Source organism: Balaenoptera borealis (assembly GCF_965194805.1).
Source record: "Balaenoptera borealis genome assembly, chromosome: 16".
In the NCBI taxonomy this organism is placed as follows: Eukaryota; Metazoa; Chordata; class Mammalia; order Artiodactyla; family Balaenopteridae; genus Balaenoptera; species Balaenoptera borealis.
In genome coordinates this window covers 63898659-63970747 of record NC_138872.1, presented here as the reverse complement: position 1 = coordinate 63970747, position 72089 = coordinate 63898659, and the positions used below count along the sequence as shown (strand labels likewise).

Genomic DNA, 72089 nt, shown 5'->3' with positions numbered 1-72089 from the left:
TAATCAGAGCTAATAACTGTATTTTTCTACTACTAAACAATTCTGTTATTTTAAAGCTTCTAGTTAGCTAGCTGGCTAAATGATGCTCGGGGGCTGGCCATGGAGAAGACTCCTTCTGAAATACAGCAATGAAGCCCATTTTTTACTACTTTGTTCCGATTTTATCTCGGGCTGACGGGTGATCCGCTGACACACGTGGGGAGAGATACTGGAAGGGTGAGATGTCTTAAGAGGTCAAGAAATGCGCATCTTTCCCTGGAATACAAAGGGCACCAGTATTTCCTCTAGGGTCATGAATTTAAAAGCCTTCCCTGCCTCAATGCACTCTTAATCTGGGCTCTTCCCTGACCTATGCTACTTCCCGAATATCTAAATATGTCCCTTTTCCAACTAAGTCCTTCAACGATTTCCCACAGCCATTAGTTGGTGCCTAAACCTCTCAGGTGTCTTACATGGCCATGTGGGCCCGTCCCCTACCTCCTGGCTCCACCTTCCCCATACCTATCCACACCCCACCCCCTTCACCTTCATGCTCCCAAATAGTGAATTACCGTTTGCATGCAGCAGAGTGCTCAAAGTTATGCAGTCTGGGAGCCAGGATGCCTGGTTCTAATTCTAGCTCCACTATATATCAGCTGTGTGACCTTGGGCAAGTCATTTGACCTCTCTGGGACACAGGTGCCACGTCTATAACACAGGGATAATAGAAGAATTTTCCTCTTAAGGTGATTGTGAGTGTCAAATGCATTAATGATTCTACAGCGCTTACAACAGCGGTTGGTGGATGCTGTGTGCTCAGAAGAGATAAGTGGGCAGTACTGCTCCTCTACTGTGCTTTGTTTCTCTTTGCACACACTTGTTTCCTTTGTCTGGATCTCTCTTTCTGCCCCAATCCCTTATTCTCCTGTTTGACTCATCTTTCGGTTTTCTGTTTAGACGTTTCCTCTTCCTGGAATCCTTCCAGATCCCTTATCTGCGGGTTAGGTGCTTTTCTCTGGCTCCTACAGCACCCTCTACTTCCTCCTTCACAGATGTCATCCCCAGTGTATTATTTAATTAAAATGTTTATTTCAAAATAATTTTAGGTGCACATGTTGCTGTAAGAAATAATACACAGCGATCCCGTGTGCCCTTTACCCAGTTCCACCAATGCCAAACGGTGGTCCGTACAGACTAGAATATTGACGTTGGTACAGTTCAAGATATACATTTCCATCATCACAAGCATCCTTCTGGTTGCCTTTTTAAAAAACTTTTTATTGGGGTATAGTTGATTCACAATGTTGTGTTAGTTTCAGGTGTACAGCAAAGTGAATCAGTTATACATATGTCCACTCTTTTTTTAGATTTTTTTCCCATATAGGCCATTAGAGAGTATGGAGTAGAGTTCCCTGTGCTCTACAGTAGGTTCTTATCTGGTTGCTTTTTTATAGCTATGATCACTTCCCTTCAGCTTTCACTGCCACCTTAAACTTTGGCAACCATTCATCTGTTATCTGCCCTCCATTTCTATAAATGTGTCATTTCAGAAGTGTCATATGAGTGGAATAATAAAGCGAATAATAAATAAACACTTAAGGTTTGAAGTTTTTCAATAACTCCTGAGATTCATCTACATTGTTTCCTGGATCAGTGATTCCTGCGTGTTACTGAGATGGAGAGATGCCAAAGTTTTTATACAATCCTATGTTGAAGTTTATCTGGGTTGTTTGTGGCTAATGTGAAACTCCTAAGCAGAATTAGAGAAGCAGTCAGTAGCCAGAAAACCTTCAATGAAGTGAAGAGTCTAACACCCTCAATGTCATTACTTCTATCCCCAAGTCCACAAAGTCTCCCGACTGGGCACTGAGAACTAGAGGCCTTGCAAAAGGGGCAGCATCCCAGGTCCTTTCAGACCATGTTTACTGGAAAGCAAACTTGCAAAGACTTTTTTCAGTGAAATTCAACTACATACACAGAATACAAAAATGACTTGGCCATTAGCACACATAAAATTCAAAAATGACTTTACCATTAGCACAAACAATTGTATAGATTTAGGTATCTCTAATGGCAAAAATGAGTACATATCCACAGAAAGTTTTTAAAGACTGTACCATATTAGAGTCTGTATTAGCAACAGTAGAGGAAACACCCTGTGTGCCCGTTATCTGGGAATGCTTCAAAAATTACAGCCATGCGTAACATAGAATATAATGTGACAAAGTTAAATGGGACAGATACATATTTAATTACCTGAAAATATAATAAATTCCTCTGGAGAGAGAAAATTCCAGGTGGCAAACTTTCACATTAAAAAAAATATGTAGTTGACATACAATGTTATGTTTCAGGTGTATTACATTGTGATCTGACATTTGCATACATTATGAAATGATCACCATAATTTGCCCCCATAAGTTATTACAATATTATTGACCATATTTCTAATGCTGTATATTACATCCCCATGGATGATTTATTTTATAGCTGAAGGTTTGTACTCTTAATCACCTTCACTATACCCCCCTGCCCCCATCCTCCTCTCCTCTGGAAACCACCCATTTATTCTCTGTATCTATGAGCCTGTTTTCTTTGTGTTCTGTTTGTTTACTTGTTTTGTTTTTAGACTCCACGTATAAGTGAGATCATACAGTATTTGTCTTTCTCTGTCTGACTTATTTCACATAGTAAAATACTTAGTATAATACCCTCTGGATCCATCCATGTTGTCACAATTGGCAAGATATTTTTTTATGGTCGAGTAATACTCCACTGTATATATGTATATGCATCTTCTTTATCCACTCATCAGTTGATGGACAGTTAAAGTGCTTCCATAGTGCGGTTATTGTAAATAGTGCTGCAATGAACATTGGTGTGCATATGTCTTTTTTTTTTTTTCAGTGTTTTTGTTTTCTTCTGGTAAATACCCAGAGTGAAATTGCTGAATCATATGGCAGTTCTATTTTTAATTTTTTGAGGAATCTTCTATGGAAAACAGTGGATGCACCAATTTACGTTTCCACCAACAATGCACAAGTGTTCCCTTTTCTTCACATCCTCGCCAACACTTGCTGTTTGTTGTCTTTCTGATGAAAGTCATTCTGACGGGTGTGAGGTAGTATCTCATTGCGCTTTTGATTTGGATTTCCCTGATGATGATTGATGTTAAGCATCTTTTCATGTGTCTGTTGGCCACCTTATATCTTCTTTAGAAAAATGTTTATTCAGGTCCTCCGCTCATTTTTAAATTGGGTTTTTTTTTTTTTAATGTTGAGCTGTATGAGTTCTTAGTACATTTTTGTATATTAACCCCTTAGCAGATACATTGTTTGCAAATATCCTCTCCCATTCAGGAGGCTGCCTTTTCATTTTGTTGATAGTTTCCAGTGCTGTGCAAAAGCTTTGTAGTTTGATGTTGTTCCACTTGTTTATTTTTGCTTTTGTTTTTTTGCCTGAGATACAAAAAAATATTGCTAAGACCAATGTTAAAGAGCATACTGCCTATCTTTTCTTCTAAGAGTTTTATGGTTTCGGGTCTTAACATTTAAGTGTTTAATCCATTTTGAGTTTATTTTTGTATATGGTGTGAGAAAGTAGTCCAGTTTGATTCTTTTGCATGTAGTTGTCCAGTATTCCCAGCACCATCTATTGAAGAGGCAGTCTTTTCCCCGTTGTATATTCTTGCCTTCTTTGTCATAGATTAATTGACCATATAAGTGTGGGTTTTTTCTGGGCTCTCTATTCTGTTCCATTGATCTGTGTGTCTTTTTTTGTGACAGTACTGTACTGTTTTGATGACTGTAACTCTGTAGTATAGCTTGAAATTAGTGAGTGTGATACTTCCAGCTTTGTTCTTCTTTCTCAAAATTGTTTTGGCTATTCAGGGTCTTTTGTCTTTCCACACAAATTTTAGAATGATTTGTTTGCATTCTGTGAAAAATGGCCTGTGTATTTTGATAGGGATTGCATTGAATCTGTAGATTGCCTTGGGTAGTATAGTCATCTTAACAATATTAATTATTCCAAAACATGAGCATGGTATATATTTCCATTTGTTTGAATCATCTTCAAGTTCTTTCATCAATGTCTTATACTTTCCAGAGTACAAGTCTTTCACCTCCTTGGTTAAATTTATTCCTAGATATTTTATTCTTTTTGATGCAATTGTAAATGGGATTGTTTCCTTAATTTCTCTTTCTGATAGTGAGTTATTAGTGTATTTCTATGCAACAGATTCCTGTGTACCATTTTAGTATCCTGCAGCTTCACTGAAATCATTTATTATTTCTAATAGCTTTTTGGTAGCATCTTCAGGATTTTCTATATATAGTATCATGTTCTCTGCAAATGGTGACAGTTTTACTTCTTCCTTTCCAATTGGATTTCTTTTATTTCTTTTTCTTGTCTGATCACTGTGGCTAGGACTTCTAATACTACGTTGAATAAAAGTGGTGAGAGTGGACATCCTTGTCTTGTCCCTGATCTTAGAGGAAAAGCTTTCAGCTTTTCACCATTGAGTGTGATGTTAGCTGTGAGCTCATTATATATGGTGTTTATTACATTTATTTAGAGGGTATGTTCCCTCTATACTGACTTTGTTGACAGTTTTTATCATAAATGGATGTTGAACTTTGCCAAAATATTTGTCTACATCTATTGAGATGATCATATGATTTTTATTTTTCTGTTTGTTAATGTGGTGTATACATGGATTGATTTGCAAAATTGAACCTCCTTGCATCCTTGGGATAAATCCCACTTGATCATGGTGTATGATCCTTTTAATGTGTTGTTGATTGCTTATCTCCACTTTGTTTAGTCTTTTTCTAAGGTTATGTATGTCTTGTTCCTTCATTTCAAACACATTCCTCTGTCCCTTCATTTTGCCCAATTCTCTGTGTTTATTTTGTGTGTTAGGTAGGTCAGTAATGTTCTCAATCTTGAAGTGACCTTATGTAGAAGACATCCTATGGGACCCAGCAGCACACTCCCCTCTGGTCACCAGAGCTATGTGCTTTAGTGGTGCCTACGTGGGCTGCTTGTGCCCTTCTGTTGTGGTGGAGGCTGATTACTGTGGGCACCCTGGTAGGTGGGGCAGGCCCCCGACCCGGGTGGCTATGAGGCTGTGCCCCGTGCAGTGACTGTGGACCCATTGGGAGGCCAGGTAGGCTTCCTGCATGGTTGGCTGTGTGGCCCAGGGGAGCATGGGTCTGCTGCTGGCCCACTGGTGGGCATGGCCAGGTCCCTGTGTGGCTGTCTGTGCAGCCTGGGGTGCTTGGTGCTGGTGCTGGCCCACTGGTGGGTGGGGCTGGGTCCCTGGTGCTAATTCACTAAAGGGAGTGCTTTTAAATGGTGCTTGCCAGTGCTGGTGTTATCGTGGTAGTAAGAGCTCCCCCAGGTGGCTGCCCCCCCATGTCTATGTCCCCAGGGGGAATCTCAGTGCCTCCTGCCTCTCCAGCAGGCTCTCCATGATGGGCAAGTGGGTCTGACTCAGGCTCTTTTCAAACTACTGCCTTGGCACTCAGCAGGTGAGATTTTGTGTGTGCCCTTTACGAGCGGAGACTCTGTTTCCTATAGCCCTCCAACCCTCCCAAACATAAGCCCCGATGGTTTTCAAAGCCAGACATTCTGGGGGCTCCCCTTCCTGGTACAGGACCTCCAGGCTGGGGAGCACAAGGTGGAGCTTGGATCCCTTGCTCCTTGGGAAGAGTGATGACTGAGGTATTTCTTACATTTGTGGGTTGCTGATCTGGGGGTGTGGGTCTTGACTGTATCACTTCTCAGCCCCTCCTACCCATCTCATTGTGGTTCTTTCTTTACATATTTAGTTGTGGAAAATCTTTTCTGCTAGTCTTTGGGTTGTTCTCATGGGTAGTTGCTCCATAAGTAGTTGTAATTTGGTGTATCTGTGTTAGGAAGGGAGCTCAGTGTCTCCCTACTCTGCCATCTTGGCCACCACCTTCCACCTCCAGTGTATTTTAGTTGCCTGTTTATATGTCTGTCTTACCTACTATCCCAGGGGTTCTAAACCTCAGCACTATTGCCATTTTGGGCGAGGTCATTCTGTGTTGCAGGGGTCTCTTGTGCAGTGTGGGGTGGTTAGCAGCGCCCCTGGCCTCTACCCACTAGGTGCGAGTAGCATCCTTCCCTCTCCATCCCAGTTGTGACAACCAGAAATGTCTCTAGATGTTGTCAAGTGTCCCAGGTGGGGGCAGGTGTGAAATCATCCCTGGTCGAAACCACTTCACTAGACTGTAAGCTCTGGGAGGACAGGAAGTGTGTCTATCTTTCTCATCCTAAACCCCCAGAATCTAGAATAGCACCTAGTACTTATTTGGTCCTTAATAAATGTTTGCTGAATGGCTGAATGAAGATTCTGGGCTGAGTAGCAAAGCATGCCTCAGGCAAAAGTCAAAAGACCTGAATTCTCATCCTGAATATGCCAGTAACTGGTTACGGAACCCAAAGCAACCCCTCCCCTCTGCTCTGAGTTCGGTTCCCTGAAACTGACATGGATGCGCGTGCTTGCTCCCCTGAGTATGGTTGAGCGGAGTGGCGTCAGCATCATCTGGCAGTCGGTTAGGCATGCAAATTACTCTCCTCCTCCCCAGACCCAGGGAATTGAAGTCTCTGGGTGTAGAGAACTGAAATTTATGTTTTAACAAGCTCTCTGGGGGATTCTCTTTCATGCTTCATCAGTTCTTACCCCTGGCTGATCTTAGAATTCGCCCGGAACGTTTTTTAAAGCTGGGATGTCTGGGACGCTAGGTTCCCCCAGCCCACTTTCATGAGCAGCTCTGGTACTGGGGCTGGCTGTTGGCATTTCCCACCTGCCTCAGGTGATCCCAGTACACAGCCAGGATTGAGGCTCTCTCGATGCAGACAAGTTCCACAGCTCTGTGCTTCCCATCTTGACTCTTTTGGAAATTGCATTAACTCTTTCGGTCCAGCAGAGGGCTATTTACAGCGCTGAGAAGAAACAGGGTTACCATTTCTGGGTAGGGGCACTGGAGTCACGGACCCGCAAATACACAGCTAGAAGTGTCTGAGACATTCCTCCCCAGCTCTACCTGGAAAAAAATCCAGATCAAATTAAGAAGCACCACGAGTGCCTCTGCTTTACTTATGCTCCTTGCAGCATCCCGGGACGGCAAAGAGGGACGGGCAAACCCTAACCAGGATTCTCTACTTGACTACGAGTTTTAAAACCCATGTCAAGAGTCTTCCAACAAAATTTATTTCAGAAACCCTCCACTTGTCTGGGTCCATGACAGCTTCTTACTTCAGAAGGTAGCTGCCCTTTAGTGTAGAGTGGTGGAAGTGAAGTCAGCCACACCTGCATGCTTCTGACTAAGCCACTTCCCTCTTCTGCATCTCAGATCTCAAGTGGGGATAAGGCAACTTATTGTCTGAATTGTGGTGAGGTTGTCAACCTAGGTGAACGGGTAAAGCACTGGCATGAGAACAGCTGCTTAAAAACTCAGTGGTTCTCCAAGTGTGGCCCAGTCCAACAGCATTACCTGGAAACTTGTTAGAAATGCAAATTTTTAGGTCCCACCCCAGACATACTGAATTAGAAACTCTGGGGGTGGGGCAAATGATTTCCCCTTTCTGAACCTCAATTTTCTCATTTGTGAAATTATTAGAATAACAGCAGTACCTATATCTCAGAAATCCGTTGCAAGGATTAAATGAGATTAAATGTGCTAAATGTAAACTATTTAGCACAGCCCCTGGCATACAGTAAGAGCTCAATAAATGTTGCTATTACAATTATTATAATCTTCAAAACCCCCTGCTCCATGCAAGCCTCGAAAAGCTTTTGTTAAAACTCCGCACAAGTAATTCTTGCAGGGCTTTGCAAAATACCACATTTTGTCTCCGGATGCTCCCCATGGAATACAACATACCGAGCAGGAGTTACAGTGTACAAATGTGTCATGCTACTACGTCAGCCAGCTTTATAACTCATTCTGAGAGGCCATCACTCTGAGCAATATGGCTATTTATTGTAGGGTCCCGTTATGGGCTGTGATCTATTTAAGTTTATCCAGCTGTCAGAAAGACCAGCTTTCCTGCCACCAATCAGGAACAAGAAGACGGGCTTGGGGCAGGGGAAAAAAAACCAAACAAATAGCAGAGAGGACTTGAAAAATATTCCACTCATGGCTAGAGGAAATATAAAAGAGAAAAACAAATACCATATGCTAACACATATATATGGAATCTAAAAAACATGGTTCTGATGAACCTAGGGGCAGGACAGGAATAAAGACGCAGATGTAGAGAATGGACTTGAGGACACAGGGAGGGGGAAGGGTAAGCTGGGACGAAGTGAGAGGGTAGCATTGACATATATACACTACCAACTGTAAAACAGATAGCTAGTGGGAAGCAGCTGCATAGCACAGGGAGATCAGCTCGGTGCTTTGTGACCACCTAGAGGAGTAGGATAGGGAGGATGGGAGGGAGACACAAGAGGGAGGGGATATGGGGATATATGTATACATATAGCTGATTTGCTTTGTTATACAGCAGAAACTAATACAACGTTGTAAAGCAATTATACTCCAATAAAGATGTTTAAAAAAAAAGATGCTGAGGGAAGGAAACAGAATCAGATCCTAGTGGCCTTGCAACAGTGGCAGAGAAATTTGTAGATGAATCAACCAAGGCAGAGGATTGTCTGATGTTTGTGGGCATCTTGATGGGGAGCTGGCAGAGTGAGCTGAATTTTTGAGGTGGGAAGAGGGAAGGAGGGATTGAAATTTACCTTCATGCATTGCAAGTTTCAAAAATCAGGGTGAGAAATGGAGAATCACTCAGCTGAAGGTGGTTCACCTTCAGCGAAATTGGGTTTTACTTCCTTTTTGTCTCTTGCAAAGGACTTTTGCTCAGATCTCCTGAGTCTCTCTCACTGGCCCCGACCATGTAAGGGCCCCCTTCCCAGAGGGTTTAACAGATCGCTAGCTAAGAGGAAATCACAAGACAGTGTGTCCACCTGTAGCTAGCAAGGTTTGAGAACACAAACCCATACAACTCAATAGTTAAAAAAAAAAAAAAACAGAAAAACCCAAGTAATGGAATTAAAAATAGGGGAAGGACCTGAATAGACATTTTTCCAAAGAAGGTATTCAAATGGCTAACAGGTACAGGAAAAGATGCTCAACATCATCAGGGAAATGCAAATAAAAGTCACAGTGAGATATTTCACACAAGTTAGCACGGGCTTCATCAAAAAGACAAGAGGTAAGTGCTGGTGAGGATGGGGAGAAAAGAGAATCCTTGTATACTACTGGTAAAAATATAAATTGGTAAGCCATTACAGAAAACAGTATGGACATTCCTCAAAAAAAAATTAAAAATAGAACTACTGTATGATCCAGCAATTCCACTTCTGAGTAACTATCCAAGGGAAATGAAATCCCTATCCCACGTTTGTTGCAGTATTATTCACAATAGCCAAGACATGGAAACAACATATGTGTCCATGGATGGATAAATGGATAAAGGAAATGTGGCATGTATACACAATGCAATATTATTCAGCCATAAAAAAGATAGAAATCTTGTTGTTTGTGATGACATGGATGAACCTTGAGGGCGTTACGCTAAGTGAAATAAGTCAGACAGAGAAGGACACACTGCAGGACTTCACTTACATGTGGAACCTAAAGTAACTGAACTCATAGAAACAGAGAACAGATTGGTGGTTGCCGGAGGTGGGGGTGTGGTTGGGGGATCAGTGAAGGTGGTCAAAAGGTACACTCTTCCAGGTGTCTAATGAATAAGTTCTGGGGATGCAATATACAGCATGGTGACTACAGTTCACAATGCTGTGGCGCATATTTGAAAGCTGCTAAGAGAGTAGATCTTAAAATTTCTCATCACACACACATACACACACGTTTTTATTTCTCTTTCTTTCTTCCTTTCTTTCGCCCTCCCTCTCCTTCCTTCCTTCCTTTCATTAACTTACAGTTGATTTGTAATGTTTCAGGTGTACAGCAAAGTGATTCATATATATATATTCATATATATATATATATACCTTCTCAGATTCTTTTCCATTTTAGGTTATTACAAGATACTGAATATAGTTCCCTGTGCTATATAGTAGGTCCTTGTTGGTTATCTATTTTATATATAGTAGTATGTATATTTTAATCCCAAACTCCTGATTTATTCCTCCCCTTTTCCCCTTTGGTAACCAATAGTCTGTTTTCTATGTCTGTGAGTCTATTTCTGTTTTGTAAATAAGTTCATTTGTATCATTTTTTTAGATTCTCCATATAAGTGATATCATATGATATTTGTCTTTGTCTGACTTACTTCACTTAGTATGATAATCTCTAGGTGCATCCATGTTGCTGCAAAAGGCATTATTTCATTCTTTTTTATGGCTGAGTAATATTGCATTTCATATGTGTCACATCTTCTTTATCCATTAATCTGTTGATGGACTTTTAGGTTGCTTCCATGTCTTGGCTATTGTAAACAGTGTTACTATGAACATTGGGGTGCATGTATCTTTTCGAATTAGAGTTTTTGTCTTTTCTGGATATATGCCCAGGAGTGGAATATGGTAGTATTCCACTGGATCATATGGTAGTTCTGTTTTTAGTTTTTTAAGGAACCTCCATACTGTTTTCCATAGTCGTTGCACCAATTTACATTCCCACCAACAGTGTAGGAGGGTTTCCTTTTCTTCACACCCTCTCCAGCACTTATTATTTGTAGACTTTGATGATGGCCATTCTGACCACAGTGAGGTGATAACCTCATTGTAGTTTCGATTTGCATTTCTCTAATAATTAGTGATGTTGAGCATCTTTTCATGGGCCTGTTGGCCAACTGTATGTCTTCTGTACATTTTTCTGAACCATTTGCAAGTAAATTGTATACATCATGATACTTCAACACTAATATCTCAGCATGCGTTGCCTATAAGTAATATATTCTCCTCTAATTCTTTTTATTCCCTAGCTTTATTGAGATATAATTAACATATAGCATTGTATTGTATGGAGAGAGAGACAGAGTCAGAGGGAGAGAGGGAGAGGGAGAGAGAGCAGAAATTGCAAAGTGGCAACAATTTTAAATCTAAGGTGGAGGATATGCAGGTGGTCACTTCTTACAGTTCCTTCAGCCTTTCTCTGGAGCCAGACTTCTTGGGTTCAAATCTCACTCTCTAATTTACTAGCTATGGGATGACCGTGGGCAAGTTACATAAACACTCTGTGCCTCAATGTTGCCATCTTGAAATGGGAATTATTATAGTACCTATCAGGCGATTTGTGAGGATGAAAGAAGTTAATGTGCTTATAACCATTCCTTGAACGGAATAAGTGGTCAAATATGTTAGCCCTGTGGTTATCTGTGATAGACAGATAGATAGATGCATGGATATATACATAGATGGTTGGATGGATGGGTGGATGGGTGGATATATATATGCATACATGAATAAAAATTATTAAAACAAATATGTTAATTATATAAGGCCCATAACTGGATTTCAGCATGCCAACAGCTGGAAGATTCGTTTCCCCCTCTGAAGGGTGCCTTGTCCCTTGAGGGCACCGGCAAGAACACCGAACAGCAGTAACTGAGACCCACAGCAATTTCCTGGTGCCCAGAGTAGAGGTGCCCTCTGCTTCCCTCCTGTCTGGTTCTCACTCAGGGAGGCCACCTCCCTCCAAAGTCAATTTCAGGGCAATCTCATTCTAAGTGGTGCCCTTGTGGATATGGGAGTCGTGTTTGGCCAAGGATGGAGCCTCCCTAACGGTACTGCATGTAGAATAGGGCCCGGCACCTGGATTGTATTTTAAACACATTCCGCTCCGTTAGGCAGCGCTCATCACTCAATGGATTGACGGCCGCGTGGCAGGGTCCTCAGGCCCCGAGCCAAGCTCAGCCGGTCCGGCCGGGGCATCCTGCCAAGAACCTCCAGCCGAAAAGCAGCCACTCTTAGGTCACCACACACCAGTGGGGTGACCTGATGAGGAGAAACCAGCCCGGTGTCCACAGCGAGCCCTTTGTGAATCCAGATTAGAGAGGCCAGCTGTGAGGGGCCTTCCAGCCAGGTCCTTGGGAGCCGGGGTCTGCTTGTAGTAATAATAAGTGCTTTCTTTGTAATGTGCCTCTATCCACCTTGCTCCAACCCTGCAGCCACTCTGGTCTGACCTTCCTTCCATCTCTCCAACACACCTGGAACTTTCCTTACTTAGGATCTTTATCCGTGCAAATCCTCTGTGGACATTCTTTCTTCTGCTGGTCCCTCCTCACTGAATGGGTCACCTCCTCAGAGAAGCCCTCCTGGATCACACAATAGCAAAAGGTTGTTTTTGATTATCCTTGATCTCAACGCTGTTCTTCCTTTCCCTGTGCCTCACCTTTCTCACTGGTCAATAAGGATACCAATTCGTCTGCATATTCTCTATCTGGCCATCCTTTTCCACTCTCCTCTATGCTCCCTTGGGCTGGTCAGTGGTTTGCCCCTGCCCTCCTGCTGGATTCAGTCAATGAAAGGCAGGTGAACAGGAGATCAGGCAATGTATTCACCCAGCTCCCTGCCTGCTGGGTGGTGGCCCTGTTCCCTCCTCAGGCTCCTGATGGGCAGCTGTGCACTCAGTTCTAGAAACTGCCCCCCACCGTGCTTCTTCAACACCAAGGAGGTCACAGCTCCCTGATGTTGCCAGCTCCTGGCAGCCTCCCCACCCCTAGTTGGTTTCGTTTAGCCCTGCCCACACCTCTGTAAATGTTCCCTTTGTTGCACTCACGTCGGTTGCCCCTTGGAGTATGCCATCTGCTTCCTGCGAGGATTCCACCCCATGCAATAGCAGTATCAACCTCACAGGGTTGTTGTGAGAATTAAATTAGCTCCAGTGCAGGACATGTAGTTAGTGCAAAGATTATTTGCCATTATTATTATTATTACTAGCTATTACTTTCTTTCCTCGCACTTACCATATTTTACACTTATTTGTATGCTAATTGTTCACTACCTTTCTCTGCAGGTTTGGGAGTCCATGTGTGGGTCTCTTTGCTCAGTCTTTGATGACCCGGTGCCTGGTGTGCAGGAGATCTCAAAAAATATCTGATGAATGAATGAATGAATGAGGGCTGGGTTTCACTTCCAAAGCATTTTGACATGTTAGGTTGAAATGTGTGATATTACTGCTATTAGAATTTTTTGTCTTATAAAGGCAGCAATTTCATAAGATTTTTACCTACTACCTTATCCCCTTTGATTCTGGGTGGTTAGCACGATGAGGAATATAATCACCATTTTATAAAATAATGAAGCAAGAGAAGAACCGAGGGAAAAGTAAGGGGGACTCGAACCTACTCTGTGCCTGGGCTCTGTTAGGCATTCAATGGACACGATTTAATTTAATTTTCATAATGATTCTCATAACGACATCATTATCCTGTGGTTCACAGATGCAGAACCTGGGGGAGAGCAGTTAGAGGACTCACCTATGATCGTACAGCTAGGAAGTGGCAGAACTATAATCCAATCCTAAGTGGGGTTGACTCTCAGTTTTGTGCTTTCCCTACACAGCGATTCTCCCATTATATACCCTGGAGAAACATACCCATGTACACAGGGAAATGTATACAAAAATATCAGGTTGTAATAGTAAAAACAAATGGTAGCAAAGCCCAAATGTCTATCAGTGGGAGAAAGGATAAACTAGAACATCTGAACACTGAAATAATATATGGCAGTTAAACTGAATGAACTAGAGGTATTCATATCACCTTTAACGTGGAGGAGAAAACAGTGTGGATGAAAAAAACAAACTGCCAAAGAGTCTATTAGTATAGGACCATTTCATATCAAGGTTCAAAAATATACCAAACATTACCATGCATTGTTTAAGGATACAAACGTTAATAGCCATGCTCAAATTCAAGGGATCATAAGCTCCAAATTCAAAATTATGGTTAAAGGGATGGAGATGATATTGTGGAGAGTAACCAGGGGTCTCATGGTTGCTGGGATGGTTTCCTTAAGCTGGGTGGGTGTTTATTACATTATTTTATACTTTTTTTCCCCAGTGGAAATACTTCATTTATAAAAAGGTGATGCCTTGCCTAAGGTCAACCAGCTGTCTAGGGATGCAGCTGGACAGTATATCTGCCTCCTGATTCCTAGTCCAGTGTTCTTTCCCCCGCAGAAAGCTGTCCAAAAAGCAGACAATCACCCCATTGTGCAACGTGGGGAAGAGGTGAAATGCCATGTTGAGTAATCCGTATCTCTCCCTCCTTCCTTCCCTGATCACTGCCTTACCATCACCCTTGACACCTTCCTTCAAGTTGTCTCCCCATATCCCGGAGTATGGTTTGGTTTCCATGTAATTTCAGTGCAAGAAAGAGGAACTTCCTTTCATAGACTGAATCAGGAAGTCACCAAAAATCCAGGGAAAAGTTAACATCCCATCCAGAAGCTGTATTGGCAGCAATTTTGTTTGCCTGCCCAATGGCCCTGCTGTGCCAGCAGAGACTGTTTTTTATGATAGAAGCAGAAGATGGTAGCTATTCACGTTCTTAGCCTACCGATAGCGTGGCCAGTGACCCAGTCTCCATAAAGAGGAAATCTGCTCAGGGGTTTCTGGAAAATATACCCTCTGTCAGTAAAAAAGGAGGAGATGCAAGGAGAAGGCCTTCTTCTCCTCTCTTTCCCATTTGTGTGTTGTCAGGTGAGGACGTGATGTTTGGAGCTGTGGCAACCAACTTGGGACTATGAGGAAAGGGCCAAAGAATCATAGAGAAGCTCTTGTTGAACTGCCGAGTGAGCTCTGGAATCACCTACCTCTGGATTGCTTCTTAAGTACAAAAAAAATTAATTGATATGGTTAATACACTTTTATTCCAGAGTTCTATTACTAGCAAACAAAAGTGGATCATCTGACTGTCCTGAGGAAGGAAAGATAAGCAGGTCTTTGGTCCAGGTACAAATCATCTGGACCCATGCACTTGGATGTGATCTGCTAAAAATCATAAATAGAAGCTCGCCACTCCTTTGCTTAGACCCTGCCATGGCCCTTTCTTGCTCTTTGGATGAGAATCAAAATCCTTAACAAGGCCTTCCAGGCCTGGCCTGAGCTGGCCCCTGCCTGTTTCTGGCCTCACCATGGGCCGCTCTCTCCGTTTGCCTCACAATGCTGCAGTCACACCAGTTTTGTTGTTGTTGTTATATTGTTTCATTTTGTTTCTCTAGTTCACCAAAGCCCTTCTCAGCTCAGGGCATTTGCATGAGCTGTCCCTCTGCCTGAAATGTGCTTTCCTCTCCCTTTGCCTGGCTAACTGATTCTAACATTTCAATTCTCACTTGAAGTGGGAATTCTTCAGGGAAAACTTCCCCATTGTTTTATTTCATACTACCCTGTTTTTTCCTTCCTACCTCTGTATTTACTTATTTTTCTGGCATTGATGTTTCTTTAACTTTAGTTTCCACCAACATAATTTACGCTCCACTGGGGTAGATACAATGTTGGACTTTAACATCTCCCATCCAACTCACAATCTATGCCGTGAGGCCATATATTGTGCCCTGTTTTCCCAAAGTGAAACTATTGAAGATAATACATGTTAACCAGTATTATTATTATGTCTTCTCATTGCCTAAAGTTAAATTTCATGTCCCTAGCCTGGCATTCAAGGTTGTCTTTCATTCATTCCTTTCTTCATTGACACAAAAAATATTTCTTGAAAACCTAGCATGTTGCTCTGGGCAACAGCCCGTCAGTCCTCCTTTCTACTCACTGTCATCTGCCAAGCAAACATCCATCTCCACTCTCCCCACTTGCGTTCTTCTCTACACTAAACTCTAAACTGAACACTATTCTCTCCGTATTTTTGCTCAAACTGTGTATTTTGCCTAAAATACCTTCCCGCCCTCTAGCCATCCAATAACCCCTTACCCATAGCTTAAATCCCACCCTCCATCTTTTACTCAAAAATATGGATTAAGCCCCTTCTATGTGTCTCCCTGCCTCTTGCATCAGATTGCAAACCCCAGGGGGACATCGACTGTGTGTGGCTCTTCGCTGCATCTGTATGATGTCATCTGCATAGTCAGTGCACATAATCCACTGAATTGTGGGAAGGGAAAAAAGAGCCTGAATGGAAATTCACAGCCTCTTTTGCTTCCACGGCTTAAAACATCTGAGTCAACAGTCTTCAAATATGTTTGATCACAGACACCTCCTTCAAAAAAAGTGGATGGGCGCTGTAATATTAGAATAATCACATATGTATAAGGTCTACGTTGAACTACATACTCTCCAAATTATGATGCACATATGAAAAAGAGCTCTTGAAAAGCATGAGATACAGATATAAAGATGAACAGAGATATTTTGTGTCCAGTAGCCCAATGGATCATGTAGCGTGTCCCTGTTTTAGAGACTGTTTGGCTTAACCTCCAAAGAGGGCTGACTCCTTCTAGTTCACATGGGATGGCTGTGAGTACCTTCTGGGGAAAGGCAAGGCATTTTGGCTGCAGTGGCAGAGAAGTATTTGGCCTGAGGCTTCTACTTCTGTTGCTTCCCATGACCATGCTTCTCTGTCCTTTGGGTTCCTTGAACCTTCTTTAGTCGGTCAAGGGGGCCTGACAGCTAAAGGATTAACTATTTTTTTCTCTTCTTCCTTGATCACCCATTACCTGAGATGAAGCGGCAGACTGTAGAGCTGGGCTGGATTTGGGAGCTGTCTATGGAGGTGCCAGGCCCTTATCCTGCTGGGGTTTTTGTTGCAGATGAAACAGCAACTTTCACTTCTCAAGGTAGTCGGGATTTCTGTGAATGGCTCATGCTTTGGAAAAAGCAAGCCTGCCGGGAGACGTGTACAGAGATCGTTTCCTTTGGTGTGTCCCAACCATTTATACAGAGCCAGGCCATCTCCCTCCCAAGCCACTCACTCCTTGTGCCAAATGAGATCCAGCTGCTACCCCAGCCGTCCCCAGCCATCCGCCAGCTCTGCAGTGAGCAGCCCCTCGGGAAACTGACATCCTGAGCCTGGCTGTGCACGCCATCCCGACCTGAGGGCTCAACAAATCCTCCGCCAGGTGCTCCCTTGAAGCAGCCAGGGGCTTGGGAGTAAAGCCACCAGATGCCCTTCTAAAGTGACCTACTCTCTTTCTGGCTTGGGCCCTGCATGCCAGTTGGGGTGACCAACCCTTCCCGTTTGCTTGGGATGGTCCCAATTTTAGCACTGAAAGCCCCATGTCTGGGGAATCCCCTCAGTCCAGGAAGAACCAACCACATAGTCTGCAGGGCCTGATGCAAAACGAAAGTGCAGGGCCCTTGTTCAGAATGTATGAAGAATTTCAGGACTGCGACGACAGGGCATTAAAGTAGATGTGGTGTCCTTCTGAGGGTGGGGCCTGCACACATCGCAGGCTCCTGAAGCTGGCCCTGCTCCCAGGCAAACCACAACTGCTGGTCACCTCCTCCAGACGCAGAGATACAGACAAGAAAACGTACTGTTATTTCCACAAGGTCGTTAGTTTCTCAGAGCAAGCTGTGCTGTTGAGACAACAGAACCTTCCACCCATCATCCCCTCACACAGCCCGAGCTTTCTGAAACAGACTTCAGCCCTTCAACGCCCTCCCGGCTGTCTACAGTATTCTCAGATGTGAGTAATAATGATAATATAAAAATTGCAGACTCCTAGTACTGACTTCAATTATGTTTACGATATCGCCGTTTAAATATGTACAACATAAAACTTGGCATGTAGTCCATATGCTAATAGCTTTTATACAACAATAAAGCCAAATTTATAAATTACAAAAAGAAAGACTATAAGACCAATAACATTCAAATGAACAACATTAATTTAATGGGATGTTTGAGGTTGTTTTGCCAAAACTAAAGTGCCCCCGACAGAGAGATTATGGTGCCCTGTTGGCTGCTGTGATGTAGGTTCTTTCTCATGGAGATTCTGTTTTGTGCTCTGGTCCTGGGATGGCTCGGTTCTCCCATCCCTTTCCTCTCTTTGAACTAGATGGGGTACCTTTGTTTGAATACTGTGCCCTGACACTACTGGAACCTCGCTTACTACAAAAGCACCCTTCATGGATCAAATCCACCTTTGTTCTTTCCCCATTAATCCATGACAATGAAAGATATGCTAAGTGGTGCCAGTGGGATCATAAATATTAATGCAAACACAGGCATCGTAATCCCATTGCTGTGCCAGGTTATAAGTGGGCCACCCAAATGACCTAAAAATGCCTATATTCATTTTTAAATTTCATGGAACTAATATGAATAACAATAACAATAACTAGTATTTATTGAGCAACTACTATGTGCCAAGCACTGTTCTAAGTACTTGCCATATAGTAACTTATTTCATCCTCACAACTCTATAGGGCAGGCACTATTATTATTGCCATATTACACATGAGAGGAGTGAGGCCCAGAGAGGTGACATTAACTTGTCCTGAGTCATCCCACCAGAAGTTTTCTAAGAAAAATTCTCAAAGGGAACTCACAGACCTCTGATCAAGCATAAGGGATCTCGAGGGGTTCCTGGGCTACAGGCTGGGATCGCTAGTTCAATTACTAGTTGAATGAAGTTCAGACTCCTGGGTTAGCTAATAAAGGGCCTTCTGTCTTGCCTGCTGACCTCCTCATTTTATCTCTTGCTGCTCCATCTCATAGCACATCTTTACTGATGGGCTAGTGAAATCCAAGAGGGCACCAAGCCTTCCCACACTTTCTGTCCCTCTGCCTGGAATGCTCTTGCCCTTTCCCTCCTATGCATCTTTGAGATGCTCAGTGTCACCTCTCTAGGATTCTGTTCCTAAATAAGGCAAGGCTGATGCTCTTCATTTGGGTCCCCACAGCACAAAGGTCTCATCTTCTCTTCCCAAAGACACCATTAACCTCCTCAGAGCCCCTGCACTGACAGCCCCACAGAGCTGAGCCAGCCAGATCCCCATCTCCCCCCGCCCACCCCCTCCCTCCAATGGAGATTTTAAACCAAGAGGCCCAGTGCCTGTGGGAACTTGAGGTCAAAAGCGAGTCTATAATAACTGCCAGCATGGATTTATTTAGTGCTTACTTTGTGTCAGGCCCTGTTCTAAGTCCCCTTGCATATTTAACCTTAATTCAAGCTCGCAGCAATCCTACAAGGTGGGTACCACTGTCTCCCTATTTTACAGACAAGGAAGCTGGTGCACAGAGAGGATGACAAAGTCCCCACCATTGTAGCTACGGTGGCAGCACCAATATGTGCATCTGAGTCCATGCCCTGAGCCACGTTGCCTCTTTTACTCCAGGAGAGCCGAGACTGGGGCTGGCATCGTGGTGAAACTCTGGGCAAGGTGAAAGTAGAGAAGGATCAGAAACCGACGGGGCAAAGGAGAAGCTGGTTCATGGTGAGTAGACAGAGGCACAGTTAGGACAAAAATCAACACCAGGGAGACAGGCAGAGAGAGGGTCCTTTGTCCTCAAACTGCCAACGCCCCAGTTATTGCTCATGGTGACCTGCTGGACAACTTGTCTTGGAGTCCAAGGGTTTCCCATGTACCTTTTCCATTGACTTTTAAAAAAAATCTGACTTAGGTTGAGTGATTTTTTTTTCCCTTGCCATCAATACTAAATAAACCAAAAACACTAGAAATCCACCAGCCCCGTGAACTCTAAGTTTCTTAGAACTGATATGCATTTTTGCTGCACCTAAAAGGATGCGCCCCTGTTGGCTCACTATGTGATATTTGGGTCATACTTACACTAATTTTTTTTACCGTATCTCATGCATCTATATTTAGAACCTACTTATACTAAAAACTTATTTGCTTTTTTATCTGAAATTCAGATGTAACTGGGTGCTCTGTATTTTATCTGGCAACTCTAACCTGGAATCATATGAGAACTGCAGAATCTCATGCCACCCCAGACCTACCAAATCAGAATCTGCATTTTAGCATATGATTAGTATGCACATTAAAGTTTGAGAAGTCCAGCTAAATGGTGAATTAAAGGCCATCTGGATATCATAGAGAAATTCCTTTGTCATCAGGGACCAAAACTCTTCCTATCTTTTCACTTTAACATCCTTATCTCATGGTTTCCATCCTCAAGTTCACTTCATGGTCCAAGAGAACTTTGGGGAGTTCTCATCACAAGTCTGGCCTCCAGAAAAGCAAGGAGAAAAGATCAAGAGCCATTTCCCCAAATCCCACACAATGGCCTCCACTCACTTCTCATTAGCTGCTCCTTCCTGCAAGGGGAGCTGAGAAATGTAGTTTTTCATTTGGTCCCAGGGTGCTCCTGTGACTTAGGTGTGTGTGTTGGCGGAGGGGGGCGGGGGGTGTTATTCAGCAAGCAGCAAATCTCTGCCACTCCTTCACTCTGAGACTTGCAGTTAAACATATCTGTCCAGGTTGACCAAGAGGCCCTGACCAAGGCAAAGGGGCAGGCACAGGCAACAAGACCCCTGAAATTAGATGAAAGAAAAGGGAAGTCCTAGCTGCATTATAGACCTGAGATAACTATAGTGCTCAACTCAACAAGAGAGTCTGTAGTTTCATGAAGAAGAGATATTTTGGGTATAGTCTTGGCTGATGCAGTAAGCTCCTGCAGACTCAGACACCCTAATACCATGCTCTGTTCCTGAGACGAGTGGCTGACTTCTGGAGTGTTAAAGAGCTGCAATCTTACAAAACTGAGCACAAAACAGCATTGGCTATGTTGAACCTCAAAGAAGTGGGATTGTTTTTCCTCAAAGAACCACTGCAGCTTCTGTTGGGATTTATCAATACCTTCCAAAGTGGAGCATCGCTGAACTGTGCAGAACTAATAATCAACAGTGACATCTTGTGGCTGCAAGAAGCAACAGCAGCGAGTGACTGAGGAGGCTCCAATACTCTATGCTCACTGTTGAAGATGCCTGATTCCATTTGGATTGCATAAGCCACTTAAGTTTGAGGACCACCGAGGTTGGTCCTAAGTGGAGTAAAGATGTTACAGTGTTTAACTGCAAACAAAAATGAGATGTGGACGTATCTGCCCTCTGAGATTGAGGAACACAGAGAATCAGTATGCTGTTGGGATGATAAAGATGTCTCTGGCGAGGACAACTTTACATTGCCCATCAAGTCTCACCAAACCCAAGGACTAGGTGGCCTAGGCCAGACCCACAGCTACTCTTAAATCTTTTCAAGCCAGACTGCTCTCAAGTAATGCCAAACTGGATTGAATCAGGATTTTTAAATGTTTATTATACACCATGCCAAAATACACTTCCAAAGCAAGAAGCATTTCTCTTCGAATAGCAGTTGAGCATGGCAGGCAAGTCGTGACTGGAATTAGCCTGTCCCATATTGTGGAGCCTTATTAACACACTGCCTCTCTTTAAGGGACATTCCTTTTGAGGCAATTTACAGAATAAAGATAAAAATCCCCAAATCACAAAATCTGCCAAATTACAACTTCTCCTAGAGGAACCACAAGGACCCTCACCTACTCTTTGTCTGGGTCCAGCAGACGTGGGACTGGAAGGGTCCAAGATGGAGTGACATGTCTCCCTCCTGGCAAGGGAGGGCACTGGCTGAACGAGAAGCCACAGTTTGGAGGCCATACCAAGTGTTGTCAGTGGAAAGAGGAAGGTAGGGCCCCGGTCTTTGCAGGCAAAGTGTTTGGTTGGCCAAAAAACAAAACAACAAAACACTTTCTATCTCTGCACATAAGAAGAATATTTATAAGAAGGAGGAAAAAGAAAAGGAAAGGAAGGGAAGGAGAAAGAGATATTAGGATCTAAAGGATTGAAATAGCAAAATGATAGTGCAAAATCCACCTGATGGGTTCAGTGTCTGTGGTTCATCAGTGCCATGTGGCTTCACCTTGCTTTGAAATCCAGATGCGTTTGAAAAGAAGGGCAGAATGAAGGGCAGCCTGGGTCTCATGGCTTCCCTCAAAATAGAGCTCTCGGTATTTTTGCTCACCCCCTCTCGGTTCTCAGTGCCTAGTGGATTCAATCAACTATGGACGGCAAGTCTATCCTCTGGAGAGAAAGGGTTTGCAGATACTGGAACACGGACCTCGGGGCCTCTAATGTGAACAGAGATTATAACCAACTGGTTTCTGCCTTTTAAGGGGCTGTAAATCCAGACCATCTGGAAACTAAATAAGGAACCCAGCTCACTGCACAGCTTGTCAGTGTTATCAAACTGGGTAGGGCTCTAAGCGTCTTTTCTGAAACATACCAGCAACTATAGCTTTTTTTCTGTCGACGTTGGTCTGATGCTGCTTTGAAGAATGCTAGCTTTGTTTCTGACCTCCCATAGCTTACTCTTTCTAGATGTCAGATTGAGTCAATGCCTTTAGTCTGATCTTCCTCACCTTTCTGACCTCACCTCCCCAGTGTTCACTCCAGACACGCTGGTCTCTTCATAATCTCTTGAACATGGCAGACAAGCTCCTACCTCAGGGCCTCTGTACAGGCTGTTTCCTCTACTTAAAGTTCTCCTTCTCCAGACACATGCATGTTCCTCACATCCTCAGGTGTCCCTGGAACATCACCTTCCCTGACCTAAAGTTCTAAACTGTCCGTCTCTTCCTAACTCCCTTGTCTACCAGATTTTCTCCCACGCACTTATTCTTATCTCATATAGTATATAACTTAATGGTTTAATGTATGCCTTGTCTACCTCCTCCCATCTGGAATGAATGCCCCATGAGGACAGGCATTGGGTCGCTTCAGTATACCTCTCAATCCTCAGTGCTGAGGACAGAGCCTGCAACCTGGGAGGCCCATAATGAACACTGGCTAAATGAACTAATACAATAACAAATGGGAATGGGCATTTAGGCAATTCTAGAAGCTGAGAGCCCACTGGAGTCTGGAGCTGGTCAGTCGGTGGAGGACTGAGGCCCACGCCGACTCAGTTCCATTTCTATGAAGAACCGCCCAGGGTACTTGTTAGAATATGCCCACACTTGTCCACTGGTCTATGGCCAATGCTAGGACCTCCCTGGGAATGGTATACCTGCCCCCCATTGTGCCATAGTTTGGCCACAGCCTCTGATGGCTCCCCTCAGGCCATTTGCCTCAACCTGGCATTCAGGGCCCTCCCCAGATTGGTACCAATAAGTCTTTACATCCATGTCTCTAGTACTTTTCTATTTTATGTTCATTCACTCAACAAAATGTCTCAAGGTTTATCTTAAAAATCCACCCCAAGGTTTCATTCAAGTCCATTATATAGTCTTACTTGGTGGCATATTAAAAGAACATTTTTCCTGCCAGAATTCTAAGTTATAACTCAAATTCTCTACCTTTGCTTATCTAAATGAAGTGTCAGGAGATCTCACAGATTCAGGGGTTCTGATTTTCAACATCTAGGGTCCTTGGCTATACTAAGACCACCTGAGTTTTCTTTGGTGGCATTTGCTAAGCAACACACAAAGCATAATCCTGGAGCCCAGGCAAAGGCAATATCTGCTGGTTATTTAACCCACAGTGCACATCAGCATTGACACACACACAAACACACAGACTTACAGGATCAAACACATACAGGACACAAACATGTAAATACATATATAGTGTAGACACATATGAGGCAAACATCCATAAACACATTGAATTCCTTGGTCTAATTTCAAGTAGGCTTTCAATCCCCTATTTAGACTATCCTGGAAGATAAAATTGAAAGACATCAACAGCTTGATGCTTAATGGGAAGAGGCGAGGATCTTCACCTCATAGGTAGTTTTCCTTTTTCTCTTCCTGGAATTGACTGTCTTGACCAAATCAAACTTTTGGCTTGGTTTTGTGTTGAAATAACCATAGCCCAACCTATACCAGCCTATTCTGACATGCCCTTACTTAGCTAAATTGTTAAGTAGCTTACTTTATTGGGATTATATTAAGGAAAAGTATTTGCATTGGGAATGTGCTGCAGATACAGTAGGAAATAACTGTATTTGGGGCTCTGCTTTGAGAAGCAATAGGTGATCACAGGCAGGGAAAAATCAAAAGAGGAACATTCTATAACTCTTTTTATTTTTTTGATCCTTGAAACTAGGATACATATTCTAAGGATGGTTTCCCTTATAGCAAAAAGTCACCATAACCGATCTGATAAAGGAAGATAAAAAAAGAAACACGTTTGTTTCAAGGGAGCCAGGAGTCAGGAATCACTTTGCCCTCTTACTCTCTTTAACCTCTTGTATCCTTCACCTCTTCTAGCTGTTTCTTGCTGGAAACAATCTCAAAAGGTTTTCCCTGTTAGGTACAGAATTATTTATCTTAGTTTCATAACTCTGGGATAAAATGTACACATACGCGTGCACATACACACACATGTACATATACACAAACGTCTGTGGTACTGAAAATGTTCAGGAAAGGTGTTTTTTTTTTCTTTTTTAAATGAAAAACAATGTGAAACAATGTGGCATCACTTCCAAACTTGTTGATTAGGGGAATATGCATCTAGTTGTGAGTGAGAACTTTGTAAAGGAAGAAGGAATTATTCTCATTAAGCCCTAAAACAGTATTCTTTCCCACTGATCAGCTAAACCAATTTATGCTATGTAGAATCGTTGTGTTAAAAAAAGAATTAGCTGTTGATACCATTCAATTCCAATTAGATGGATTTTCCCGCAACATAAGGTGCGCTTGTAGTTTTTCTCAATCTCATAATTAAAAGAAGGTGATAAGCTATGTGTTTTGAATCAATTCACTTAGATTTCAAGGAGCATAATGGAACATCTGTTGTTCCTGAACTAAACAACAAAATCTTGACAACTCAGTCAGCCTGCCTAAGGGTGTAGGCATAACGGATATTTGTCCCAGCAAGGGTCCTCACCTGGGGACCACTGACCTACAATATCTGTGGATAGAATTCAGGAGTCTGTGCATTGGATGGGAAAAATTTGCATATCAGTTTTAACTAACTTCCACTTAAAATTTAGCATTTCAGTCAATTATGAATACAAACAAAAATGACAATGGTATTAGTAATATCTGTGACTTTTCACTTACAGAAATCATGGATAGTTTATGTCAAATCATAGGCTTCTTTTGTAATCCAAAGAAGTCTATCTTATGCATTTAAAAACATCATTGTAAGAACGAACTCATGGGCTTTCTCAGACTGCAAAGGGGTCCATAGCACATTAAGGGTTAAGACCCCCATTCCAGGAGACCTGGGTCCTGAGTGAGGGTCAGAATCCAGCACAGCTGGTGGAGGTGCCCAAAATCCCATTAGGAAACTCTTTGTTTTGGGCCTTGAAGGCTTCTCAGCCACCTGCAAAATACTCTAACATCCCAGGATGGAATTTGTTGTTCGGTATTCAAGGTTTTCTGGAGCAGCACCAGAGGTGCAGGGGAAGGAGAGAAAGGAGACCTGTATTCCCTCCCCCATCCCTTTGCATATTTGAAAAATGAGATCATGCTCTACATCAGTATTTTGTAAACTTTTTCTCCTTAATATTCTGACAGTAAACCTTGATTTGAGCGCTGACTCTGTTCCAAGCACTCGAGCTGTGTAATCTGTTATTTCTCACACCCACTCTTTGGGGAGTTACTGTCATGAGTTCTCACAAATGTTGGCTAAATGAATGATTGCTCTTATGTATTGAATACTTATCATGTGCTGGGCACTGTTCTCAGAGCTTAACCCACGGTCTCATCCGCTCCTCCCCAAAGTCCAGAGAGAGCTTTTATTACTATACCATTTTACAAATAAGAGAACTAAGGCACAGAGAGATGAAGCATCCTGTCCAAGGTCACACAGCTAACAGGTCACTGGTGGAACATTCTGGACCTCAATGGAGGCACTCTGTCTGCTGAGACCTTGTTCTTAGCCAGCATACAATCCTGCCCTACTGTGAACTTTTGTCATAGTGATTCTTTGAGCATACTTCAGTTATTACAGTTGCTGCATCATTTCTGGAATTGGATGCAATTATTTCTTTCCTATGGGGTGTTGGAGAAAGGTGAGTCTACCCTCAACATCGTACCATTTCTTGAGAAAAAGCAGAGAAACAAAGCAGTGGCATTAGCAATTCCTCATCTATTGGGCTGTAATCAAGGCCATGACTTTAGACTGTGGCTCAAATACCTGATCATTTTTTTTATTCCAACAGCCTCTGGTTCAGGACACCCACTTAGCCACGCTCCCTTCCTGGGAAGTCTCCCGCCACCTAGTGATGGAATGAGGGATTGCACCCTCCCCTTGGCCCAGGATGGAGATCACAGAGGAAAGATCAGGCTAGGTGAGCTGAATACCGCCCTCCTTCCCATGCTGATAAAGCAGAGAGCAACGAAAATCACTGAGGTTGGAGTACTGCACTCAGCATCTGGATGAGATGCCCATACCTCAGTCTTCCCTGTGGACACATCTGGATGCCTGATGGAATTGTTTTCATGGTACATCTGGCTGGATAGATGTAACCGCAGCCGCCACTTCAAGCTCATGTTAACTGAACAGTTTTTCCCAACAAAACTAACTTCCTGGGGAGAAAAATGCATAAACATAACACACTTGTAATTTGTTAAATCCAAATAATACTGATAAGCAAATTGCTCTTTTTATTGAGACTTTCTGTCTTATGCTAGGCACTGTGCTAAGTGTTTTGTATACAGTGTCTCATTTGCTCTTTTTTTTTTTTTTTTTAACATCTCTGAAAGCTAGAGACGAAATTATTCCTGTGATGAAACTGAAGCTCAGGGAAGCTAAGACACTGTCCAGTTTCCCACAAATGGTGTGTCACAGAACTGGGAGCTGAGTGCAGACCTTTCTGACCCCAAAGTCTGGAGTAGTCTACTGTGCTCTACTGCCTCAACCACACACACACACACACACGCAGGAACACACACACATTTAAGGATGTAAAAGATCAGTTATTTAAGCTATCATCTATACAGCAAACATAACCTCAAAGTAAAAATGTAGTGCTATTATAAGAGAACAAGTTAGTTATATGTAGGCAGGAGACAGTGGGCTACTGTTTATTACAATATGGACACAATGGAATTTTTGAGGATTTGACTCATTAAAAATATTCTTTTAAATCAACAAATGCTAGCAAATAGAATCCAACAGCATAATAAAAGGATTATATACCATGGCCAAGTGGGATTTACCCCAGGAATGCAAGGGTGTCTCAATGTAAGAAAATCAGTCAGTCTGACACATAAGACTGATAGAATGAAGAAAAAACATGCAATCATCTCAGATGATAACGAAAAGGTATTTGATGAAATCCAACACCCTTTAATGATAAAAAGCTCATAAAACAAGGGATAAAGGAAACTTCCTCAACATAATAGAACGCATTTATGAAAAACCTACAGCTAACATCATACTCAATGGTGAAAGACTGAAAGCTTTTCCTCTAAGACTAGGAACAAGACAAGGATGCATGCTTTTACCACTGATATTCAACACTGTACTGGAAGTTCTTGCCAGAGCAATTAGACAAGAAAAAGAAATGAAGGGCATCCAAATTGGAAAAGAAGAAGGAAAATTATCTCTGTTCACAGATGACATGATTTTATACACAGAAAATCCCCAGAATCTACAAGAAAGCTATGGAGCTAATATAAAATTCATCAAAGTTTCAGGGGATAAAGTGAACACAATTTGAAATCTATACACTGCAATGAACAATCCAAAAAGGAAATTAAGAAAGCAATCCCATATACAATAGCATCTAAAAGAATAAAATACCTGGGAATAAATTTAACCAAGGAGGTAAAGACTTGTACACCGAAAACTACAAAATATTACTGAAAGTAATTAAAGAAGACCTAAATGAATGAAAAAATATCCTGTGTTCATGGATTGGAAGACTTAATATTGTTAAGATGTCAATATATAGAAAGCAATGTATAGATTCAATGGCCTATCAAAATTATAATGGCCTTTTCTGCAAGAATGAAAAAGCTGTTCCTCAGATTCATATGGATCTGCAAGGGGCCCTCACTAGCCAAAATAATCTTGAAAAATAATAATATTGGTGAACTCATACTTCCCCAAACTTACTACAAATCTATAGTAATTAAAATAGTGTGTTCCTGGCATAAGGATAGACATATAGGCCAATGGAATAGAACTGAGAGCCCAGAAATAAACCATCTATGGCCAATTGATTTTTGACAAGGGTGCCAAGTCTATTCAGTGGGGAAAGAATAGTCTCTTCAACAGCTGGTACTGGGACAACTGGATTTCCATGTGCAAAAGAATGAAGTTGGATCCCAATCTCACACCTTAGACAAAAATTAACTCAAAATGGATCAATAACTAAATATAAGAGCTAAAACCATAAAACCCCTGGAAGAAAACATAGGGGTAAATATTTACGATCTTGGATTTAGCACCAGATTCTTAGATATGATACCAAAAGCACTAGCAAGAAAAGACATAAATCGTGTTTTTTCTTGTGTGTGTGGTGTGTGTGTGTGTGTGTGTGTGTCTGTGTGTATGCATATCTCCAGGATTAAGGGAGGACAAACAACAAGAACAATAAGTTTTTAGAGCACCTTACTGAGATGAATCACAGTTCAGATGTGAAACAATGCCAAGAAGATGTGTAGATCATTTTCAGTATATTGACATCTTAACAATATTAAGTCTTCCAATCAATGCACACAGGATGTTTTTGAATTTATTAAGATACTGAAACCCAGAGAGAATAAGTGATTTATTCAAGATCATACAAAAACATATGGGAAACTATCAATTGGAACCCGGTTGAGTTCCCTTTCCCAGGACTCAAAGCTGAATTCTTTCTCCCTGGGAGTGCTAGGACAATTATTCATTTGTAATTTGTTATAATTCAGGGAAGTGTTGGTCTCTGGTTTCCCCTGTTCTTGAGAAGTGTAAACAGTGTGAGGAGAAGGTTGCAAAGAGAATGTTTAAACTACTGAGAATAAAATTGCTTTTTAGCATACTTCAGCACTTTAGAAGAATCCATTCATATATTAAGAATGAGTATGTTAATTGCAAGCTATTCTTGTGTATCCTTGAGGGATCTCTATCGGGCAAGCCTCATTTGAATTACTTTCTTCCTTCAACAAACATCCATACTTGAGACTTACTGATTTTTGGTACGGAGTCTGAATTACCAAGAATTTTTTGTAAAGACAAAGTGACGAAGGTAGAATGAGAAGGGAACTAATTAGCATTTACTGAACCTCGAATGTGCCAGGCAAGGGAGCCCTTGTTCTCAGCTCATGCCTTAAGCAAGTAGGGGTCAGCTCTTCAGCAGATTAGCCCCCCTGAAAACAAATGGATTCAACTCCCCAACACAGTAAAAAGAAAGGGATATTTTACTGGAGTCCCATGGATGGTGAAGGGAGAGGTTTTACATCAGACACTGCATGCAGCATGAAAATCCCCTTCAAACGCCTGTTGTTGTTTTTTCACCAAAATCTTCTCTCCTCACCAGTTGCCTCATCTTTCTCTCCCCTCTTCCCCTACAGCATTACAAAGAAATATCTTCTGTTGTCCTGAGCAATTCAGCTGTGCCTCTAGATTGTAAACATCACTCGGGAGGATAAAAGCCAGGTTGTTAGCGGAACAGTGACGATCAAAACTATTTTTGCTGGTCATGTACCTGCATGCGTGTGTACGTTTGTGCTGGGTGATTCTCATTTCACCTGGAATCACTTCCATTATCTCCTTTGCTCTTTAGAATAACCCTCGTCCCATTTTATAGGAGAAAAGACAGAACAATTTGGTAACTTGTCTAAGGCTGCATACCTTGTCGGTGGGGGAAGCCGTGATGGATGACAGGCTTGATTCCAATATTCATGATGTGAAAGGCTGGTCCCAGAAATAGAAGGCCATGGAGAGGGCTTTCTTGATTGCCATAGCAGTGGGTGAATTCTTGTCTCTACCATATTGGACCTTCTTCAGTGGGCCCGAAGTGAGTGGTGGCCAGCCATGTATTAGGGTTCCTCAAGAAACTTGTAGTTTAAGCAGGGTTAGCAAACTATAGTCAGTGGACCAGCTCCAACTTGCTGCAGGTAAATAAAGTTTTACTGACACATAGGAGGCCTGTTCCTTTACATATATTTTATGACTCTTTTTGCACTACAGTGGCTGATTAGAGTAGTTGAGAGACTGAATGCCGTCTGGAGAAGGCGGCATGGGGTCTCTGTCACAACTACTGAATGGGGCAAATGTTTACTACCTGTCCCTATGCAGGAAGAGTGTACCACTTCCTGGTCTAGAGAGTTGACTGACAGATAAACTGGAAATTGAACACCAGAGCTCAGTGAGCTATGGGACTTCCCTTGAGTGGAACTTTGTTGTAAAACCACTCACAAAGGATCAGCAGCCCTCCATTTCCCCATTCTCCACACTGTCCTTAAGACCTGGAAAATAACTCATTAATGAATCAAGTCAATATAGTAAGTTAGTACTTGCTATGTGCCAAGCTCAGTCATAGTGCTGCAGATAGAGCTGTTAGCGAAACAGACCGAAAAATTAGAGTGGAATGTGGGAGGGACAAAGGCCCCAGTGATGGGTGCCAAGGGAGAGCTTGGAGCAAGGTGCTAGATTGGGGGCGGTGAGGGGGGAATGCGGGGACAGAGGCAGGTCTTGGAGGCTCTTGGGCGATTTCATGCCAAGTAGAGTGGGAAGCCACTGAGAATTTTTAAGCAGAGTAGAAGGTGGCATGATCTGATTTAAAGTGATCCCTCTGACCACTCTGTAGTGAATGGATTACTGCAGGTTGGGGGTGGAAGCAGGGAGAAAAGGAGGATGCTTTTTGGCTAGTTATGAGGCATGAACTGGGGTTAGCTTGTGAAGGCTGGTAACAAGGGAGGTGGAGAGAACCGTTTGGATTGGAGCTAGATGTGGAGTTAGAGCTAAGTGGACTCTAGGATGGTTAAAATACAGAGGGGATCCTAGCAAAGAAGCCCAAAGCATGCCAAGCCGCTCCAAAGAACTGAGGATGGTGTGGCAAGTTGTAATGGGATTGATCATGATTCTTACCTGCTGCCCACCCACACGGGCAGGGTGGAGGCAGCAGGCGGCGCCCAGGTACCCCTGGAAAAGAGGCTGCCATTTTGTTCCCCACAGGCTCTTCACCACCCCCCATCCCCCCACGGCAGACACAGGCAGATGCAGCATCAAAATAAATGAATCGCCTTGTGCAGGGCAGCTGGCCTCCTCGCAAAAGGATGGATAGGACTGGTTAGAGAGAGCTTGACACCTGTGTTGCGGATCAATTAATGCCAGCCACAGGTTAATTCTGAGCAATTTCCAGGTGATCCAATAATTCATTAAACTGATGAAAACAAGTCTTCGGAAAATCGAGCCAGTGACAGATAGTAAGCCAATGATTTATTGTCTGGAGAGGACTAAGTGTCTTCTGTTCCATTCCTCAGTCTGTTGAGTGAATCGAAGTGTGCAGGAAGTACAAGGTAGGTGTGAATTCCACTTAATGGGCATCGTTTCGGCCCAGCATGGCGTGCCCTTCATACTGCTTGTTTCATCCAGTATTTAGGTGGAAGGAGGCATGATGAAGAAGGAAGACACGGATACTGGGATCAGGCAAAGCTGACTGTCCGCTCTGCCAGTTCCTGGCTTCTGTGACCTTGGGCAAGCCACTTCACATTTCTGAGCCTCCATCTGGTTCACCTCTTCAACTGGGGTCATAATATATTCTCTCCTGTACTCAGGGGTGGCTGTAGTAAATGAACATTATGGAGCACAGTGCCTAGAACATCACTGGGGACTCCGTACATAGTGATAACAAAGATGGGTGAGCTTTCCCCTTTAATGGACATACACACTCAGTGTGAACATTCATACTGCTGCTGCAAGAATGTTCAGAATGCTGACTTAGACCTGCAAGGACAGCAAAGTTTCCCAAGGTAAAGTCATTGGGAAAAAGTGGAAAATTAGAAGACTAGGAACATGAGTGATGGGATTTGGGGGGTGCTAGTGAATGGGAAGAAAAGGGTCCTAGGTTTGAATAGAAGAGTTAGTGAAGGACAACTTGGGACCTTCTTTCCAAGTGGCAGTGGAGGGGGTGAGTGGTGTGAAGGAAAGTGTCATGCTTAGAAAATGATGTTGCAGTTGGTTTGATGTCTGGATGGAGAAAGTAGTATCTAAACTTGGACTTATAACATCTTAGATGTGGAAGAAATCACAGAAATGAATGGAAGAACTGATGTTCCTCAATCCTTGTAGTTTTGGCTATTCACCATCCTTTTCACCAGCTGGTGACAGCATTTCTATATTCCTCAGGGGCCCACTCCTCCCAGGGTGCATACATATCCCATTTTCTATATATGTCCTTTCATCTTTTACCAATGTGAAGTCTGTCATAGCCATAGCAAGTCTAGAAAGGAATTGTGACCTTCCTCTGCTGAAAATACCTAAAAGCCACAGATACCTGAAAAAGATGCTTACCATGGATTATCATTACCATAAATAGATCCCTACTCTAACAAAGTACATTTAGAGATTTATGGGTATCTGTTGGAAATCTGTTAGAAAAACCCTAGTTTTTCTAGGAGACCAGAGACCCTAAGAACCTTCAAGAGGAACTTTGAGCTTTGGCATCCTCATAGTGTGTATAAGAAGGCTTTAACATGGTTTGTCTTCTCAAAATTGAAAATTAGCTTGAAATCAGAGAAGGCTTGGAAATGCTTAGAGCATAATCCAACCCCCCCCCCCCACCACACATACACTTTGGAGGTGTGTCCCTAAATATTCACCAGTTCTTCCTGTAAGAGTAGTATATTTTTCTGATCCACTGATGTTAGATTTATCCACGTGACTTGCTCTGGCCAGTGGCATATGAGTAGATGTAATGCAAACCATGTTCAAGCAAAAGTTTTAAGATTGTGTGTTTTTATCAGGTCTCTTGGGGCTTTGACAGGGACTGTTCCTTCAATCTGGGTCCTGAAATGAGAAGATATGTGGAACAGAGCTGTAGCAGACCTGTGACTACCAGCATATAAAGAGATGGTGAAAAAAACCTAAGTTGTTGTAAGCCACTGAGATTTTGGGGTTGCTTGTTACACAGCATAACTTATTAAAGCTAACTGATACAGGAGGTAAGAGGGGTCATTGGTTAAAGAGCTGTTTGTTAAACATTTTAATAGAGGCCAGAGATTAGTTTCTCATGCTAAACTTAAACTTACTCCTATGGAATATTGCTTCTACTCTTTCCACTGCTTTGGGAGTTTGGTGATCCAGTGGATCTGATTTTTCAGGCTGATTATGTGTGCATGTGAAGTGTGTGTGTGTGATGAAGCTTCCCAGACTGAGCTCATGTCAGAAGGACACTTGATCCTGCTTAAAGCCAGCATGGACTCAGCCTTTAGGAGCTGTGTTTCCCAAAGTGATTATAGGTAATCAGAGGTTCATTATTCAGGGGCTGATTATTCCACCTCTTTTCTTCTCTTAGTATAGATCTAGACCATCTCATTTACATGAGCTCTACTCTTCAATCGTGACAGCAAGAAGCTAAGGGAGAAGCCCATAGCCACTTCTCTGCCTGCTGACTCATCACTGTGGCAGAAGTGAGCCATCAATACCTGCCAGGCACTGTCTTGGCACTGATTAGATACGATCTAGTTTAATCTTTATGGCCATCCATGAGATAAGTGTTACTATCTCCATTTTACAGATGACAAAACTGAGACTGAGACATTAAACCACTTGCCCAGAATCACACAACCGGTGGTAGAGCTGGAATATAGAATCAGGTATTTATCTGTGTTTTCATGACTTCAGTTAGTACCAAAAAAATCCAAAACTGATTTAAATGAAGGATAAAGTCAAATGATATGAAAACAGTACCTATGTACCAGGTAGCAGTTGGGCTGGAGAGCTCCTATAATAATGTGATGGAAAAACTTGATGCTAGGGCTTCCCTGGTGGCGCAGTGGTTGAGAATCTGCCTGCCAATGCAGGGGACATGGGTTTGAGCCCTGGTCTGGGAAGATCCCACATGCCGTGGAGCGACTAGACCCGTGAGCCACAATTGCTGAGCCTGCACGTCTGGAGCCTGTGCTCCCCAACAAGAGAGGCCGCGATAGTGAGAGGCCCGCGCACCGCGATGAAGAGTGGACCCCACTTGCCACAACTAGAGGAAGCCCTCACACAGAAACGAAGACCCAACACAACCATAAATTAATTAATTAATTAATTAAAAAAAAAATAAAGAGACTTTATTAAAAAAAAAACAAAACTTGATGCTAAGAGGCAAACTCACAAATCTGAGACCACAGGGAGAGGGAACAAGATAAACCAACAATGAGCACTAGTCTTTTTTTGTTTTTTGTCCACTGTATGTAAATTGGCTCCTTGAGAAGATCTTGCAGAAAGTGGGAGGAATAGAGGGTAAGCAGGCTCTGTTTCTATTTTGGGAGGTTCCTCTTTCCTTCAACATGAAAAAGCAATGGCTTTTGTTTAAACCCCTAAACAGATTACTCTTATACCTCATACAATGTGAAACTGAGAAATGGGTGACGGTGTGCTTTGAACAGTAATATTGTCCTCAGCCGGTGCTATTAGTGATGCGACAGAGGTATTTAATTAATTACCACTGACATATGTTTGTGCTAATTTATAAGACTGGTTAGCTTGCACATTGCATCTGAACTCTTGCCTGGCGAGGGAGCTTCCTGAATACAAAGCAATTCCTAACTTGAAGCTAAAGAAAGAATGAAAGAAATCCTAGAATATTTTAAGTGACTGGTATTTGTTGAGATCCTCTGGAATCCTGTTTTCAGTGCTTTCCATGTAATGACTGACAACAACCCCACAAAGTTCCTGCAGTAGGTCTTATTATTATGTCTGTTTCACAGAGAAGGAAACTGAGTGCCTGTCTTAATCTGTTCAGGCTGCCCTAACATGGAGGAAGCTCCCTGGAGTCCCTATTATAAAGGCACTAATCCTATTCGTGGGGGCTCCACCCTCATGACCCAGTCACCTCCCAAAGATCCCACCTCCTAATGCCATCATCTTGGGGGTTAGGTTTCACCTTATGAATTTTGAGGGGGGACACAAACATTCAGTCCCCAACAGTACCTGTACGTGAGGGGCTGGTCACAGAGAGCACTCATACGTCTGCTGTTTACACAGCTGTTCACAGGGTTTTTTCAAAGTGCTTCTCTGAGGATTTCAATGCTCAGGAAACAAGATCCTCTCCATTGGTGCTTCTCCAAAGGATCATGGGACCTTCCTATGGGGTGGAGAGAGGAATTTAATATCTGAGTTACAGTTCCCAGGGTTCAGAGAGGTTAAGTCATGTGCCTAAGGTCACACAGCTGGTAAGTGAGAGAGCTCTGCTTGTGACCACAGAGACAAATTCCACTCCAGAAGTCACAGGAACTGCTGATGTTCTGTTTGTCCTGGACCACATTCCTCGGGTAGCTAGGAGTGAGGCTAGGCTTATGCAAGGACCTGCTTGCATTCCAGCTGTAGTCCTTACTGCCTGAATCAGGCAGGTGGCTGTTAATCACCCACTACCTGTGGCACCCCTTGGGCTATGAGAGACGCTTATTCCTCTCATCTTAATTAATTTTCAGCTGCTATTTTTGTTTTTGTTTTTTATTCCCCCTGTTGACAAACAGATTCTACACTACTTGTCTCAAACTTCCTTGGTTTCCCTGCAATGTCTAACATGTTACTGGGAAAAGAGAAAAAGAGGGAAACAAAGCATTTCTTCAGTTCTAAGCATACATATATTTCAGTAGATGCTCATTTATTTCCAGATTTTGTATTTGTGAATTTGCCTACTCGCTACAATTTTTTCATCATCCCCAAATGAAAACTTGCAGTACTTTGGTGGTTATTTGCATCCATGCACAGAGTTGCAAAAAATTCCAGTCACTCAACGTGCACATTCCCAGCTGATGTGCACGGCTTTGATGAGACAACCAGGCTTTGTTGTTGCAGTTCTTACACTGCAAACAAGTGCTCTTTTTGAAGTCTGTTTAGCACTACTGCTATTTGCATTTTTGTCCTTTTTATTGGTGATTTCGCTGTTTAAAATGGTCTCCAAGTATAGAGCTGAAGTGCCGTCTGGTGTTCCTAAGTGCAGTAAGGCTGGGACGTGCCTTATGGAGAGAACAGCTAGATAACAGGCAGGGGTCATAGTGCTGCTGGCCCTGAGACCAACATTAATGAATCAACATTAATATTAAAAGGCTTTTAAACAGAAACACACTTAAAACAAAGTTCTGTATTGATTGTTTGATGAAAATGCTGTGACCAGAGGTTTATAGGAACCTAACCTGTATTTCCCCTAAGAACAATGGTTCAGTGTTCACTAAATTGGTGTTCTCAAAACTTTATGGTACATGACTCTTGTGAATAATGCACCTATTTTGGTCTCAGTTTATGTTCCCAGCAGTCTGTAAGGTAGGTACCATTCCATTCAACAGTTGAAGACACTGCATCTCCGAGAGGCTTAGCAGGTTGCCTGTGGTCACACAAAACCACAAATCAAACCCAGTTCTGCCAGAATGAATCATCCACGCTCTTTCTATAAAATTTTGCTGTTTCTAGAATTTGCTGGTTGAATCGAATCATGTTGAACATTCAAAAGCACCTCATTGATGGCGTCAATGCAGAACGACTACAAAAAGAACTGTTGGCTTTGCAAAATGACCCACCTCCCGGAATGCCTTTAAATGAAAAGAGTGTTCAAAATTCAATTACACAGTGGATTGTAGATATGGAAGGTGCACCAGGTACCTTATATGAAGGGGAAAAATTTCAACTTCTATTTAAGTTTAGTGTCGATATCCTTTTGACTCTCCTCAGAGATGACCACCAGAATTCTTTTTATGTTCGAACATGTAACAAGAATCCAAAGAAAACAAAATGGTGGTATCATGATGATACTTGTTGATGCCACTGTTTTCATCCTCCTAGTAGAAGACAGTCCTACTGAGAAAATGAGCACTTTGATCATTCAGTCTTTGAACTTTAACCTTTGACTGGAAATGACCTATAGACAATGAAGACTACTTCCTTTTACTGCATTTTTACTTGTGTGCATTCTGGGCGCATGTTGATCGCTGGTTCAGTCCAGGCAACTGACATGCTTTTATTAGTCATAGAGTATTGATGCAGGTGTCAGGAAATGTCAAATATAATTCCATTTTTAATTTTTATTTTTTTAAGCTTTTGGAAAAGTTCCAGGTCCTCATGTACTGTGCAATAACAATGACTTCCTTGGCGGTTTTGGGACGTTCATTGCCGGCAACGGACGTTGTAACAGGAAAAATTTTCATCAACTCCTGCCACCCAATGATTAATGCATGATAGGGCCTATGAAATGAACTTATCCGTTAGAGCGGGATTATAAATAAAGTGAGGGATCCAACATTACTTTGAAAGTCACCCCAACTGCTTATATTTGGATTCTATGCACTGTGAACCTAAGGTTAACAGCATGAATTAACATGCGTTTTTAAAGGACTGTAATGAAAGATCATTGCGTATTTATTGACTTGTTTATATCTGCTGTCAAATTGTTTTGACATGGACGGTTTTCAAGTGACATTGGCAGAGAGGTAGAATATGTTATCCCTCTGGTGAAAATGAATTCATCTGTTGTATATAGTTCCTCAATCTCTGAAGTAAAGGTAATATAGGGTATTGTAAAGTAAATATAGTATTTATAGTAAAGTAAAGGTAATATAGGGTATGAATGGTTTAATAAAGGCTTTATTTTGGAAGAAAAATGACAGTGATGATTAACTTGCTGCAGTCCATAATTTGGGCTTGTTATTTGTACATTAACGATTTTTTTTCCAAGTAGATTATACTCTGTTACTTCCTGCTAGCCATCAGCATAAACCCTGCTGCCTAAACACTGTTTCATTTATTTATGTTTGGAAAATCCGTAAACATTTTTGTCTGCAATTTTGTTTCTTTTGTTATGTTTTAAGTCAAGTTTGAACGTTACAATACTTTAATTGAAAAACTTTTGTCAAGCTTTTCCTTGTAAATTTTCTTTATTTGTAAGCATCATCTTGTCCTTCAATCCTGTACCCTAAAATAAGGAATACATTTTGACAGAGGCTTATTAATGTTTTAACAAAAGAGTGTGGACATTTTTATTTTAAAATTTAGGTAAAAGTACACTATAGAATATGGCATGTTTGCTTATTTGTCTCACACAACCATACAGTTTTGTTCTGGAGGGATTTGTTTTGTTTTGCTTTGCTTTGTTGGTATTTAAGACTTGGCTTACAGCTAGATAATATTTTTCTATAGAAAAAAATATTTTTTGAAGGGTCCAGCTCTCAGTATCATGTAAGCTAATGATACTGTAATTAGGTTCTCTTTTTTAAAAAAAAACTACAATGAGATATCATCTCACACTGGTCAGAATGGGCATCATCAAAAAATCTCCAAACAATAAATGCTGGAGAGGGTGTGGAGAAAAGGGAACACTCTTGCACTGTTGGTGGGAATGTAAATTGATACAGCCACTATGGAGAACAGTATGGAGGTTCCTTAAAAAACTAAAAATAGAACTACCATATGACCCAGCAATACCACTACTGGGCATATACCCTGAGAAAACCATAATTCAAAAAGAGTCATGTACCAAAATGTTCATTGCACCTCTATTTACAATAGCCAGGACATGGAAGCAACCTAAGTGTCCATCATCGGATGAATGGATAAAGAAGTTGTGGCACATATATACAATGGAATATTACTCAGCCATATAAAGAAACGAAATGGAGTTATTTGTAGTGAGGTGGATGGACCTAGAGTCTGTCATACAGAGTGAAGTAAGTCAGAAAGAGAAAAACAAATACCGTATGCTAACACATATATATGGAATCTAAGAAAAAAAAAAAAAAAAGGTCATGAAGAACCTAGGGGTAAGACGGGAATAAAGACACAGACCTACTAGAGAATGGACTTGAGGATATGGGGAAGGGGAAGGGTTAGCTGTGACAAAGTGAGAGAGTGGCATGGACATATATACACTACCAAATGTAAAATAGATAGCTAGCAGGAAGCAGCCGCATAGCACAGGGAGATCAGCTCGGTGGTTTGTGACCACCCAGAGGGGTGGAATAGGGAGGGTGGCAGGGAGGGAGACGCAAGAGGGAAGAGATATGCGAACATATGTATATGTATAACTGATTCACTTTGTTATAAAGCAGAAACTAACACACCATTGTAAAGCAATTATACTTCAATAAAGATGTTTTTAAAAAAAAGCAATTAATGTATTTTATAAATTACCTTTTCACATATGCAAAATCTGTTTCTACTACAATGTTACTTTTACTAATGCCTATTGTTGCACTCTTTTTGACATATCCTGCAGTGAATATATGAATCAATTTGGGCTTAAAAATGAAAGCCAGTTGGCTAAAAGGTTTGAAATATGTACCCCAGCAAAACCTTCCAATCAATAATTGGCAAAGAATATTTTACAAATTGTTTTTAATCTCTGTATAGATGACATTTTGTAGCTTTGTACATGTTAATTAAAAGCATATAATTTTATACTCTAAAAGTATAATTGTTGAACTCAGGGGTGGGTAGACTTCTAAAATATGTCTGCTGTAGAAATAACTTGAAAAAAAAATTTTAAACTATGGCCAGCCACCAAATTGTGTACACTGTTTATACTGTTAGTTAGCAACTGCCACTGTTTAAACTTAGAAACATTTTTGTTCTTGACTAGATATACATAAGTTCTCACAGTAGTAGTCTCTACCAGTATTATTAGTTGGCTGATTCAACAAGACAAAATATGTTTTTTGGAATGCTTTGAACTACTCTTAGTTTTTAACTGCTTTTTAATATGAAAATTGCAGCTGTAAATTATGTATTTTGCATATTTTACATAACTGCTCTAAACTACTGATTCACTTGATCATTCTCTGGGGTGGGGTAGGGGGTCCCTCTCTGTACTGCTGGTCCTCTTACTAAAACCCTTTTATAAAGAAATGACCTGTGACATTTATTCACCAAAGGAATTAATATACCAGGTCAAAGATTAACAATGTTACTGTATAGATTAATAGGTCATATATAGCCTCAATTGAGTTTTTTAATACAAATAATAGTATTTTAACATACCTCTCTCTCTACATAGAGATACCGTACAATAAATTAAATGACATAGAGGAAAGTAAAGGAAAACCAAATAATTTTGGTACATTTTATGGTTTAAGGAGAAGAAGATAGGATGAAATATCCTAAAATATAGAAGCACCAACCATTCAAAATTTGCAATCTGTTAACACCTTATGCATTACTTCCTTGAACTTAGGAATCATTGAAAACTCCTGTACACTTAGATTTAATTAAGTTAATTTTAAATGTAAGTTACATAAATGAAAGACATAAGATGTTTACCTGAGTCATTGCTTAAGAGAGGGCAATTAACAGTTTTGTAATAATAAAAAGAATATTTCTCTGTACTGCATTGTTGAATGACAACCAGAGTAACTAAGAAAGTGTACATAGGAACATGCTACTTCCCTCTTCCCTGCATTCCCTCTATGAGGTACTATCTGCTGCATAGGTCTACAGAATTATACCTTCAGATTTAGGACAATATGTACTCTGTTCTTTTTTATTTATTTATTTTAAGGTCATTCTTCTGGTTTGCCAAATTCTGTTAAGGCAGTGATACATTCAGTTCCTTATTTTGCATGAACCTGGTGTCCTTTCAAAAAAAAAAATTATGTCAAGTAGGTAATTAATACCATAGATTTTAAAGAGAGAAACGGTTTTCAGTTTTTTAAGATAAATTTTTAAAAATAAATTTTACAGCTGTTCTCTTAAGGGATTTAATATTCATCTCTAAAGGACTTACTTGTAATGTACAAATTCCTCTTTTTTAGCTAGCAGGGAAATAAGGCTTTTTTTAAATCCTCGGAAGAAAATGCTAAAAATAGCTTTTATATAGAGTTCATCTGGAGAAAGAGCGTAATACTTATTGTTTTGACTAGGTATATAAATATTTGGTATAAAGTAACTAGAATAGTTTACTACTTTTTCCATTCTGAAATTTTAACTATATGCAGAAATATATATCATTAGATTCCTGTGGTGGATAATAATTTCTTCAGATCCCAGAATAGGTATCTAGTGACTGCTTAATTGTTCCCAGATTGCATCAAAGATGAATTGAAATGAGTAATGATTTGAAAACGGTATGTAACCACATATTACTTGTTTCTGGTAATCAAGTCTTATTTTTTATAAAGAGCTGAGGCTTGACCATATGATTCTTTTCTGAGGATTCACTGTTATCAAAATCAGCTACTGCACTATTCTGTCATGCTAATGCCTTTGCATCATTAAGATCTGTGAAGAAGTTATCTTTTAATCCGAACCTCCTGGCCCTAATCCTCTTTGCAGACTTTATTTTTCTTCCTCCTTTATTTTTCTTCCTTCCTGTCTACTCACAGATACCAATGGATCAGTCTTCAGTGTCCCTCTGACCTCTCAGTTTTTCTTCCCTCTTTCCTCCCTTCTTTCCTTCCTTCCCTTTCCTCTCCCTTTCCCTTTCTTGAGGTTAGGAAATCGAGAGGAGGATTATTAAAATTATATCAGAAAAATATTTTAATAAAAAGACTCCATCCTACAAATAAAATAAAGAATTTCCGATACCTAATTTTAGTCCATCAGTAGATGGCTAAACTTGTTGAATAACTGACTACTTGATAAATAAGCTGTTGTTAGCTATAATTTAATTCTTAAATACTGGTATTGAGGGAATTTCATTTACTTTTTGGATGTGACTCCTCTCTCAAAGCCTAATTATTGCCCAGATGAATTAAATTACTTATTTTGGTGAAAGTGTTTTTCCATTTAAGTTTCTAAACCATTTTGTGATTTGGAACTATTTTCTAAAAATAATAATTTATGGGAGACTTTTACTTTCTCAGCATAAATTAAAGACAGACTTATATACACCATTACCATTAGAGGCCCGTGGAATCTAAGCATGTACTTCAAACTTAGATCTCTGTCCTTCAAGTTGAAGTTCTGGTTCTATGGTCCTGATAATTGAGGTGTTTATTGTGACTTTAATTCTCAAATGTTAGCACTGGGACTTATAGTTGGGGATGAATCTCCAAAATTATTACATGAATACCTTTCTTATGAAAAATTTTTTGTTAGTAAAACAGTGTGATAGCTGACGCCATTTTGAATATGTGGAAGGAATGTTTGAATAGAAGCCAATACGTCTTCACATACCTAAAGAACTCTAGTTTTGCAAGTTGAGCGCAGTTGACTGTGAAAGGAGAAACAGTTCTTGTTCTATTTCTTGGCACATACACCCTCAGGGTTTTGAGAAAAGTTTGCTCCTACAATAATTCTCAGAGCTGTTTTCTCAAAGGCAAAAGCATGGTTTCAAAACTCACGGGGCTTTAGGGCTTCCCTGGTGGCGCAGTGGTTAGGAATCTGCCTGCCAATGCAGGGGACACAGGTTCGAGCCCTGGTCCGGGAAGATCCCACATGCCGCGGAGCAACTAGGCCCGTGCGCCACAACTACTGATCCCGCGCTCTAGAGCCCGCGAGCCACAACTACTGAAGCCCGCGCGCCTAGAGCCCGTGCTCCGCAACAAGAGAAGCCACTCCAACGAGAAGCCTGCGCACCGCAACAAAGAGTAGCCCCTGCTCACCGCAACTAGAGAAAGCCCGCGCACAGCAATGAAGACCCAACGAAGCCAAAAATAAATTAAAAAAAAAACAAAAAAACTCACCGGGCTTTGGCTTGTTAGGTGTGACTTCACTTGTCAGATTTCCTGACACATCAAATTACTGAATAATCTTGCTTCTCTAATTAAAAACCTGTAACAGGACAAATAAAGAATTTGGTAGATTGTGTCAGATACCCTGGAAATGCAAGTCTCTTCATAGTTAATCACAGATTGTTTACATAATGCAAATTGATTGCCAACCTCAAGGAACATAGTTATTTGAATAGATTATTAGGTCAGTTATCTAGTAGCCAAAAATCAGGTGCATGTTCGAGTCATAATGGATATGTTATTTTTAGTTGGTACCATTTTTCTCTCAATATTCAGAAATACAGATTGCGCATTTTAATAGGAATGGAAGCTCATGCTTGAAGATTTGCATAGGGCAGATGTATGTATTTTATAAAATCAAGTTGTAAAATATGTAAAGCTACTGCTTTTTAAATAAAATATAAATATTGACATAAATCTATATATTATATATTTTAAATACATGTATCAAACTTTTGTTAGTTGAATATAAACTACATTGTGTGCTTTATGGAATTCAGTAACTTTTAATAAAAAAGCAGTTGTCAATGAAAAAAAAATCACCTCATTTTTAAATTGGGGTACAGGCTGACCTCGGAGATACTGTGGATTCAGTTCCAGACAAATGCAATAAAGTGAGTTATGTAATAAACTGAGTTACATGAATTATTTGGTTTCCCGGCGCATATAAAATTTATGTTCCCACTGTATTGTAGTCTATTAAATGTGCAAAAGCATTATGTCTAAAAAAAATGTTCATGCCTCAATTAAAATATACTTTATTGCTAAAATGTGCTAACCATCACCTGAGCCTTCAGTGAGTCACGATAGCATCAAAGATCACGGATCACAGGTCATCATAACAAACATAATAATAACGAAAAAGCTTGAACCATTGCGAGAATTACCAAAATGTGACACACAGACACGAAGTGAGCAAATGCTGTTGGGAAAATGGTGCTGATAGACTTGCTTGATTCAGGAATGCCACAAACCTTCAATTTATTAAAAAAAAATCTGGGAAGTGTGATAAAATGAAGCACAATGAAATGAGGGACGCCTGTAGCTTTTTCTTGTTTCCATCTCTTCCCACTCTAGAAGGAGGTAGTTTATAGGGTGATGAGCTCGGGCAAAACAAAACACCCCAAGACAAGACAAAGTTCCTAGTGCCTTGGGAGAAGCAAAGTAAAAGTTTAAATATACCTTTTTAATCTAGAAGAGAGGGTGAATCTTAAATCAGTAAAACCACTGCATTTTTGCCTTTCTATTGATTTCTTTTTTTTTTTTTTTAAATAGATCTTTGTTGGAGTATAATTGCTTCACAATACTGTGTTAGTTTCCTATTGATTTCTTTGTTTCAGTTAGCAAGACTTTTTTTTAGGTTAGTTAGGCTCTTTTATAAGTTTTTATGTTGAGATTTTTATGCTTTCATTTGTTTTGCTTTGAGCACCTAATGATTTCTTTTACTGTCTTTTATGTCTGATCTGCCCCGAACAGTCGTAAGAATGGCCCATAAACTAGTTCCTCCAGCAATCCATGCATTGCTGTGTGAAACTTTATAAAGGAGAGGGTCATGTGACTCACAAGTCATCTGAGGACACCCTGCCCCATTTCCTTACAACTGACAGAAGCCCCCTATCCCACCCTCAGCTGGAAAATTTAATCTCTGCTCCAAGATTTCTGCAGATTCCAGGGTCGTATATTCTTAAGGTTACCTCTAGTTCTAACTTCCTGTTAATCTCACCGCAGTCTCTTTCTGAGGAGGACTATGCAGATATGGACACCATAAACTTTTCCTTAATTTTCTGCGTCCAAAATTCACAAAAGACATTTATTTGGTGTGTGTCTTAAAAGAAAGTTTAAGGTGATGGATGACTTCTACCCAGCACACAACTTGAAAACTGATTTTTAGGCACACGAGATCTAAAAATTCCTTCAGCTATTCCTGTTTCTTATTTTTTAAAAAATTGACCATTTCTGGCTTCTTTGCTGGATTTATTCTGTGACTTTTCCCTTTTCCTCTGTCTCTCACTTTTCCCAACCCAAAATGTCTGGAGTACAAAGCTGGTCATCTATCTCTCTTTTTTTTTTTTACTATCCTTCTACACTTCAAGCTTATTATCAAGATGTCTTTCTAAAAAAGACAGGATCCCCTAAAGAGTATTTTCATGCCAGCTATAAAAATAACATTTTTAACTCCCTTTTTAGGGAGCGGAAGCTTCATAGAAGGGAGGATTGGATGAGTTTACCAGGGATTTAAAGAATCAAGACCATGAAAGTGAGTCGAAAATACCACCATCGGAGAAAAATTGGATTTTGCATCTTTGTCTCTGTTTGACATTCTGCCCACGGCAGTTCTTATACTGATTGTTCACTTCTCTAAGAAGAATGTAGGTTCCACTCCCAGCCTCAGACGATGTCACTTTCAAAGAAAGATGGCCAAATTCACTTCAAAATGATGGGACTGCGTAGAAAATGTGAGCAGGTGGGATTGGAGTGATTAGACCATTTTTGGTGTGCGTTTTCTCACCATTTCCCAGATATGTGGGACAGATTTTAGTGGAGAAGACCTATTCCTTCATTTCAAATAACAATATTAACTCCAATAATCACCAATACTTACTTAGGGTTTACGGTATGAGTGTTTCCCATTATTTAATGATATTATTTTACTCATTGATCTTCACCATGAACCAATAAGGCAGGCACTATTTTCATCCCCATTTTACAGATGAGGAACTGAGGCAGAGACGTCATCCAAGGTGGTTACAAACCAAGGCAGTTTGGCTCCAGAACCCATGTTCTTACCCGCCATGCTGCTCAGTCTCTCTCTGATTTCACAAATAGTAATGCCAGGGGACTGCTAAGCCCAGTGGCTCAACACACAGTGATTGGAACACCACAATCATACGTTAAATCCTGCCAGATCCTTCAAGCATCAGCCCAAATGCCACATCCACTGAGCAGTCTTTTCCATACCAGGATCATTTCCTCTGTCCCATTCCCACTGGTCAATGTACTGTTAAGTACATAATTGCTAAGTAATTATCTGTGCAGTTAATACTTTATCTCCTCAGCTAAAATGCAATGTCCATGAGAACAAGGATCACCTCTCTGTCACCACTGCCTTTCCAATACCCAGCAGAGTGTCTGACACATAGTGTGGCTTCAACAAATATTGGCTTAAAGGATGCATGAATAAGAATGGACACAGAAGTGCGTAATTCCAACTCCTACCAGAGCAGGGCTTCGCAGATTCCACACTAAGCAGAGAAAAGAACACTTTCTTAATGGTTGAATTTTACTAATAACCCCAGCTTATTATGAGATTACACTTTTGCAGGTTAAGTTCTTTGCGAACGAACATAGCAAGGGAGGGTTTATTTAATGATAGCAGCTATCATTGGGAGGTACATATTATATGCAGGTGCCGTGCTAAATGTTTCATACCATTATCTTACCTGGTTCTTATAACCCCGTGGGTGACAGAGGCCCAGAGGACTTAGTAACTTGACCAAGGTGACATCACTGGCAGGAAGGCCTGGGATTTGAACCCCGGCAGGTCTGGCTGATGGCAAAGCCCTTGCTCTCAGTCACCCAGTTATAAGAATCCATTAGGGCTCCTGACGCCTTATTTTTACAAACATTTCTCCATGCTCCAACACACATTTATATTCATGGAGAGTCTTCTAGAAGACATAAATGTGGAGCCCTGTGCATGGAACAGTGCCTGGCACTTAAAAAGGTTTGTTGAATAGACGAATGGTTAGAAAGGCCTTTCTTACTTCATTGTATTGAATATGTTATTGAAATAAAGTTCCCACCGTTTAAGAAAGGGTGTCTACTTCTTATCTATTTCTTGTCTGTTTCTAAACCAAGCAGTTTAACCAAGTCTTCTGTCAGCCGAGCTTCTGCCGTCTCATGCCTTCCACACTTTCCCTTTCATCTAAACCACTTACCAAGATATTTTCCCCAAGAGGAGACGGTCTCCTCTCAACTAAGGCAAATTCATGGTGAAATACCCACCCCTCATACATACATTCTTTCATTTAGTTGAGACCATCTCCTCCATTTTACCAATGGGGAAAAATGAAGCTGGTCCAGTATGTCTCTTAATTAAAGCTTTTTAATAGACACATTTTTTTGCAGCAAACTCTTTTCTGTATTTCTTTTGCAGGCCATGGAAGTGGGTGTGAAGTCTTCCCCCAGCAATGCAGGCAGGATGATGCTTTCTGATGCTGTTGGTTTCCTCTTGGGGCGAAGATAATGCTCTGAAATGCTCTACCCCCCTGACTGCTGCTTCGAGACAGTGGGTGCGAGCCAAGAAAATCTATTCAGCCGTTTGTTAGCTCCCAAAACAGCATCAGTGAGATAGAAGGCCTCAAGCTACAGGGCCCAAAATGTGGATCTGAACATTCTGGTGCTTCTATTTTCAGAAGTGCAGCGGGATAAACGGCACGCACAAGGTTTTGGAAAGAAAATCTGCAAAAGAACAATGAAAATAGCTCTTGCTGTTGGTCCCCTCCCCCATCCCTGACTCCAGCCTGGGCCAGGGAGGGACTTAAGTGAGCGAGGAGAAAACAGAGCGGGCCACCAGTGGAAAGGAACTTCTCATCCTGAGTGGCCCCGTGAGGCAGGATGTGTTCTTTAAGGGACTTACTCCTTCTGTGATGAAATAAACGTAGATAGACTACTCTCTCCAAAGAGATCTTCTCTCTGAGCTGAATACTTCTAGAAGAGAGAAAGCCACAGAAGAGTACAATGACAGTGTCAATTCTTTGCTCCCCGGCTGTAAAAACCTGCATTTGAAAGCTATATAGTCCTGGGAACTTGCACAGAGTAGCTGAGTATCCTTTGTAGGTTGCAAGAACGTCTGACGAGTATAATGTCTGTATGGGTACTTGTGCCCCTTCTGGAAAACAGGCTCACTGGGGGAAGAGGCTCTGACTCACTCATTTCAGAATCCAAGTTGCACTGAGCACAGGGCCAGACACACAGGACATGGTCATCGGGGAGGGAGGGTGGAGGGACCAGGGAGAGGGACCAGGTTTGTAGAATCAGCCTGGGAGCCTGGCTCCTCGCCACTTCCTTTGTTGATCCTTCAACCTTTAAAGCAGAGGACTGAGCTTTTTTTTTTTCTGTGGCTTGGACCCCTTCAACAGGCAGATGAAGCTTGTGGATATCTTCTTAGAATAATGATTTTTTTTAAATATCCATAAAATGCATTGCCTTTTCAAAGAAACTAATTTCACTGAAAATAGTTATCAAAATATTTAATAACACTAATGTGTGAAATGGTAATATATGGGCTTCTTTATTAACACATTAAAGAAAAAGGTCCAGTGGCAGGTCTAAAGACTTCATAATTTTTAAACAGTGATAAGTGTAAATGATGTTTTGAAATATTGGCAACACTTACAACATGATAATTAGCTATGATTCCTATTGGTGACATGGTCACAGCTACTCTAATACTTAATGCTGCTGTGGTTTATTCCCTCATTCATTATTGAGGGACATATCAAATTTCAGTTAGGAGTCAGTGGAAATGAAGACGCTTTTTATTTTTGCCCTCTGAGTTCATGGCCTTCCCGGCTAGAAGCCTCTGCTTTCAGCACTGCAGTGGCCCGGGAGCGATTCCTCGGAGCTTTTCTCTGCTTTGTTTGTGTTCATCCCCGCCGCCTTATCTTCTTGTCCCATGGGTTTCAAAGTAAGTTGATGATTCTCAAATTTCTGCTTCCAAACCTGGATGTCTCTGCTGAAACTCCTTCAGTAGTTCTGCAGGTGTCTTGTTGGCAGCTCACACCAAATGGTCCAAAGGGCTCCAATCTACCCACTTCCCACCTGTCCAACTGTAGTCTCTCCTGTCTCAGTCAACAAGGCTCCATTCTTCTGGTGGTCCAGGCCAAAGAACGTGGGCTCTCCCTGTCTCCTCCTTTTCTTTCACCCACATCCAACCAATCAGTAAGTCCTCTCAGCTCTACTTTCAAAACATTCATCATATTCCACCTGGCTTCCTGACACCTGCAGGACTAACACCTGGGCTCAGATCACCCTCATCCCTCTCCCAGATTACTGCAATAGCTTTGTAACCAGTCCTCTTTCTCTTCCTTTGCCTTCCTAAAGTCTGCTTTCAGCACGGCAGCCAGAGGAATCTTTTAAAAACAAGAGTGATGCAATCTGTACCACTCCTTTTTTCAAAACTCTCCAAAATCCCTTCCATTTCACCAAGAATAAAATTCACGTTTCAAGCATTGACTACAAGGCTCATCCTGCCTCATGGTCTCTCTGACAGCATCACTCAATCAGCCTGAGCTGCTTTTGTCTCCTGTTGTTCTTCAAATTCACCCACTCAATTCCTACTCCAGGGCCTTTGCCCTTGCTGTTACTCGGCCGGAATGCTCTTCCAAACGTCCACCTGACTCATTTCTTCCTTCAAGTTCCGGTCAACTACAATCAAATACAATATAAATGGGTGAAGGCTTCCCAAAACCTGTTATGGACTGCATTCTGTCCCCCCCCTCCTTCCCCCCATTCATGTACTGATGTTCTAACCCCCAGTACGTCAGCATGTGACTGTATTTGGAGATAAGGGTCTTTAAAGAGGTAATGCAGTTAAAATGAAGCTGTTAGGGTGAGGCCTAATCCAATCTGATGGGTATCCTTATAAGAAAAGATTAGGACACAAAAAGAGACACCAGGAGTGCACATGCACAGAAGGACGACTATGTGAAGGGGCAGCAAGGGGCCGCCATCAGCAAGCCAACTAGAGAAGCCTCAGGAGAAACCAACCCTGCCAGCACCTTGACCTTGGACTTCTGACCTGCAGAACTGTGGGAAATAAATGTGTGTTTTTTAGGACCCCCTAGTCTGAGGTGTTTTGTTATGGCAGCCCTAGCAGATGAATACAACACCCTGTATACATGATAATTCTACTCTCCCTCCCAAGACTCATTTTCCCCTCCTTTTCCTGCTCTATTTTCCTCTGTTAGCACACATCACCATCAAGTCCACTAAATATTTATAAAACATAAGCAAATTATTTTATTTGCTCATGGTCCATCTTCCTTGCTGGGATATACGCATTATGATGGCACAGACTTTGCCTAGATTGTAGACTGACGAGCACTCAGATGAGAGTCCTACACTCAGTAAATATTTGTTGAATGAATAAATTAATGAAATGGTTTGCTTCTAATAAAGCTGCTTTCCTATTTCAGCCACTGTTATTATTAACATCAGGCCACCACTCTGGAATTAGATGGATCAGCCCACATTCAGGCATGAACAGATATGGGCCATCTCAAGACCCTCCACTCAGAATGGCCATCATCAAAAAATCTACAAACAATAAATGCTGGAGAGGGTGTGGAGAAAAGGGAACACTCTTGCACTGTTGGTGGGAATGTAAATTGATACAGCCACTATGGAGAACAGCATGGAGGTTCCTTAAAAAACTAAAAATAGAACTACCATACGACCCAGCAATCCCACTACTGGGCATATACCCTGAGAAAACCATAATTCAAAAAGAGTCATGTACCAAAATGTTCATTGCACCTCTATTTACAATAGCCAGGACATGGAAGCAACCTAAGTGTCCATCATCGGATGAATGGATAAAGAAGTTGTGGCACATATATACAATGGAATATTACTCAGCCATAAAAAGAAACGAAATGGAGTTATTTGTAGTGAGGGGGATGGAGTTAGAGTCTGTCATACAGAGTGAAGTAAGTCAGAAAGAGAAAAACAAATACAGTATGCTAACACATATATATGGAATCTAAGGAAAAAAAACAAAAAGGTCATGAAGAACCTAGGGGCAAGACGGGAATAAAGACACAGACCTACTAGAAAATGGACTTAAGGATACGGGGAGGGGGAAGGGTAAGCTGTGACAAAGTGAGAGAGTGGCATGGACATATATACACTACCAAACGTAAAATAGATAGCTAGCGGGAAGCAGCCGCATAGCACAGGGAGATCAGCTTGGTGCTTTGTGACCACCTAGAGGGGTGGGATAGGGAGGGTGGGAGGGAGGGAGACGCAAGAGGGAAGAGATATGGGAACATATGTATATGTATAACTGATTCACTTTGTTATAAAGCAGAAACTAACACACCACTGTAAAGCAATTATACTCCAATAAAGATTTAAAAAAAAAAAAAAAAGCAAAGAGGAAAAAAAAAGACCCTCCACTCTACCAGCCAAGGAGGGGACAACGTCAATCAAGTGAACCTAAGCTGACTCTCTTCCCCTCACACCTAAGGTATGTTCTTTCTCGCCTGGGCAGGTAGGTAGGGAGCTATTTCTAACTGCTAATGATACTATTTTTCTTTTTTGTGTGTGTGCTTTCATATTTACATAGTTCTTTCCTATACTTTCAGTTTAATCCTCTCCCCTACTGTCTCAGAAAAAATTGCTTATTAACTCAGTATTTGCATACAATTTTATTCATACTGTGAGCAGAGCACTTTAAGTTAGTGATGTGTTTATTTACCTCTTCTGCTGGTCTGTGGGTTTCCAGAAGGAAAGAATGTCTGTATTCTCAGGGCTGAGTGTAGTACTTGGCAGATAGCAGGTGCTGATTGAATGTTTGTTGATGGTACTATTATCTAATATTTGTTGAGTTGTTCTAATTTCCTTATATTAAAATGGGGATATTATCAGCACCTCTCAAGGTTGCTGAGTTAACGTAAGTAAACCACTGAGACAATGTCTGGCACCTTTTAAGCACTCAACAAGAGTTAGCCATTGCTGTCCCTGGTGTTGGTAATGGTGTCATTTAAGCGTCTATTCCGTGTACTAAAGTGCTTTCATTGCAACAGCTATGTGAGATGATAAACCAGCCATAATCATGATAACAGTTCATAGTTATTAGGTATCTAATAAGTGCCAAATTTGGGGCTATCTAAAAAACCTGTTATCTAATTTTCACAGCAATCCTACATCATAGATACTCTTGAGTCTCAATTTAGAGAAGTGGGGACAGACTCAGAGAGGTTAAGCGACCTGCCCAAGGTCACACAGCAGAGAAGTGGTAGAGCTGGGATTTGAACCTGAGCCACACTGACTCCAGGGTCGTAACCACTACGTTGTGGTGGGTGGTACAGTTCTCACTGTAGGAATAAAGAAACAGAGAAGTGGAGAAGTCAGCTAACTGGACAAAGTCACATAGCTTGTAAGCATCAGAGCAGATATTTGAGATGAGAGAATTTCCTCCGAGTCGGTGGGATTGGGGGCTGGCTGGGATTTGAGGTGCCCTTCACAAGGACACGAGATGATCCAGGGGATGGTCAGATATCTGGGTGAGCCCTTGGGGTGAGTTAATTTAGTGCTATTAAATAAGTCTGAACTCTGAAAGCAGGCTGAACACACCAGGCATGTCCCCCACCCTAACAGGACATTACACAACTGCCTACACGATTAATTATTTAAATGCAGAGTGATAAGTGCTAGAAGGTGTAGGGGGCTCTGAGAGTTCATAACAGGAAATCCTAACCGAGTCGGGTCAGAGGAGACCACAGCCACGAGGGGCAGGGCTTGCAGCAGGAGGCTGACGGCGCTCTGCACAAACCTTGCTCCCGTGGGGGCTGGAGAAGAAGCATCCTCCAGGGAAACAGACTTTGGAGAATTAAATGATCCCTTGCATTTCCTCTCAACCGTATGATTTAATTACTGGGAAATGCCACATACATCTTTCTGCAGGGACAGATGTGTGGAAGGAAAGGCAGGCAGATTTAATATTTTTTCTTCTGGTTTATGTTTCATTGATTTTTCTAGAAGGAAAGGCTTCTCTTTGACCTTGTTCCCACTAAGCGGGTTTGCTTGGGACAAGGAGCCTGGCAGCCTCTCGGAGATGGAAGACCCTGGCCCCGTGCCCCAAGGGAAGTCAGGAGGCAGCCAGGCAGGAGGGCGAAGGTAGAGACAGCCCTGCGTGTCTGAAACTGCGTCTCTCCTGCTTCCCAAGCCCCCCATCCAACCTGTCACCAAGTCCTGTCAATTTAACTCCCAAACCTCCCTCCTATCTGCCCATTCCTCTCAGCCCACAGCTCTCTCCCTAACCCAAGCTGCCATCTTTTCTTGAAGTAGACTCCTAACTCCACCCTCAACCTCCACTCTTGTTTCCTTCCAATAACTTCTCATCAGAGCCAACAAAGTGACTGTCTTAAATGTAAATTAGATCACTGTCATCCCATCTTCCTGAAACCCTTCAGTTGCTTCCCATTGCACTTGGGAGAAACGTCAAAAATTCTTTGCATGTGGAAACAGCCTAAATGTCCATCAACAGATGAACAAAGAAAATGTGGTAGAGACATACATCGCAATACTATTTAGCCTTAAGAAGAAGGAAATTCTGCAATTCTGCAAAAACATGAATGAACCTTGAGGGTACGGTGTTAAGGGAAATAAGCCCGTCACAGAAAGATGCATGATTCCACTTATATGAGATATTGAAAATAGGCAAATTTGTAGAATCAAGGAAGGAATGATGGCTCCCAGGGCCTGCTGGGAAGGAAATGGGGAGTTGCTAATCAACAGGCTCAAAATTTCAGTGAAGTCAGGTGACTCAGCTCTGGAGATCTGCAGTGCAACATGGCACCTGTCGTCAACCACGCTCTATTGTACACTTAAAATTGTGTTAAGAGGGCAGATCTCACGTTAAGTGGTCTTACCATCATAAAATAATTTTTTTAAAGAATTAAACCACATATCACCACTACTCATTATTTTAAAACTGAAACTTGAGATGAATGACCAACGTTTTGTGTGTTTCAGTTCATCTGGGAAATAGATGCTGACTAACTTATTCCAGTAACAAGATAAGCTACATGCACATTATTAATAAATGCTGGAAAGGTATCATTGATTTGCTAATTTGATGATCAATGTTTTCTGTATATCAGCATTATTGGACTATATTTAAAACATACACAATGTGTGACAAAATTGGACATTTTTAGCATGAAAAAATACACTTTTTTATGTTAAAAAAAACCTTCCCATGGTCTTCCAAGCCCCCCGTGGTCTGGCCCCTGCTTACCTCCGTGAATCCTCTCCTCCCCTTCCTCACTGTGCTACGGCCACAATGACTCTCTTCTAGCTCTTTGGAAAAACTCAATTTCTTCCCTTTTCATGGCCTTGAGGGTTTTAATATACACGAGTGACTTCCTCAGGGAGCCCTGGTCTGACCCCTCCTTCTACAGTCTAGATTCCTGTGTTACACTCCTCACAGTATCTTCTAATTCCCCTTTTTTAGCATCCCACACACTCTCCAAGCTTAAATGTCTGCAATTATTTGTTTACTGAGTCTCCTGCTGGAGTTGGTAAACCAGAAGGGTAGAACGGACTGTTCTGTCTTGTTCACTACTTTATCTCCTGTGCCTCGAAGGTTGAATTTCTTCCATGAATATTTATGGAGTTCTTAGGAGGTGTCAAAGGCTGTGCTAGGTGCTAGGGACACAAAAGGAATAAGATGTAGTCTCTGACCACAAGCTAGATTTCTACTGAGATACATGTAACTGTAAGTGGAAGAGATAAGACCAGATGTGCTTTCTGGTACATCAAATGTTTGAGTAAGTAAGTGAGGAAGGAATACTCTGAAATACATATGGAAATAGTGCTACCTGCAGAAAAGGAGAAGGGATCAATGGATTTGCCTGGGAAAACTGAGATGGATTCTCAAAGGAGGTGGTGATTGATTTTGGCCCTAAAGGCGCCTAAAGGATGAACAGGCATTTGTCAGATGCACAAATTGGGAAGGAACATTATATCACAGAGGCTGCTGTGCAGGAGATAGTCTGGATGAGACTGAAGGTAGGGAGGCTGGTTAAAAGGCTGGAGCAATAGCTCAGATGAAAGATGAGCAGGCCTGAACTGGAAAGCAGCAGAGCAGCTTGTGAGGAAGAGATGGCTTCTGGGGACATTACAGGGGGGTTGAATTAGAAATAGTTAGGATTCTGTTTGGCTGTAAGTAATGGAATTCTAATCAACAGTAGCCTAAACAATGTAGACATCTCTTATCTCACTAACAAGAAGGCTGGAGACAGACACTCCTGGTTTGGTTTAGCAACTCAATAATGTCATTAAAGATCCAGATCTCTTCCAGTATGGACTACAATCTCTAGCTTATTGGCTTTTTATATTCATGTTTGTTGATTCATGGTTGCAAAATGGCTGCCACAATTCCAGGCATCATGGCTACCTTCAAAGACAGGAACGAGAGGTTAAAATGGGGGAGCCAGGGTGTTGAGAGAGGATCATTTTACTTCTTTCTCCTTTTATTAGGGAGAAACTATTTTCCAGTTTCATAGCAGATATCTGCTGATGTCTCCTTGGCCAGGACAGTGTCCTATGGTCACTCCTAGCTGCAAGGTGAGCTGAGAAATACGGTATCCAGCAAAGGTAAACAGAGGTGCCTGAATGGCTTAGACCAGTCATGATCCATGCCCTGTAGCTTGCAGAATGCCCTCCCTTAAACAAAATCATGATTCTGTTAGTAGGAGGCCTAGCTTTGAGCAGTGTCTTCCACAGGGTGGGAAGTGGGCTCCAGTTTTATATAAACTGTCTCCACCTGGGTATGGAAAATGGCAGCTCCCCCTTGGCTTCAGTGCTGTGGAAACGACCTCTTGTTCCAGCTGAGCCTGCTGTTCTTTGCTCATACATCCCCAAGAAGATGATTATACAGAACTGCAAGAGCTTCCTTGTTTCCCTGAATATTCTTGAGAAATAAGACTGCATTAATAATTTGTTTTCTTGGTATGGGTCATTCGGTTGCAAAACGATCTTCTAGTCATAGCACGATACTTCCCTTCCTCATTTACATTCACCGTTGGTTTAATTATGTTTTTCAGTCAGAATACTTATTAATTTTATAGACCTACCTGAAAATTAAATTGGGTAAATTCCTTTTAGTTGGTACTTTGAAAAATGTGTTTTTCCAAGCCACTGCTGGAGCCCACTTCGGCCCTGTACGGTTTCGTTCCTCTTTAAGTTCATTTGCAAATAACACTGTGTTGGTTTAAAGGGTATTCATCATTTCTGAGCAGGAGAAACACGGCAAAATGCAGCCCAATTCAAAACATAGTAGGAGGACAACGGAGAAAACGGTCAAATATTTTATTTTCTCATGGGGGGGAAGCCACGGAGTGAGACAGAAAATTTCTCTTCTGATTCAATGAATTTGCCTTTTTTGTGGAGAGACTTCCATGTGGTTCTGAAAAAAGCCAGTAAGTCACAAAGTGCAAAAAGGACATGGAGTGGGTCCTTCTCTATTGACCAGGGTTAAGGGGGCAAAATGTGACAACAGCAGGTGGGGCATTTATTCATTAAACATTTACCAACCTGCACTGTGTCTCCAGCACCATGGTGTTAGAAACCAAATTAAGACATGTTATCTACCCTCAAGCAACTCATATTTTCACAGTAGAGACAGGTAAATACACGATGATGATGAAACATGAGAAGTGTTATGATAGACAAAAGCACAGAACACTGGGAGAGGCCAGAAGCAGGGCGCCAGCCCCCTACCCTGAAAGCACTATGAGGGCAGGAATCATACCTACACTATAGGGCCTGGCACTCCACCACTCAGGCCGGTGCCTGGCATATAGATGCTCAGTGACTGGTTGCTGGGAGAATTGGATTAAAATGAATCAGACCTGATGCCATGTATTAATTAAGGTAATATTAGCTGTTATAACAAATAAGCCTGCAAATCACAATGGCTGTAATACAGTAGAAGTGTGTGTGGGTGTGTGTGTCTGTGTGTGTCTGTGTGTGTGTGCATGGCACCTCCAGCTTGCTGACTGCTGATCTTGGGACTTCTCAGCCTCCAAAATTGCACGAGCTAATTCCTTATAACAAATTTCTTTATATATTGATATATACCACCATCCTGTTGGTTCTGTTTCTCTGGAGAACCCTGACTAATATGAACCGAACAAGTGAATTGACTTTGGTTAGTGACTAATCATAAAATGACAAGGTTATACTGATCATAAAAAAAGGCTCTATTTGGGAGAGGAGGACAAGAGCAAGTGATAGAAACTTTCATATAAAAACCAAAGCAGAAGGTAACTGGTCCCACACCTTGACTTTTGCCCAAATCCTGAAAATCCCTAAGAAGGTTTTCAAATCTATGAACTTTGAGTTATGCAGGATGAATAAGTTCTGGGGATCTAATGTACAGCATGGTAACTATAGTTTAACAATATCGTATTGTATACTTGATATCTTAATTGTTCTCACCAAAAAAAAGGGTAAACATGTGAGGTGATGGGAATGTAAATTAGCTGGATTGTAGTAACCATGTCACATTGTATACATTTATCAAATCATCACACTGTACACCTTAAATATATACAATTTTAATTTGTCACCTATACCTCAAAAAAGCTGGAAAAAAGGAATATTTGTTTTAAAAAAAAAAGACACCAGTAGCTCAAGGTTCTAATCCTGTGCCTCTAAATCATTTGTTCAAGCCCCAAATGCTATCAGACCTCCATCTCTTCAGTGTAAAATTAAGGAATTGAGTCACATGGTCTCTGATGCCCCTTCAGCTCTGAGAATCTATGACTCTTCAGGAGTTTATGAATTTTCACAGAGTTTCCTGAAGCCGTGTGGGTGGGTCCTGGCTACAGAATAGAAGAAGTCAAGTGAATTCTTCGCTGTGGTGGGACTCGGGGGATGGGGTGAATTCCTCCTGGGTTCCCAGCCTGGCTCCATTACTCTGTGGCATTAACTTTGAGAAATTTACATAACCTCCTTGTGCCTCAGTTCCCTCACCCATAATATAATAGTAGCACCGTTAAGATAATAATAACATCTACCTCATGATGGGGGTTGTGAAAATTAAATGAGATGATGTTTACAAAGTACCTACAGCGGTGCCTGGCGCACGGTCAGGGCCCAGTAAATGTAAGCTGTTATTACTGCTAGTGTTACTATTCTCACGATTATTTCCTTGTTTAGCAACTTAGCGGTCGTCACTTTGCTTTTTAGTCTGCTCTTTTGTTTTGTTTCCCTCACCTATTTTATACATTCCCCAAATGGGTGAAGGATGTCATACATGGGGAGTGATGGGGAATAAAATAAAATATAAAAGTATGTTTCTAGATACTTTGGAAACAGTAGATACAACTGCAAAAGGAGGCATAACCAAAAGCTAGAATAAAAAATTACAAGGACACTATTTATATAGTGTTCTCAAAATGTCAAAATTGTTATGATGGAAAACAAATCGATGGTTGCAGGCCATTAGGGGTGGGGGTGTGGCTAGAAAAGGGTAGCGTGAAGGAATTTCTTTGTGCTGATGGAACAGTTCTGTGCCCTGATTGTGGTGGTTGCAGGGACTTATTCATTTCATGAAATTTCGTAGGTGTACAAACACACACACACACGTGCACGTGGGCGCGAACGAGAATCTGTAAAGATGGACAAAATCCAAATAATGTCTGTGATTTAGTTAACAGTATTGTACCAGAGTCACTTTCCTAATTTTGATGGTGCAGTCTGGTTATGTAAGATGTTACCGTTGAGGGAAGCTTGGAGAAGGGCACACAGCAACTCTTTTAACTACGTTTGCAGCTTCGTAGGAATGAAAAATTGTTTCAAAATAAAATTTAAAAAATTACAATAGCAGTAGAAAAATTAAAACTATCCATTTAACGGTAACAGGTGATTACAAGATATAATAGAAAGTAAATTCCCAATTTTTCCAATAGAGCTGATCACAGATTCAGAATGGGGTGAGTCACAAAGGAAAGGAAACCAATTACCTTAGGTTATTGAGCGACAGACTTGGCAAGCACCAAAGTGGTCACAGTCACCAAACGCCACCCCCGTGTTACCACGACTGGGCAAGAGTCCAAGAAGCGAGGGCTGAGTGAGTGGTTCTGTGGGACCCCCTTGGCTGGAGCACGTGGTGCCTGCTGGAGATGCTTGAGGCAAATTTGGGAAGAACTGGAACAGGAAGCAGAGAGGGGAGGGTTTCAGACTTTGCATAAGCACCTAAGCCAAAGCGCGGGTGCTAGAGAGAGCTGGGTACTACAAGAGTCTCTCCCCAAGCCCCATCCCAGCCTCTGTGCACCCTCAGAGCTTGCCGACTCCTTGTGCTACGTACAGTATTTTTGAGGGACTGCTTTTGCACTGGGATCAAAAAAGGGGTGAACCCTCTCACTCCTTCTTGGCTGTGCTTGATTGTGGAAATGATGAGGGGGATGAAGCTGATGAGAGCACCAGACACAGAAATGCTGCAGGTGCGCCTGCCATGGTCCTAAGCATATTACATATTCTTACTCATTTAACCCTCACGACCACCCCTGGGAAGTAGGTACTATTATCCTCATTTTAAAAGTAAAGTAACTGAGGCTCAGAGAAGCAAAATACATTGCCCAGGTCACACAGTTTAGAGTCGACGCTGTTGAGTTTACTCTCAGCATGATCACACCTTTTCCTTCCTCGTTGCTTATGAGTGCTAAGAAGGCAGGACAGGGGGACCACAAGGATTAGAAACCCCATTTAGAAACCTTAATGGTTGTCTCTTTGCATTTTACCCTTTTTTGGGGTCTTGCTTCCCCCAACTCTTTTGTACTTTCCTTAAAAGGGAGGAGGGTGTCATGGTATGTGATGGAGAGTAAAATAAAGGAAAATATAATATATTAATTTAATATACTGGTTGGCCAAAAAGTTCGTTCCGGGTTTTCCATAACATCTTACTTTTATAATGTATTATATATTAATATAATGTAACATTATAAAGTAAAAGTAGGTTTAAGGATACTTTAAAACTAAGTAGACATAATTGGGAAACAGGCATAACCAAAAACTAGCATCAAAAGTACAAGGGCACCATTTGCAGCAACATGGATGGACCTAGAGATTACCATACTAAGTGAAGTTAAGTCAGAAAGAGAAAGACAAATACCATGTGATATCATTTATATGTGGAATCTAAAATATGACACAAATGAACCAATCTATGAAACAGAAAAAGACTCACAGATATAGAGAACAGACTTGTGGTTGCCAAGGGGGAGGGGGGTGGGGGAGAGATGGAGTGGGAGTATGGGGTTAGCAGATGCAAACTATTATATATAGAATGGATGAACAACAAGGTCCTACTGTATAGCACAGGAAACTATATTCAATATCCTGTGATAAACCATAATGGAAAAGAATAGAAAAAAGAATGTATATATATATAACTGAGTCACTTTGCTGTACAGCAGAAATTAACACAACATTGTAAATCAACTACACTTCAATAAAAAAAAGTACAAGGGTACCATGTATATGACATTCTCAAAATGTCAAAATTACACCGATAGAGAACAAAATCAGTGGTTTCCAGGGGCTAGGGATGGGGGGAAAGTATGCTCGTTAATAGTTTTACACCAGTGTCAATTTCCTGGGTAAAGAAGGGAATCTCGCCACTCTTCACACTCTCTCTCTGTCACTTAGGGCACTTAATCTAGTAAGTGCCCAGCCCATATTCTGTAAAAACTAGTAAAAATGAAAAACAATGGAAAACTGATGCAACTTTAAATCCAGCAAAAAAAAAAAATTATTGAAACACAGTACTTTTTGTTGCAATGGTAAATGGGAGTGTTTTCTTAATTTCACTTTCAGATTTTTCATCATTAGTGTATAGGAATGAAAGAGATTTCTGTGCATTAATTTTGTATCCTGCTACTTTACCAAATTCATTGATTAGCTCTAGTAGTTTTCTGGTAGCATCTTTAGGATTCTCTATGTACAGTATCACGTCATCTGCAAACAGTGACAGCTTTACTTCTTCTTTTCTGATTTGGATTCCTTTTATTTCTTTTTCTTCTGATTGCTGTGGCTAAAACTTCCAAAACTATGTTGAATAATAGTGGTGAGAGTGGGCAACCTTGTCTTGTTCCTGATCTTAGTGGAAATGGTTTCAGTTTTTCACCATTGAGGACGATGTTGGCTGTGGGTTTGTCATATATGGCCTTTATTATGTTGAGGCAAGTTCCCTCTATGCTTACTTTCTGGACGGTTTTTATCATAAATGGGTGTTGAATTTTGTCAAAAGCTTTCTCTGCATCTATTGAGATGATCATATGGTTTTTATTCTTCAGTTTGTTAATATGGTGTATCACATTGATTGATTTGCATATATTGAAGAATCCTTGCATGCCTGGGATAAACCCCACTTGATCATGGTGTATGATCCTTTTAATGTGCTGTTGGATTCTGTTTGCTAGTATTTTGTTGAGCAGTTTTGCATCTATGTTCATCAGTGATGTTGGCCTGTAGTTTTCTTTCTTTGTGACATCTTTGTCTGGTTTTGGTATCAGGGTGGTGGTGGCCTTGTAGAATGAGTTTGGGAGTGTTCCTCCCTCTGCTATATTTTGGAAGAGTTTGAGAAGGATAGGTGTTAGCTCTTCTCTAAATGTTTGATAGAATTCACCTGTGAAGCCATCTGGTCCTGGGCTTTTGTTTGTTGGAAGATTTTTAATCACAGTTTCAATTTCACTGCTTGTGATTGGTCTGTTCATATTTTCTATTTCTTCCTGGTTCAGTCTCGGAAGGTTGTGCATTTCTAAGAATTTGTCCATTTCTTCCAGGTTGTCCATTTTATTGGCATAGAGTTGCTTGTAGTAATCTCTCATGATCCTTTGTATTTCTGCAATGTCAGTTGTTACTTCTCCTTTTTCATTTCTAATTCTGTTGATTTGAGTCTTCTCCCTTTTTTTCTTGATGAGTCTGGCTAATGGTTTATCAATTTTGCTTATCTTCTCAAAAAACCAGCTTTTAGTTTTATTGATCTTTGCTATCATTTCCTTCATTTCTTTTTCATTTATTTCTGATCTGATCTTTATGATTTCCTTCCTTCTGCTAACTTTGGGGTTTTCTTGTTCTTCTTTCTCTAATTGCTTTAGGTGTAAGGTTAGGTTGTTTATTTGAGATGTTTCTTGTTTCTTAAGGTAGGATTGTATTGCTATAAACTTCCCTCTTAGAACTGCTTTTGCTGCATCCCATAGGTTTTGGGTCGCGTTTTCATTGTCATTTGTTTCTAGGTATTTTTTGATTTCCTCTTTGCTTTCTTCAGTGATCTCTTGGTTATTAAGTAGTGTATTGTTTAGCCTCCATATGTTTGTATTTTTTACAGATTTTTTCCAGTAAATGATATCTGGTCTCATAGCGTTGTGGTCGGAAAAGATGCTTGATATGATTTCAAATTTCTTAAATTTACCAAGGCTTGATTTGTGACCCAAGATATGATCTATCCTGGAGAATGTACCATGAGCATTTGAGAAGAAAGTGTATTCTGTTGTTTTTGGATGGAATTTCCTACAAATATCAATTAAGTCCATCTTGATTAACGTATCATTTAAAGCTTGTGTTTCCTTATTTGTTTTCATTCTGGAGGATCTGTCCATTGGTGAAAGTGGGGTGTTAAAGTCCCCTACTACGATTGTGTTACTGTTGATTTCCCCTTTTATGGCTGTTAGTATTTGCCTTATGTATTGAGGTGCTCCTATGTTGGGCGCACGAATATTTACAATTGTTATATCTTCTTCTTGGATTGATTCCTTGATCATTATGTAGTGTCCTTCTTTGTCTCTTGTAATAGTCTATGTTTTAAAGTCTATTTTGTCTGATATGAGAATTGCTACTCCAGCTTTCTTTTGATTTCCATTTGCATGGGCTATCTTTTTCCATCCCCTCACTTTCAGTCTGTATGTGTCCCTACATCTGAAGTGGGTCTCTTGTAGACAGCATATATACGGGTCTTGTTTTTGTATCCATTCAGCCAGTCTATGTCTTTTGGTTGGAGCATTTAATCCATTTACATTTAAGGTAATTATCAATATGTATGTTCCTATTACCATTTTCTTAATTGTTTTGGGTGTGTTATTGTAGGTCTTTTCCTTCTCTTGTGTTTCCTGCCTAGAGAAGTTCCTTTAGCATTTGTAGTAAAGCTGGTTTGGTGGTGCTGAATTCTCTTAGCTTTTGCTTGTCTGTAAAGGTTTTAATTTCTCCATCAAATCTGATTAAAATATCTAGGAATAAACATACCTAAGGAGACAAAAGACCTGTATGCAGAAAATTATAAGACACTGATGAGAGAAATTAAAGATGATACAAATAGATGGAGAGATATACCATGTTCTTGGATTGGAAGAATCAACTTTGTGAAAATGACTATACAACCCAAAGCAATCTACAGATTCAGTGCAATCCCTATCAAACTACAACTGGCATTTTTCACAGAACTAGAACAAAAAATTTCACAATTTGTATGGAAACACAAAAGACCCTGAATAGCCAAAGCAATCTTGAGAAAGAAAAACGGAGCTGGAGGCATCAGGCTCCCTGACTTCAGACTATACTACAAAGCTACAGTAATCAAGACAGTATGGTACTGGCACAAAAACAGAAATATAGATCAATGGAACAGGATAGAAAGCCCAGAGATAAACCCATGCACATATGGTCACCTTATCTTTGATAAAGGAGGCAAGAATATACAGTGGAGAAAAGAAAGCCTCTTCAATAAGTGGTGCTGGGAAAACTGGACAGCTACATGTAAAAGAATGAAATTAGAACACTCCCTAACACCATACACAAAAATAAACTCAAAATGGATTAAAGACCTAAATGTAAGGCCAGACACTATCAAACTCTTAGAGGAAAACATAGGCAGAACACTCTATGACATAAATCACAGCAAGATCCTTTTTGACCCACCTCCTAGAGAAATGGAAATAAAAACAAGAATAAACAAATGGGACCTAATGAAACTTAAAAGCTTTTGCATAGCAAAGGAAACCATAAACAAGACGAAAAGACAACCCTCAGAATGGGAGAAAATATTTGCAAATGAAGCAACAGACAAAGGATTAATCTCCAAAATTTACTAGCAGCTCATGCAGCTCAATATCAAAAAAACAAACAACCCAATCCAAAAATGGGCAGAAGACCTTAATAGACATTTCTCCAAAGAAGATATACAGATTGCCAACAAACACATGAAAGGATGCTCAACATCACTAATCATTAGAGAAATGCAAATCAAAACTACAATGAGATATCATCTCACACTGGTCAGAATGGCCATCATCAAAAAATCTACAAACAATAAATGCTGGAGCGGGTGTGGAGAAAAGGGAACACTCTTGCACTGTTGGTGGGAATGTAAATTGTTACAGCCACTATGGAGAACAGTATGGAAGTTCCTTAAAAAACTAAAAATAGAACTACCATATGACCCAGCAATCCCACTACTGGGCATATACCCTGAGAAAACCATAATTCAAAAAGAGTCATGCACCACAATGTTCATTGCAGTTCTATTTACAATAGCCAGGACATGGAAGCAACCTAAGTGTCCATCAACAGATGAATGGATAAAGAAGATGTGGTATATATATATACAATGGAATATTACTCAGCCATAAAAAGAAACAAAATTGAGTTATTTGTAGTGAGGTGGATGGACCTAGAGTCTGTCATACAGAGTGAAGTAAATCAGAAAGAGAAAAACAAATACCATATGCTAACACACATATATGGAATTAAAAAAAAAAAAGTTCTGAAGAACCTAGGGGCAAGACAGGAATAAAGATGCAGACCTACTAGAGAATGGACTTGAGGATACGGGGAGGGGGAAGGGTAAGCTGGGACAAAGTGAGAGAGTGGCATGGACATATATATACTATCAAATGTAAAATAGATAGCTAGTGGGAAGCAGCCACATAGCACAGCTAGATCAGCTCCGTGCTTTGTGACCACCTAGAGGGGTGGGATAGGGAGGGTGGGAGGGAGGGAGATGCAAGAGGGAGGAGATATGAGGATATATGTATATGTATAACTGATTCACTTTGTTATAACGCAGAAACTAACACACCATTGTAAAGCAATTATACTCCAATACAGATGTTAAAAAAACAAAACAACAACACAGTACTGACTTCCCAAAACAAACAAAAAGAAAAAAAAAATCCCAACAACCTCTTAGCAGAAGTTCATAAAAATTCCAATGTACTTCAACAATGAGAGGATTTTCAATTATAAAAGAGACGTTAAAAGGTAGACAGAGGCTCTGAAGCTTGCACACACCGCGAAGAATGCTTGGATGGAAGGAAAACTGTCTCCCCGTATCGACAGAGTATTTATAATTGAAGAGTTGGAGAAGGCAAATGCGAATGAATCACCGCCAACAGGGATGCCTAAAAGACATAAGTGAGAATTATGGCAATTAAAAACGTTGTCTCAAAGGAAATTAGACCGGTCCATTAATTACAGTGCCTTAAAGGGAAAGAGGGCCCAATGAAATGCAATAAATTAAAATATCGAAAAGAAGATTAGTAGGAAGAGAAGACGGAAGTGCCAACAAGAAGCTAATCTCAGAGGTGGTGATGAGGACGTGTGTCTCAGGTGTGCTAATTCCTGAGGGGCAGTGACAAACTAGGAGAAAATTAGAATTTGCCTTAGGATGCCCTCCTAGGCCTGCTGCTGTCTGGTCCCGTCTCCCCTATCTTTGCCCTTTAAATCAGCTGCCAGGCCCACCAAGGTGAGCAGTAGTCACCAGGCTGTCCCAGGTGATAGGGTTCCTGATGTCCCTTGCCTAGAGTTCTCAAAAATTATGTGTATTTCCTGTCTCCTCGATTTGGTAGTGAAAAGCTTGAGCTTCTGTTTTTCATATATTGATGGTAATTGATATTGATTGATATTCAGATTTTTGATATTGACCCAGACCCTCTGGACATGGTGTCCCCTCTGCTCTGGGTTTTCTCTGATTCCACCACACGTAGACTAACCCCCCTTGCCTCAGGCAGGAATTATGAGTCCTAGTAACCTCCAGATTCCTCAGTCCTTGTCTGGGACCCCATAAAACACTCTTAAGTCTCCCTATCATAGGGACAGTTGCTTTCTGTAATGAAAACTGTCCGAACTTTAATCGTCCATGCTTTTGCTACAGATGTTTATCACCTGCATGATGATTTATTAATATGGCTCTAAGAAATTGCATTATTTGTTTTAAAGTATTTAAATACCGTAGCCTCATCTGAAGCACTATTTAAAGTATTTAAATACTTTAGGCTCATCTGAAGCAAAATAACTGAAATCAGGGCTTTGCTATACTAATTATGTGTATTTTTTCTTATAAATATTAATGTAAATGCATGATGACACAACTTAAAATGTCCATCCGGGTGCCACTTGCCTCTCTCTATAGGAAACAAGGTTGGGGTGAGAAAGCATGGACTTTGAACTAATTACAATCTGATTTGGCTTCACCACTTGGTCTGGGACCTTGGGCAAAGTTCATATTATCCCTGGAGCCTAATTTTTTCCACCTGCACATAGGGTGTAATTACGTCTATCTTTCTAAGTGTTGCTTTGAGGACCTAATGGATGTATTAGGTTATATGTTTATTTCCTTGATTGGAGCTTCCATCTCCTTACCCTCTGTGTTCAATTCTTCGAGAAGCTTGGATAAACTTTGACACAATTTTTATTGTAAATATTGATCAGATGTCTACCTCCATACAGCATGTTTACTTAAGTGATGGTATGGAAGAGGTGAGGGCATTTGACTTTCATAGTAGAACATAAGCTCCTTGATACATGGGCAATATTTCATAATTCTTTGCATCACCATGATGCTTGCCTGGTGCCAAGCATATGGCAGTGTTCCATCAATACCTGCTGACCATACTGATTGATTTCTCATCCTGGCCAGAACCCTGCATGTTGCCAAGGGTGGGGCTCTGCTGGAGGTGTGGTGGTGAGGTCGCCAGCTCACATGTTCCCTGTAACAGTCCTGGCTTTAAGACAGGGCCATAAGCAGATCCCCAGCTCTCTCTCAGACTTGCCAACTCTGGTACCATCTCCCATCTGTGTTTCTATTTCTCCTGCGAGAGTAGCTTTATTGATCTCATTAATTCTCTTTTCCTTCTTTGGCATCGGGAGGTGACACTATCCATGCTTTAATGCCTCCTGCGTTCTGCAAATTACAGGATTATGATGGATGGAATGACAAGAAACACTGTTTTCACCAAATCACAGTGAAAGCCATGAACTGCCCTTCATTTGAATGGGTGGGGGTAATCTGTCCTGGGGTGGGGCTAGGGGGTGTGTTCACCCAAGCTGGAGGACTGCAAACACAGATGTAGAGTTTCTTTTTAGCTGACATATTTCCAGGCAAAACAAAGCAACGATTCCTTCACTTGAACGTTTTTATTTTTGAATTCCTGAAGGCAGTTATAGATTTCCTAATAAGGTTTCTTTTCTTTTACAGCAATTACATTTGGCGATTTTTTTCCTTCTTTTTATTGAAAATTAGTTTGAGGAGGTCTTAAAAGGAATTATCTCAGGGATGTTGGGGCTCAAGATTTAGAGCTCAGTAAGTACTTTATAAAAAAGATCTCTCTGCTCTCCTGTAAAGACAAGAAAAACTCTCTCTTATGCAAGTTCTTTTAGTTCGATAATTAATTAAAATCACAACTACCACCAACAGAAAAGTTTCTCCTGATCTTATCAGATACTTACTTTGCAAGAGAGGGAGAAAGAAAGAAGAAAATAAGTAGCTTCTCCATATACTGGGAGCCCCAAGACCAGGGGTCCTTTCAACTATATGGTCTCCATAGAGCTTAGTAGGGTATCTAGAACAGAGTTGGCCCCTAATAAATGTTGACTACAGAACAAAATGAATAAACTTTTTTCTTTTAAAAATTTTTATTGATGTATCATAAAAATTTTTATTGAAGTATTATACACTTAGTATGCACCCTAAGTGTACAATTAGATGAATTTCTACAAACTTGAATTCATCCACATAACCAGAACCCAGATCAAGAAATAGAACAGTCTTGTGACCCCAGAAGTCTCCTTCGTGTCCCTCTCCAATTGTTTTCCTCCAAATATAATCACCATCTTGATGTCTCACAGCACAGACTAATTTTGCTTATTTTGAACCTTATATAAATGGGATCATACAGTGTGTCTTCTTTTGTGACTATCTTCTTTCATTCAACATTATGGTTCTGAAATTCATTCCTATGGATGCATGCTGTTACGACTTGCTCATTCTAATTGTGATAGGGTGTTGTATATGGGTGCTATGGAATGAATATGTGGTTTTCACCCCCACTTTATATGCTGAAGCCCTAATCCCCAGAGTGATGGTATTTGGAGGTGGGGATTTTGGAAAGTAATTAGGGTTGGATTAGGTAATGAGGGTGGGGCCTTCATGATGAGATTAATATCTTATAAAAAGACCTCAAGCCTGAACAAGGAAAGGCCATGTGAAGATATAAGAAGAAGACGGCCACCTGCAAACCAGGAAGAAGGCCCTCACCAGACACCAAACCTACCTGAACCTTGATCTTGGACTTTTCAGCCTCTAGAATTGTGAGAAATAAATGCTTCCTATTTAAGCCACCCAGTTTATGGTATTTTGTTAAAGCAGCCCAAACTGACTGAGACATGGGACTATACCACAACTGATTTATCCATTCTACTGTCAATGGGCATTGGACAGTTTCCAGTTTAGAGCTATTATGAAATGGACTACTTCAAATCATCTAGTATGTATGTTTTTCTGTCGGATTATATCCCCGGAAATGGAAATGCTGGGTGTAGATGTTTCAGCCTTAGTAGAAACTGCCACACATTTTTTTCAAAGTGTTTATATCAATCAACACTTCCAGCAATAGTGTATGTGAGTTCCAATTGCTCCATATCCTTGCCAACACTTGATGTTGTCAGTCTTTTTAATTTTAGTCATTTTGGCGGGTGTGTAGTGGGATCTCATTGTGTATGTGTGTGTGTGCATATGTGTATGTTTCTTTTATTTTGAGATAATTGAAGATTCACATGCAGTTGCAAGAAAGAATACAAAGAGATCCCATATATTCTCTCATTTTCCCCCAATGGTAACATCTTGTGTCACTATAGTACAATATCACAACCAGGAAACTGGCATTTCATTAGCTTTACATGTGTGTGTGTGTCTAGTTTTATGTAATTTTACTATGTACGTAGACTCAATGACCACCACCACAGTCAAGCCACAGAATAGTCTCTCACAAGGATCTCTCCTGCTACTTTTTATACCTACTGCTACCTACCTCCCTTTCCCACACTCTCTCCCCTGCAACCACTAATTTGGTCTCCATCTCTATAATTTGCCATTTCAAGAATGTTATATACATAGAATCATATAGTATGTAACATTTTGAGGTTTTTTTTAATACGTGTAATTCTCTTGAGGGCCATCCAAGGTATTGCATATATCAGAATCATTCCTTTCAATTGCTGAGTAGCATTCCATGAAAGACATTTTCAAAAGAAAACAAGCACTCATTCCCAAACAATCACAGTGACTTAATTAATTTCTTTTATACTCAAGGGACGATAAGCTAGGTTTTCACATGTTCTTTCATTTGTTTATTAATTCAACCAATATTTTTGAAGTACCAACTGCATGTCAAACATTGTGCTAGACCCTGGGCACACGAGAGACATAAGAGGGCTCTGCCTTGTAGGGATTTTTCTAGAGTCTATGTGGGGAGATAGACATACATTTAATGAAACAATACAGTATTACAGATGCCAAGACAGTTACATATACATTTCATTTAGGAATAAAGAAGGAAATAGCTGACTTTATGGAGGTGGGGATGGAAGATGAGTCCAGGAGTACTTTATGGAGTGTGACACATAAGCCAAGTCTTGGAAGATAAATGGTTTTCCTGATGGCTGTGGATAAAGGAGGAGCAGGAGAAAAAGGGCTGTCAGAGCAGAAAGAACAGCTTGGGTATAAAATGGAGGTGATAAGCAGTCTATATCCAATACAGAACTCAGCACACCGTGACTAGCTAAGCCTGAAAAGTGGGTGGGGCTGTTGAAGATATGGAGAGTTCGGGAACATCACCATCTTTCAGTAGTACATGTTCTTACAGCAGACAGTCCCAAGCTGCTGCACAGAAGCCATCAGCAGAATTCTGCTAAGAGACTTCAAGTCGTTTGGACTCCAGCCCCAATGACTTTGCAGTCCCTCAAAGAACCCTGCCTTAGACGTGGCCAAAGACAGTTGCTCGAGTTACACACCTTTTACACCTCTGTCTCAGGAGTGTTTACCTCTCTGTTGTGTATAACAACATGAAACACACATACACACATCCATCCACTTGCTTTGGTGTTAAACAATAAGCTTCTTTCTTGCCCCTTGGCCTGAAATGGGAGGGGGGAGAGTTCCCTAAGTAATAATCATATAGGTATTTTTGCTGCTCCTCCTATGGAACAGGCACTGCCCCATGCCTGCCATATAGCCCCTCCTCACAAGAGTCCTCTACTCTAAGGTAGGCACTATTTTCACACCCAATTTTTAGACAAGAAAACTGAGGCACAGTGAGGTTAAGTGGGTTGGTCAAGGTTACAGAACTCACGAAAAGCAGGGGCAGCTATGATCAGTCTCTGGAGTCCATGCTGTCGGCAGCCTCATGGAGAGGAGGGCGTGGGAGCTCTTCCTAAGACCTAAGAGGTCTCTAGGACTCTCGGTTCAGCCAAGGTGGGACAACTCACCTGGCAGGAGGTGCTGACGTGACAGGAGATCCAGAGGTCGTGTTCCTACTACATCAAAGCAAGCTCAGTCCTCCTTTTAAGAGGCTAATAGGATGAAAATACGGTTCTCACTAGTTTATTACACATCTAAACCAACACGCTTAAACCAAGCCTTCTGTTCTCATGACAGTTTTCAGCCCTCAAGTATTTCCTAATTTAATCATCTAAAGAGCATCCCATTACTTGTATATAAAAGTGAAGCAAAATCATACACAAGGGGTATTTTCTCTGTCTACAGTGCTCTCTTCCATTTCTGAACATTGGCACATGCTGGCACTACCTGGATTGTTCTGCCTTTTCCCTCTCCCTCTGGTCCTCATCCAGTTTCCTCCTGACGTCCTTAGGATTCCTGCCCCAAGTGCCGCCACCCCCCCAGATATCTACCTTGATCCCCCATGCTTGCTCAGAGCTCCTCGTTACATGTTTGCAGAGAATATTGTGTTTTTCCCTCTGAGTTCTGGTCAATTTGTAATTATATATCTACCTAATTTCTACATAATAAACATCTTTTCTACTAAAATATGAGTAGTAGAACTGAGACAGTGTTTATTTTTGCTTAGCATTTTATATCTATGGTGCAGAACCTGGCACATAGTAGGTACTCCAAAAATGCTTCCTGAGTGGATGAATGAAAAACGGAGGGAATGAATGAATGAGTCACCAAAGCTTCATCCAAAAGGATCTGGTGTCCTGTAATGACGTCAATTCCCAGCAATGTCTTGGCCACCTTTGGTGCTCCAGGCTTCCTGGATGCCCAAGGCACAATATTTCAGACCAACTCATGAGGTTCCCAGGCTTCTGGGAGCCCAGCCAAGCCCAGCCCAGCCTGCCTGGCAAGTCTGTATTTCAGTTCCTCAGTTTGATTTCCATCATCATCCATTGTAAGTGGGAGCTGTTGATTTTCTTTAATTAAGGCTGGAAGGATGGCTTCTTGAGTGGGTAATATATTTCCGGAGTTCAGCGTTTCATCCACACAGCCCACACTTCACTCAGAAATGGGGCAGATTCATTAAAAGAATGGCCAGACGGCTTCCTCTTTGGTTGCTTATTTGCCTATGTTTAATGAATGAATAAATTACATTCCTATTCATTACCGGTTTCTGAGTGGAAATAATTGCTGGGTTCCCTCATCTGCCTGGAATAATGTTCTTCGCCTTTGGAGTGCCTTCTGCCTCGGTCACTGCAGTATTTCCCCATCAATGGGCCATGGGCATCCTCAAGGGGCTGATATTTACCTCCAGCTCACCTTTGAGAGAAGCAATCACTCTTCTAGCCCTCCAGGGTCCCATTCAGTGCACTGGTAACGCTCATTTATGGAAGGAGACCCTGGGACCCTAAGAAGTAAATGAGACGGGTAGGCCCATTAATTCTCTGAGCACACCCTGCGGGCACCTGGGGCATAATAATGTAATTACTACTAAGAAAGTCTAAATTCCTATGTACTTTGCCAAAAAGTATTTTCCAGACAAGAAAGTACTCAGTTGTGCCCTGTCTGTGACCACGTGCCTAACTTTGACCACAGGAAGCCTAGAGGGTGGTCATGGTGACCCTTGGTTGATATAAGGGGCAAGTGACCCCTGAGACTTCATCATTCATCTCTCAATATCATTTGCCTAGTGCCTACACCAGGCAGGAATTAAAGATTACTGGATCCCTCATCTCTATCCTGGTCTGTGCAATTGCTGCTTAAATGGTGTCCCAGCCTCTTTCACGACCTCTGCCAATTTTATTCTCTGTGTGGTTGCACGATG

The 72089-nt window shown here is 41.2% G+C and overlaps 1 pseudogene across 1 annotated transcript; it reads left to right on the top strand.

The window, feature by feature from the left end:
- The first annotated feature begins 34190 nt into the window (after positions 1-34190).
- On the top strand, positions 34191-59446 carry LOC309614363 (ubiquitin-conjugating enzyme E2 W pseudogene; annotated as a pseudogene). Its single transcript has one exon. The product of its transcript is annotated as a ubiquitin-conjugating enzyme E2 W pseudogene (transcript).
- Positions 59447-72089: the final 12643 nt, after the last annotated feature.